This window comes from Lissotriton helveticus, chromosome 2_1 (genome assembly GCF_964261635.1).
Source record: "Lissotriton helveticus chromosome 2_1, aLisHel1.1, whole genome shotgun sequence".
NCBI lineage: Eukaryota > Metazoa > Chordata > Amphibia > Caudata > Salamandridae > Lissotriton > Lissotriton helveticus.
The window spans coordinates 73,701,849-73,773,937 of NC_136059.1; positions in this window are offsets into that span (position 1 = coordinate 73,701,849).

Genomic DNA, 72,089 nt, shown 5'->3' on the forward strand with positions numbered 1-72,089 from the left:
CCTGTTAATTAACTCTTCGCCACGGGCTCTGCCAAGCGCGAATATCATGAAGCGCGCCCTTAGGACCCGGGCACCCCGGGCCACGCCCCCGGTCACGTGATCTGGGGCGACCGGTCGCCCAATCGGCACTCGGTCGCCCAAGTACTTCCGGGTCAGGCACACGTATGTCCGGCTGGGGGGGGCAGGGGGCGGAGACCTTTGCCCTATTTAGGGTCAGGAACCCTGGCTTCTGTCTCTCTTTGCCCTCTGCCACCCCAGCTGACGACCTCGCCGGGCGACTCCTTTTTCCACCCCCTACCTTTTTACTTGTAATTTAAATTTAAATTGTCCCTTCGTCCCTTCGGCGCTCGCACCCCCCGTTGGATTGTCGAGGGAGTGCGAGGAGCGGCTTGGAGGCGGCGCTGGTGTTCCGGAGCCCGGCGGCGAGGCTCGGCGGCTGTGGAGAAAGTCGGCGGGAGATCGGCGCGCTGCGACGGAGAGACGCCCATTATTGCCAGGTAAGGGGCCGGGAGTTCTGGGGGGCCTGCTTGCAGCCGCTGATTGCGGGAGGGGGTTCGCGGGTTTTTTGGTGGGCTTACTTCCGGTGGTTGGTGGCTGCCGGTGGGGCTCCTGGGGTCCGGGTACCTTGTGGCAACGTGGGCGGCTCGGCTGGGGAGCGGGGGTTGGTATTTGCACGGGAGCTGGATCAGGTGCGCAGGGCAGCAGTGGGGGACTTAATTGGAGCGCCCACTTCAAGGAGTCAGTTTCCCGCGCAATTTGCGTTGTTTTGAAAGCGGCTGTGTGGGGAAATTAGTTATCTAAGGCATCTCGGAAGCACAGTTTCCCGCGCAATCCCGCATTGTGATAAGCAGAGAGCGATGCCTCCCAAGAAGGTCAGCCATAAACGAAAGGGGAAGGACCCCGAAATTGCACAACTATTGAAGCTAATGCTGGCGAAGCTAGGTGAGGATCAGGAGAGCGCAAGCGATAGCGATGTCTCCCAGGAGGAGCCTGAGCAGGAGGTCATTAGCGAGCGACCGCGTAGGGAGGGGGTGCCACCAAGGGCTGCTTTTCCCCCCTTAGTGAAGAAGCCCAGGGCTCAGCAGAAGCGTAAGGGGAGTGCATCACGTAAGAAGTCTCATGGCAGGGTAGCTGGGGGCGAGAGACCAGTCGGTCCCGCCCCTCTTCCGTTTGAGGAGATACCTGCTACTGCATTGGAAGATTTGATTCCTACCCCCCTCATACCAGTCTTACCAGGTGGGGACCTACCGCTAGGAGCGGGACCTACGGGGGGAACTCCAATACCTGCAGTAACGCCAGCTGACCCAGTGAGTTCAGCATTGGCAGAGATTAAGGACGCACTAAAAGCATTGGCCCCGGTGAATCCGCACCAGGCTGTGATGGGAGTACCACCCCCTCAGCCAGTGGTAGCGGCAGCAGGCGCGCAGGACCCGATGGCGGGGCTCTTAGCATCTGTAGCTAGTCTAGTGGGACAACTAGCACCCCCGGCGGCGGGGCAGACTCCCAGCACAGTGGCAGCAGCCCCGTGGGCACCAGGGCAGACAGTGGAACAGGGGGCGCTGTTAGAAATCCAGAGGCAATTGGCACTTGTAGTTGAGGCGCGGAGTGCGAAGCCCAGTGCGACTACAGGAGCGACACCAGCTATAGCGACAATGCCTATTGGAGGTAAGGCATGCGAGGTGGCGGCCAAGGCCGGGGAAGCAGGGTTAGTGGCGGGGGTGTGTCACGGGAATGTGTTATCTCAACCTGGAATGTTAGCCACGCATGTGTCCACGGAAATGAAAGAAAAAATCTGGAAAGGGGCGTATGTGGATATATTTGCGCTCATCAGACCTACTAGGAGGGACCTGGAGTTCAGGGAGAGGGAAGGAAAAGAGGGCTCCTCCAAAGACAGGAGGCCGAGGGTTGAGGAGTCTCTTACTAATTGGCTCTTTGGCTTTCATGTGTACACGACGGTCTTGTTGGAGAAAAGGCCGGAGTTGGCGATTCCATTGGTTTTCTACACAAATAAGATTGTGAAAGCGCATGCGACTCATGGGGGAACAGCATGGTTGGATTATGATAGGGAATTCCGGTGGGCTAAAGAGGAGAACCCTTGCTGCACCAGGAGCAGGGCCCAAGCAACAGGGGGCAAGATTTGGGGCTCGTCCCTTTTGTTTTTCAACACGAAGGGACAGACAGCCTAAGACCAGGCAGGGGAGACCGTCTGCTTTACAAGGTAGTAGCTCTCAAAAGTGAACCAGCTGCAGTGGCCCTGGGGCCCAGGAGTGTGAAGGGCCCTCTGCATCACAGCTATGAATGAAGGGGCATTTGTAAAGCGCTCTATGACTCCAAGCAGTTTCCTGGCACTATGCCCCTGCTGCCCACACATAGAAGGCCTAATCAGTTTAGACTTGGTTAAACACCATGTACTCAGTCTTTTCCTGAGGTGAGACATGTCTGTAATACTCCGAATCCCAGAGGGACGTTTGTTCCAAGGTGATGGACCTAAAAAAGAGAAGGATCTGCTGTCACTATGCACTTCTTACCTTACAAAAGGCCACGGGGACTGATGTTCCATGGTAGTTAGGGCTGTGGGCACCCTTGAATACATGCCAACATTTTGAAACAAGAAAGAAAGAGATTTTGAGAAACAATTGAGGGACTTGATTGTTTCCATTCACCTTCATTAAAGCAGGCTCAGGTGGTAGGCAGGTCAAATTATGGAAGATTCGGGAGTCTCCCACCTGAATCGGGTCTGTTGGCATACATGTCCCTCCTGCAAAGAGGGGGAGCAACATGTGGAAACTGATATTTCCGATAGGACCCAGGTATAATGAATGACCTGCCCTCTTTGGCTGAGTGAGAGAACCCCCTCTCTCCCCGTCATGGGCTGCTTGGCAGCTACGAACAGGCAAGGTAGGTACTGCCCTCTTTGGCTAATTGAGAGAACCCCCTCTCTCTTCCCCATGGGCTGCAGGGGGCCCCTGGCTTCCTTAGGGATCCCCCCTTCATTAACCTGTTTCCTGTGCATTAATTGGCTGATTTCACTGAAGGAGGGGTGCGGTGTCCCTTTGGGGGGCTGTGCGTCTCACTCGGCTCCCTGCCAGAGATGGGGAGAGATTGCCAGAGCTCTTAACCCTGGCAGGACTCCTGTTAATTAACTCTTCGCCACGGGCTCCGGGAGCCGCGATTGAATGAGTTAAGATGCAAAGGAGGGGAGGGGGGAAGCCAGGCACAGGGAGGCTTCAAAGGCGCCCGTGCTGTGAGAGACAGCCCCTGCTGCCGGCATCTTGACTTCCGGTTACCCCCTCGGTCTGCGGAGAGCCCGTGAAGACTTGTGAGCAGGCCTGTCCCTGCTGGCTGCGCCACCAAGGACCCTCCCTAAGCGGTGGCAAATGTCCTTCCATGCTTCTAGTGCCTTGATGCCCTTGGGCTAGCGCTTTAAAAGTTGCATATTCTTTCATTCATGCTCACGCAATGCAAATCCTGGCCCTTTTGAGCCATACTGGACACCCACTGTCCAGCTTGGCTTCTAGCTGTGTCTTCCCCATATTACAGGCCATGATGTTCGATTCTCATAAACAGGAAATCTTCCATCCAAAGAATACCAGGGCCTCTCAGAGGGTCTATTTCGCTGTTTAAAAAATAAAAGGTATAAGCAAAGTTTACGTACAGTGTGATACGTTGTGTAATAAAGTAATCAGAATACCTTGCTCACTATGTAAAGCGCTCTGATACCCTACCTTGGGTCTGGTTCGCGCTATAGAAAACTCTAAAAATAAATAAATAAATAAATACGGCCCAAATCTGACACACTCCCTAAATAGATCTGAACCCCTATCTCTATCCCACCCCCTGCCTCAGAACTAGTTCAAAAGCATGTGAACCTATGTGTCCCCCGTGCCATAATGGACCACCCGGTCCTGTTCTCATGACAAGGCAGACATCCCCAGACAACCTCCATGCCTAACAATGACCTTCAGGCGTCCCCTGAGGGGTGATCAGAAAGTACTATCAGGGGAGTCAATACCGGGTGCGTTCAGACACTCCAGTCTTTTGTTGGCACAGAGAGCCCCCCCTCCCGCCTTGGCCTCTAGACAACTGTCCTCAAGCCTCCCAGACCATCCATTTGAGGTTTCATGACCCCATGGATTAAGAGTCCTGCTTTTATAATAGGAGAACTGGGACTACCAATCCCAGAATGCAAAACCTGAACTGGCCAAGCTATTCATGCATGGACCTGGTAACCCGAGGCCTCTGTCTATGGGCTCATTCTGGCTCAATCACTACTTGTGTTCCCTTCTGGAGAATTTCGGACTAAGCATCCAGGGAAGAATTACACTCAGTGCTACCTACCAACAACTGCATAGCTGCCAAGATTCTGAGGTCTGTCTACAAGTGATTAGTTAGTTCAGTCCTGTTTTTTTCCTAGATTTCTGAGACTTGTAGTCTTGGTTATGTACTGGCATAAATAAAATGACAAATCCCAGCATCCTAAGAAAACAAGCATTTCAATGCAGCAGGTCTTGCATTGTCAGGTTAGAGCTATTGGCGTTGTAAATGACAATGTTTTTTTTATCTATGTGTTTTGGTCTGGAGTGTACCTAAAAAGGCGCTACGATGCAGTCAACAATGTCTGTGTTTTATCACTTTTTATAAACCATTAAACTAGTATGCACAGCACCTGCACTGTCGTACAGCACAGCCCAATTGACAATTGTGAGAAGCTGGCTTGGTATATGATGCACACTTATGCAAGTGTAGCACCCTGCACCAATCCAGACAACCCTTATGGTGATTTTAGTGGTCTTAGACAATCTTAGAAAGCTCTCTTAGTGGTAGCTGTGGAGAGCAGCCGTCAGGCTTAGTCCAGAAGGAGTGTTCAGCAGCTTGTTTTACCAGAACATAAACTAATAGGTATACATTAAATGAAAAAGGAACCACCAATGTACTTATAAAATTAGGTATTTATTATAAAACACTCACTAACACATACAGATATCTCCTATCTGAAGATATACGCAATGCACACAATACTTATCAATAGAAACCAGTCAGTAGCACAAAATTCACAGTGGTCACAGGGGGGAGACCAAACCTTATACTAAACTAGTGATATGCGAACCACGACTCGAGTCAAGACTGTACCCATATGATGTAAAAGTGCTGAGGACCCAAGGAACCACCCAAGGTGAGTTTCTAGGAACCCCACAGAGGTTGTGTGCAGTGTGAAAACACAACTGCGTTCTCAATACAAGTCAACGAGTAAGTTGCGGTTGCAATTTTAAAGAAGAAGGATCCTTCCCAGTGGACCTGAAGAAACCCAGAGGAAGGCAAAAGGTTGGAGATCCACCCTACCCGTGAATGCCCTGGAAACCAGGATACGCACGCCAGGGATGCTGGGTGCATAGGTGCAAAGTGGGTTGGAAACTCCCGCCGAACTCAGTGGGAGACTTCAGGAAGATGCTGCTGCTGGAGAAGTTGAAAGTGTCTGGTGGAACCCAAAGATGGATTCGAGATGTGAAGAACCTGCAAGCAGAGGGGACAGAGTCTATGCCACTCAGGAGTGACCAGGAGGCAGGGAAGACAAATGCCCACCGATGTTGGATGTTGCTGGTGAGATGACGGTGACCTTGGAGCTGCAGCTGTTAGGGCCAAGCGATGCTGTGGAAGACCAGAAGCAATTCATGAGCTATCTTACGTCAGATGTCGAGAGTTGAGGGTTGGGTTCCGTCGGGAGTACCAACAAGCCTTGGCAAATGCAAACAACGTGTAAAGCGAAGGTGCAGTGTCGGGACCAGCAAGGTCCAGGTGACTCACCACAAGCAGGGGAGTCAGGGCAGGCTTCCCGAGCAGTGAGAGGAGCCAATAGAAATCAAAGAAGACCCTCAAAGTGAGGTGATTCGATTTAGTAGATATTCCGGATTGGGTATAACTGGGCCAATTAGAAATCTTCCCGCACACGACCAGTACCATCAGATGGGAGTGTGAGTTCCACTGACATGGTGCTCGGACACGACAAGATACTTGGGGATACAATTTCACATAGAAGCTCCGCAGGTTGTCTTATTGAATTACGACCCTGCGCTACACACATTAGAGCAACAGCACATTGGATTAAACTCCCCCTCTTGCTTGCGGGGAGAGCAGCAATCATACAAATTGTTGTACTCCCCAAGTTCTTGTATTTGTTCCAGAACATTCCCATCCCATTACCCAACAGTTTTTTTTAACACTACATTCACACCTCATTAGGCTGGTGTGGGGTGGGAGAAGCCCCAGGGTTGGTTGAGACACTTTAACATTACCATATGAGAGGGGGGGCTGGGGGTTTCCAATTTTTAGATCTATTATCTAGTGGTGCAATGTTTTTTCGCACACTCCTGGTACCACCCAGATGCACATATCCCCTACACTAAACTTGAAGCTGATTTAATACACCCTGCTCCACTTAGAACGATTTTGCCGAAGGGATTCCCCAGAGACCAAGCGCCTTGAGACCCTCTGGGTGAGTAGTGCGCTATACAAATTATTGAACTTGAACTTGAACTTGAACTAGAGACCCAGTGACATTCAGACGGTATCCACCACGGGCTGGGCTTGGAAGAAATTGACCCGAGTAACTGGCGGTCACGCATTATATTCTTTAGCGTTACCATTATTTAACAATCCATTGCTACCCATCACCACAGAACGATCGGTACAACATACACTTGCTAAATACTCCTTAAACACTTGTGATGAGCTATTCCCAAATGGACATGTTTTTCACAGTTCTGAGGACATCAGATTACGGTAAGCTTCCTTTACGGACCATTTTATCTTTAACAGGCTGCGTAGTGCATTCCGTGTGTTGATTCCCGATTGAACCGGAGTCCTTTGTACCATTAACCCTGTTAATCAAACACACTGGGGAAGAACGTTTAATTTCAAAATTATATAAAACATGTATGGCGCCATTCCCCACTAGGGACTTCAAGGTCAGTGAGTGCTGGGAACGAGACCTGGGTCACCCAATTGAGGATTCTCACTTGTCATCTTGCTGCACACAGATCAAAGAGGTCTCCTTAAATAGTCGGCGCAAATTGATACATTTTAAATTCCTATGGCGAGCATATATATCCCCTGCTAAGCTTAATTCAATAAATCCCTCCAGATCACACTTGTGTCCTAGATGCAGCGTGCGCCATGCTGACTTTGTACATATGACTTGGACCTGCAAGAAAATATGGCGGTCCTGGGGTGCAATGTACGCAATCCTTTCAACTATGACACACCTTGACCTCCAACCTACACCGGAGGTGGCTCTACTAGGATATGTACATAATATTCCCAGACAGACACGCTAGTTCACCTCTATTGCGCTACTACTAGCTAAATGCTAAATAGCACTGCGCTGGAGCAATAAATATATTCCCACCACTAAAGCATGGTTAAATAGCCTGATTTTTTGTAACACTAATAGCGAGCTGTTTGCTTTAACCTTACCAGCGTCATTGAGGCCCATGAAAATTTGGGACCCTTTAAAACTTTATTTGATAGACTTGGACTCAGCCAAGTTTTCTCAATCACCCGCAGCGGTCACCCCATCTGGAATAGGCTGACCCCCTCCTCCTCACACCAAGAGATCTTGAATTATGCTAAGTATGATTCTCTATTATTTAAAGAAATTGGTCAGATATGGAGACAAATGGTTCAAATCTCAAAAAAGACAAGTATAATTCGCTGTCACGCATTGATGTTTTTATTGCCACTGTAATTGATATCCTTCAGTATACCACTGTTCTGTATAGACACATCGTAACATGCTATACATTGTTATGAATTGAAATGAAAATGATAAGTTAAAAAAAATATATAAGACCCTGAAGAGGACCCACAGGCCGGAGGCACAGGAGTCGCAAGAGGACCCACAGGCCGGAGGCACAGGAGTCGCAAGAGGACCCACAGGCCGGAGGCACAGGAGTCGCAAGAGGACCCACAGGCCGGAGGCACAGGAGTCGCAAGAGGACCTCGAGCAGCTCACCAAAGATGCAGGCCCACGTACAAGTTATGTGGTGAGGATGAAGATCTTCGTTACAGGAGATGCTCGAGGTGGGGGCTACTTGGAGCCCCAAGATCTTGATGGAAGGAAGCCAACATGCCTTTGCAACAGCAAGTAAAGGTGGTGCACAGGGGTTCGGTTCCTACAGCTCCGACGGGGGATACTGGCCTCAAACTTGGTGAGAGGACATGGCAGGCCTCGAGGGATGTGAAAACAATCACCTGTGTTGCTAAGCCTTTCAAATTCCGTGGGAGCTCGGGAACCACAGACCGGTCAGCTTAGTTGCAGTGCCTGCAGATGCAGGAAAAGGACTCCTTCACTTCATGGGAGGTTCTTTTAAGTGTCTTGGATGTCCACAGGCCTTTGGAGGGTCCTGTATGGAGCACTGGCACGTTGCAGCAGATGATCAGGGCGACGAGATCAGGAGAAGCAGGAGTCTTCCCAGTTACTACCTTGAGGCCCAGAGCGAAGTCCAGCAAAGTCCAGAGTGCCCAGACAGTCGAAGAAGAAGTGGTGTCTTGAAATGAATCTTCTTCCATGACGAATCTAGGGACCAACCCTCAGGTAAACCCTAAAATACCCTAAGGAAAGGGTTGGGACGATTCAGGGTTCCCTCCCAGGGGAGGGGTCGGACATACTCCCATGTTCTTTGTTCAGTTTCGGTCCAGAGCAGGAGCCAACGGCTCCCTGAGCTGGGTTGAACTGGACTATGCAAGGAGAGCACCAAATGTGCCCTTCAAGCAGACTGAGTGGTGCTGGCAAGCGCTCCCACCTGGCCGCAATACACTATACCCTGTGACAGGATACCTATTGTTCAGCCTCTCCCTGCTTGAGCGTGGCTCAGCAGCAGGAGGGCAGAATCGTGTCTCTGGTCGGCAGCAGCCATGTTGTACTGTCGGGTCTAGAAAAATGGTACCCGGAGCACTGAGGGCCTCCCGGAGGAGATTTACAGTGCATGGAATCATACCTCCCACCCTGTTTATGGTGTGGGAGGTATGATTCCAGCAGGTTTGATAACAAACATGATAGGGTTTGTTACAGCCAGTTTAGAGATGGTAATCGTGTAATGACGCGTGGTCACCCTATGCCTTGTAATGGCTGATGCACTCACAACCAGGGAGAATGGACTACGAAGGTTTTAGGGGGGTCCTGCTCTTGCATGGACACCCTCACACTTAGAACCAAGCACACTTCCTTCAGAATTGAAAGGCCTGCTTTAGGGGTGACATATAGGTTTTAAGTGCAGTGACCTTAGATATAGGGAAACCTATATCTTTCGTAAGTGGTGCTAGCACTAGCTTACACAGGCTGCAATGGCAGGCCTGTAGTTAAAGTTTAAGTGGTCCCTCCTGGGTGGCATAATACATGCTTCAGCCCATGGAGGATCCCTTTTGTACCTATGCCCTGGGTACCTTAGTACCATATAATAGGGACTGACAAGGGTGCACCAGTGTCCAGCCTGGGATGTACCTAAGTACTTACCATAACCAATTTAAGGGAGAAAGCACAGAGACTGGGGTCCTGATTAGCAGGATCCAGGTCAGACTAGTCCGAAACAACATAGCACTAGGAGAAAAGTGGGGGTAACCATAAAAGCAGATCCTACTTTCCTACAACAATCCAATAAATCTTACATAAGTGAGATCTATTGGCTTTGTCAGTGCTCATTGGGGACAGTTATCAAATAGTCATTTGTTGTTTTAAGATAGTGCAGATGGTCCCTTCATGAAAAGAGCCAATTATAAATAAATTGTATTCATATAAAGTATAAAAAAAGTGTGTATTTAGATAAAATAATAAAAACGGATCCACTTTTTATGTTAACAGCTCGAAGTAGACAAGTATGTGTACACAAAAAAGGGAATAAATTGGAAAATCATATATTTTTTAAATGTATTGAATTAATGTTACCATGGCACAAAAATCCAAGCCCCAACCCAATGGAATTTTTGTGTTGAAACGTCTACAATGAATGTTCGTGTGGCATAAGAAGCTGATGTCACAATTTGAACTATACTTTTTTCGTTTAGTGTGGTACAGAAACACGATCTATTGCCAACTGTAAACTTCTGAAACATTTTTGATGGTTCAAGGGGATGGCTAGAACGAAGGAAGCAGAAGAAACCGGAGAGAAGGCAGAACGCGTGGGGAAGCAAGTGGAAGGTAAGCAAGCATTGAGGGTAGAGATGGGCACAATAACGAGCCCTTGGGGAAAATAAATATATTTGTGACCAAAAAATATGCAGCCAACGAGGAGACACAGCGAGAGAGATAATCGAAAAATTGAGTACCTGAGGGTGAACAATAACATACAGCCTGATTCATCAAGGTACCGTTTTGCGAGTCTCTAATAGAGATTCATAAGGAATCGCTATTAGAGACTCGCAAAACGGTATTCATGTAGGAATTGCTAAATTAATAGCGATTCCTACACATTCCTTATTTGCGAGTAGCAAATTGCTACTCGCAAATAAGGAATAACTCCCCATTCATTCCTATGGGCCAAAAGGCCCATAGGAATGAATGGGGAGTATTCCTTATTTGCGAGTAGCAATTTGCTACTCGCAAATAAGATAGCGATTTAAAGGGTGCCAGGGGTGTCCAAAGGACACCCTGTAGCACCCCTTAAATGCAAATTGGAACAGGTGTTGCGCACACACATGTCCAAAGGACATGTGTGTGTGCAACATGCAACTTAGAAAAATGCTTTTAAAAGCATTTTTCTAAGTTTTTGCTATTTACCGAGAGGTCTGACCTCTCGGTAAATAGCGGCCCGAAATTGCGAATTTGCAATTTAAAATTGGTTGATGAATTGCATTTAAGGAATCTCTAATAGAGATTCCTTAAATGCAATTCTTCGCACAATAGCGAATTCTGTAATAGCGAATATTGCATTTGGGATGATGAATCCCAAATGCAATAATTGCGCTCGCAAAGGGACAGATTCTCAGAATCTGGCCCTTTGCGAGCCGATTTTCGTTTCATGAATCAGGCTGCTTGTGACGAAAGTGGGTACGACAGGGACGGAGTGGAATGGCGTATAAGGGCAAGTAGCAAAAAAGACATACAGCCTGATTCATCAAGGTACCGTTTTGCGAGTCTCTAATAGAGATTCATAAGGAATCGCTATTAGAGACTCGCAAAACGGTATTCATGTAGGAATTGCTAAATAAATAGCGATTCCTACACATTCCTTATTTGCGAGTAGCAAATTGCTACTCGCAAATAGGGAATAACTCCCCATTCATTCCTATGGGCCAAAAGGCCCATAGGAATGAATGGGGAGTATTCCTTATTTGCGAGTAGCAATTTGCTACTCGCAAATAAGATAGCGATTTAAAGGGTGCCAGGGGTGTCCAAAGGACACCCTGTAGCACCCCTTAAATGCAAATTGGAACAGGTGTTGCGCACACACATGTCCAAAGGACATGTGTGTGTGCAACATGCAACTTAGAAAAATGCTTTTAAAAGCATTTTTCTAAGTTTTTGCTATTTACCGAGAGGTCTGACCTCTCGGTAAATAGCGGCCCGAAATTGCGAATTAGCAATTTAAAATTGGTTGATGAATTGCATTTAAGGAATCTCTAATAGAGATTCCTTAAATGCAATTCTTCGCACAATAGCGAATTCTGTAATAGCGAATATTGCATTTGGGATGATGAATCCCAAATGCAATAATTGCGCTCGCAAAGGGCCAGATTCTCAGAATCTGGCCCTTTGCGAGCCGATTTTCGTTTCATGAATCAGGCTGATAGTCCTGGTGGAGTGACATCTGAAACATAAAGGTAGCGGTCAGTGAGGAGTGGGCTTGGGATAGACAAAGAATATGATCTGGAAAATGTAAACACAAAGTAAGTGAAGATTCTGCTAATGTATACATTTTTCTTCACCTTGGAAGAGAAACCCATTGCTATAATGTGATTTCTTTTTTAATTATGTGTACTTTTTCATCAAGGGACCGGAGTTTGTTAGAAAGTAAAATACAGGTTACAGTGCCGCATAACAAAACATGATAATTAAAGAAAACAAGCATGTATCGCAATGGCCAGCTGTAAAACGGCGAGGGAGAGTTTTTAAAAGAGAAAGCATGGCGTCCAGCACTTGTACCGTGCTGCCGATTAAAAGTCAAGGGTGGAGGTCCCTTAAAGATAAATATATATTACTTACATTTGTTGGTTGTTCTCACGCTTCCTGTTTTTAACTCATAGTTCCTCTTTTCCATTGTCTCTGTCTTTTGCAGCTTTGATTTTTTCTGTGATAACTTTACCAAGAATGAAGCACAGCAGTAAAGCCGGGAGTGGGTGTCTTTAAAAGAGAAAGCGCTGTGTTTATTATTGGTCACCACGCTTGAGTCTAAAAAATGGGGCAGCTTGGTAAGGAGGAGTGTTTGTAGTGGTTGCAAAGAAAACCGCGTGGTCGCCATGTTTTGTTGATGAAGTATGGCATGCTGCGCTCACCAGGGCATAGCACGTGCATGAGTGCCATGCCATGCAAAACTAAGGCGCGTGCAGCCTGATTCATCAATCTCCCGTTTTGCGAGCCCTCTAATAGCGATTCATAAGGAATCGCTATTAAGGACTTGCAAAACGGGATTCATGTAGGAATTGCATAAAGAAATGCGATTCCTACACATTCCTTATTTGCGATTAGCTAATTGCTAATCGCAAATAAGGAATAACTCCCCATTCATTCCTATGGGCCAAAAGGCCCATAGGAATGAATGGGGAGTATTCCTTATTTGCGATTAGCAATTAGCTAATCGCAAATAAGATAGCGATTTAAATGCAAATTGAAACAGGTGTTGCGAACACACATATCCAAAGGACATGTGTGTGTGCAACATGCAACGTAGAAAAATGCTTTTAAAAGCATTTTTCTAAGTTTTCGCTATTTACCACGAGGATTGACCTCGCGGTAAATAGCAGGCCGAAATTGCGAATTCGCAATTTTTAAATGGATGATGAATTGCATTTAAGGAATCTCAAATAGAGATTCCTTAAATGTAATTCCTCGCAAAATAACGAAATCGCTATTACCGATTTTTGCATTTGGGATGATGAATCCCAAATGCAAAAATAGCGCTCGCAAAGGGCCAGATTCTCAGAATCTGGCCCTTTGCAAGCCGATTTCGGCTTGATGAATCAGGCTGATTGTTCCTTAAAGTAAGTAATTTTAAAAGTGTTAGCATGTATCGAGCGCAGCGGGAGGCTGTGAAGCAGCATAGCGCTTGCAGGAGTGCTGCGCTGTGCAAAGCAAAAGAAAGGAGCGTTGTGGCTTATAGAGAAACCAACTACATTTTAAGAAGTCTTACCAAGAATAGATCGCAGCGGCCGGCCATGAAGCGGGGAGGGAGCATCTTTAAAAGAAAAAAAGCAGCATCTATGATCGGGCCAGTGCTGTCAAGAAAACAGGGTGGGTTGGTGAGAGCTTGTCGTGCCTTCAACAGCACATAGGAGAAAGCAATTTAAGAAAATAATGCTCACAAACTGTAAATAAAACATACTGAGTAACAAGACATGTAACAGGGCAGTCCTTATGGGAGGTTACAACAGAAGAAAAGAAGGTACTAAGGAGGGACTACCAAACAACTTAACCACTGAAAAGAAACCATTTCCAAAAGCCAGTCAAAGGAGCCAATAAAATACATGGGCGGAGCTTATAGCCCATATCCTTAACACAGTATGTCTCAAAGAGACAGCAGTAGTATTGCCTAGGCGGGAACTAAAAACGGGACTGCCCCAGCTAGTCATGCATGGACCTGAGAAACTTCACAGTCATGCCTCCTAAATTCTTAGGGGCAGATTTATGAAGGCCTTGCGCCGCCGGTGCGTCACTTTATTTGACGCAACGGCGGCGCAAATAATGCGCCCTATTTACAATGTGACGCATCTAGGAGATGCATCACGTTGTAAAGCCCTGCGCCATAAGGAGGCGTTCCTGCGCAGGGGGGGGGCGTTCCTGCGCAGGAACGCCTCCTAAAAGTGGCTGAGTGAAATCTATGAGATTTCACTCAGTGACTTTCAGGACAATGCTGCGTCAAAACCCTGCGCCTGCTTGAAGCAGGCGTAGGTCTTGACGCAGCATTGTGGAGATGGGGCACCCCCGAGCCTTGCTGGAGCTGCATCGCACTTGCGACGCAGCTCCAGCAATGCGCCACCTTTACGGCACAGATGCGTCACGCATCTGTGCCGTTTTTGCCCCATGGTGCGCCGCATTGTAAATGCGGCGCACCATGGGTGGCGTAGCAGCGGCGCAGGATGACTGGCGCATCCCTGGGGATGCGCCAGTCATCATAAATCTGCCCCTAAGCCTCCTAAGTATTGTGTGTGGCAAGTAAGCTCTTTGTGCCACTGAACGCTTTCCTTCTTCTATCTGCACCAAGCACTCCCGCTTCTTGTTCAAAAGTGAATTGACAATCTTTAAAAAGAAAATGTAATTTCTCTTCTCTGGTTAAATGAGCTCCCCCCTTCCCCCACTCTATGAAATTCTATGTCTTCCATATTCTGAACTACTCAGTTGTCCCTCCTTTAACCTTTTATTGATAGATACCATCTTCTTGGTGCTCTGCAGGTCTCTCTCTCTCTTTTCACTGCAGTAGACCAAATTCTCTACCCTACTACACACCAACCTCCATGTCTCCTCTACAGGTACATACTTCTGTAAAATGTACCTTGCTAAATTCCTGTATTATATAAATACAAATATTTGTATATGTTCTATAATTACTGTATCCCTGGAAACTGTATAAAGTACTGAGTGCTGTTATATTTTTACTCTTATATAATCTTCAGTGTAACTCTTGTTTTCTCTTTGTAAATCTCTCTGTTGTCAATTTAGGCCTTGAATTTGTTATATAAGATCCAACTCCACAGCTGAATAAAAATAAATAGATCTATCAAAAATAAAAGCTTTCCAAATAATCCCTTGCTGTTATGTAGCTCTTGTGATATTTCCTAGCGTTGGAAATAACAAATATTACTATTACACAATTTAATGGCATTGACTTTATCAACCTCAAAAAGGGCCTGAACTCGTGGCTCACAGGTTGTTGTATTTCACATGCAAGTGCTCAACTCACTGAGCGATCCTGCCAGAAAACGACACCACTGTAGATTCACAGGGGGGTCAGTGTCTATGAGCACAATCCGATCACAATTGAGCTCTGCTCGACATGGACACGATGGGATATATCTGTTTACCACAGTGCAACGCGTGGTTATGAAGAGGGGTGGTGGCTGGGTGTGTGAAACCTCATAAGTGCAAGGGAGCTGAGACTGACTGGCAGTCTCAGCAGAGACAGCGAGAGACAGAGTGACCAAAGGGTCTGAGCTGCTTTTAATCCATGTGCAGAGGTAGTGGACATGGTAGGAAGTGAAAAAAGGAAAGTGCTCTTCTCAGGTGGGCTACAATACATTTAACGAGACAGTAACAACACTACCCAGCAAGGATGCTATACTTTTATTGAGACAGTAACAACACTACCCAGCAAGGCTCATATACCTTTAATGAGACAGTCACAACACTACCCAGCAAGGCTGCTATACTTTAAATGCGACAGTCACAACACTACCTACAAAGGTTGTGTTAGAAACGGGACCCCCGGCCGGCCAAGGCTCACGCCAAAGTCAGTCAGGGATCACCATTTCTAAGTCAGGGCAAGGGAGTCACACACCAAGATAACCCCCGCTCACCCTCTAGGTAACGTGGCACGAGCAGCAAGGCTCGAGGAGGGCATTCCAGTATTCTACGAGCCCCGAGAGGCTCAGGGGCATCCCTGTTCTTCGAGCCCAGAGAGGCTCTTGCCCACCCACAGTCGTTTTAAGAGCCCAGAGAGGCTCTGAGAGTGCCATTCGTTTTGTGAGCCCAGAGAGGCTCCAGCCTGCCTTTTGCCTTTCGAGCCCAGAGAGGCTCGAGTGCCCATTCTTGCGAAGAGCCTGAGAGAGGCTCAGGGCACCAGTTCTTGTCCAGGAGCCCAGAGAGGCTCCGCAGTGCCCTAACTTTCCCTGCCCCAGTTGCCCAGCACTTTGTGGGCAGCTGCCACGTTTAGGCCCTGACATTGAGACTCAGGGCATTTCAGCCCCTTTCGAGGCCAGTTGGCCTGAGGGACATTCCTAGTCTTGTGCTACATGCACCCTGCGCAATTTATGATTTACTGCTTATGTGATTCTGCGCAAATGTTCTACCTGCACCTCTGAATGTGTTTTAATGTTTCATGTGCAATTATTTTATGTTTTATCCCCTTTGCTAAAAGTGACCTGCTTAGAGGATTGTTGATGTCCCATTACCTTTGCTAAAAGTGACCTGCTTAGGTATTTTATGTTTTATCCCCTTTGCTAAAAGTGACCTGCTTAGAGGATTGTTGATGTCCCATTACCTTTGCTAAAAGTGACCTGCTTAGGTATTTAAAGTTTTATCCCCTTTGCTAAAAGTGACCTGCTTAGAGGATTGTTGATGTCCCATTACCTTCGCTAAATGTGACCTGCTTAGGTATTTGTTTAGGTTTCCTTCCCTTTGCTAAAAGTGACCTGCTTAGGTGATGGTTTTCCTCCTTTAGGTCCTGATATTAAGGTCCTAGTTCCCTGCGTGATTTCCCTACAGTGTTTAGGTTTGCGTAGGAGGTATTTACTCTTTACCAGTGATTACTGGTTGTGTGCTGCATTTACTATTTTAGTGCTACAGTCATTATATGTTTATGTGCTAAGTGTTATACCTACAAGTATTATTTCTAAAAAGTGCATACCCCTGACAGTGGTCCATGCGGCCCTGTCCTGTACATAATCCCTTGTAAATCTTGCCCGTGCCTGTTGGCACATTGTAAAGTGTGTGTCTTATCTAATGTGTTTTTACTATAATACAAAGGCTATTTTTATATAACCTTGTGTGGAGTTTCCTTTGTGGTGGGCCTTGGGTGTTGTTGCTGGGGTGCGCGCGCAAACGCTTTACACATCGCCTCTGAGATTAGCCTTGCTGCTCGCGCCACGTTACCTAGAGGGTGAGCGGGGGTTATCTTGGTGTGTGACTCCCTTGCCCTGACTTAGAAATGGTGATCCCTGACTGACTTTGGCGTGAGCCTTGGCCGGCCGGGGGTCCCGTTTCTAACATTGGTGGCAAGCGGTGCGGATTGGACTTGCGTTTGCGCTGTACCACAGTGGCGACAGGCCACACTACAAAGCTCTGCATTTTTAGATAACAACATTTTGGGGATTATTGTTTTTTAGGGAAGTTCAGTATTGCTTCTCCTGAAAGGTGTCATTTTGTATTTGTGTCCAGTACCTTGTTCCCCGCCCTGCTCCCAGATTGGTACCTGTGTCGCTTATGGTCAGGTTGAGAAATCAGGGTTGTAGAAACTGCCTTGCCAAGGGGGGTGTGTGTGAATGAGGGTGTGTTACACTGGATAGTGGAGTGCAAGTTCTCTGAGATAGGAATCTTGCTGAATTTTGTTAATTGTATACTCCTGTTTAGCTCAGACCCCCAGGTTCCCTGTGTCAAACTTTTCTTGAGAACGTCCGCCAAAATGGAGCCTACTTTTGATTTCTGTGATCTGTTTAGATACAGTATGTTGGAGTTGGTCAGATTCTGTGAAAAGAGAGACATAGGGGTGGATGAGTCAGATACTCAGTCCGAACTGAGGAGCAGCCTGATCCTATGGCAAAAGGGTCAGTGGGATCTTGAGCACAGTGAGAGAGATAGGGCCCGGGCCGCACGCCATGAGGGTGGTGAGTCTGGGGAGAGCCCTGAAGAATGTGAGTTGTATGATGATGACAGTGGATGGATATCAGCAGATAGTGAGGACCCCATAGATAGGGAGTCCCTTGCTGGGTCCAGTGTCAGTACCAGCGCCCCATCCCTTTCCCTGTCCCCAGAGAATTGGTTAGATAGGAAGGAAGAGAGGGAGCATCAGCTTGCGATGGAACAGCTCATGTTAGAGCATGCCCAGGCTATGGCGCAGCTGGGTGTCAAGAAACAACAACTAGAGGTCGAGAGAGCCCTAGCGTGGGAGAGGATAGAGGTGGAGAGAAGGGCCATCATCCGTGAGAGCGCAGCCCTAGAAGATAGACTCTCCCCTGCCCACAGTTGTAATTGTCTGGATTCCCCAGGGATTGTGGAGTCCAGTGGTGGCAGCTATTTAAGTGTTAGTGTAGACAGTCCCACTCCCAGTTCCCCGAGTGTGGTACCTGTTCCCCTAGAAGAGGAGTATAGGTTGCAGTTCAGGGACAGTAGGAAACTGTCTCACCAGTCTTGGGAGGAGTTTACAGAGGACTGTCAGTGTGCACTGATTGAGTGGATAGAGGTTCCCACGGGACCTGAGTTTCACAAACTGTTTTGTCTTATTCTCAAGGAAAAGGTGCTCAGTCATTGTCGGCCGGAGTTGCGGCAACACCTGTTGAGGTTGACCTTTGATCCTTGGGAGCTTGCAAAGGAAGCAGATCGCTGGGACAGTGCAAGAGGTTCTTTAGAGTCACTAGTGAGTGATTCCAACAATAGTGGGTCAGGTGTCCTCCAGCCCAGCGTGGTGGAGGAGGGTGAGAGTAGCCCAGCTAGGTCCCAGGTTAGTGAGGAGGGTGTAGGGGCTGACTGCTGTCTCAGTGGAGCAGGAGTGAGTGTGTGACCGCGAGTCCCCAGACGCCCGAAGCCCTGTCACAGAGCCTGGATGGTTTCTTTAGGGAACACCAGGATGGGAATCTAAGCTTGCCTGTTAGTTCACTTGAGGGAGATCTCCTAGTGTGTAGAGGACCTGGAGCATCTGTAAGCGGAGCTTCTATGGTTCTAGAGTCTGGCAGTACCGCTTCGGTAGGGAGGGTACAGGAGTCCAGCGAAAGGAGTGATTGGGGGATAGTATGTGAGTCCCCAGAAGTCCTGGAGTGCCAGGCATTGGTTCCACCAAAGGTTTTATACCAGAGGTTGGAAGGCCAGGTTCAGGATCCGCCTGACCTGAAGGGTGGGACTACTGTAATCAGTCTCCTGACCAGTTCTTTCACCAGAGGTACCGCTCCGGTTGGGAGGGAGCAGGACTCTGCAAGGGGGTGCAGAGGGTGGGAGAGCCCACCTCTGAACCCGGTACCACCTGAGGGGTTAAACCCTACGTGGGGAGAAGAGTGTTTAGAGGGTACCCCCCGCAGGAGGAGGAGGAACCCGAGAAGAAGAGGTAGGGGGAGGAGAGCCTTCCCTGAGACTCCTGGTCCACCTAAGGTTGTAGACCCTAGGCTGGAGAACCAGTGGCAGTCTAGCCCTGTCTTGCAGACAGGAAGGGTGGAGAATGGCTATTATGTGCCAGGGGTTACTACCCCCCACTTTGTGAGTAGGCAGGATCCAGTGGCACCTGGGTGGCCTAGGGCCTAGTCCTGGCCGAGGGCAGCTGGAGAGTACCAGTGGGGTAGCCCAGTTAGTCCCTACAGTAGTTTTAGAAGGAACCCTAGGGGTTCACCGTGGCGTAAAACAGGAGGGTGTCCCTGCAGTTGCGGGCCCGCGTCCGTGTTTTATCGCCCCAAGCAGGGAAGTCCATCACGGTGGTGATTGGTCTGCCCTGTGTTTTGGCTGGAAGGGGGTTGTGTTGGACTTGGCCCTTAGGGCAGGTTCACCCCTAAACTTTTTGCTTTTATTTGTGACCCAGTGTTAGTGATTTTTGGGTCTTGCCGCACTTTTTCCCTGTGTCCCAGAGTAAAGTGCGTGCGTGTAGTATGGCTGGCCTGTCCTCCCATAGGAATGCATGGGGAATGTGTGTGTCCCTAGTAGTTCCTGATGCGTGGGGAGTGCAGGCTCGAGTTTGGTATGTGTGAACTCGTGAGAATGAATGCTGCGCAATGGTATGTGCGGCTTGTATGTGTCTAGAGGGGAAGTACTACTTCTGGACATTGATGTGTGTGTGCAGTGAGGGTGCTGGAGCGTGATTGGCTGGAGCTGGCTGGCATGCCAGGCTCCAGGAAGTCTGGATGGGTCTGCCCGGTGGTGAGTGTGGGATCAGCATGAGTGATGTGTGGGAGGAGTGCACCTGGGTCCTGGATGGGCTGGGTCTTTCCCCACACAATGCTGGCTCTGCCCCCCTGTGGTTTGTCTAACGACCCAAGCCTCCCCAGTGAATGAAAGGGGTGGTTGGGCCATCAAGGGTACTCCCAAGCCAGCTGCAACTGGTTTCCCCCCACCCTGCACCTCCAAACAAAGGATTTCTCTGTATAAAAATGGGGCTGTGTCCCCACAGAAGTTGTTCTGCTTTGGATCCTGCCAGAGGGGGCTGTTGCTGCTGCTGGGGCCAGGAGGACCGCCACTTGGAGTGTCTCCCTGCCTGGAGACCCAGTGTGCTGGCTCTGGCCCAGCCTTGCCCCCCTGCCTGCCTCCAGCCCTTGCTGGAGCCTTGTCCTGTCCCCCAGTGCTGGGGAGCACTGAGGATTCCTTGCCTGCAGTTCTGAGAGCGCTGCTCTCTGCCCTTCAGCGCTGGGGAGCGCTGAAATCTTCTGCCTAGGGCTTGAGAGCGCTTTATTTTGCCTCTAGCGCTGTGAGCGCTTTATTTCGTCCTGTGGCGCTTGGGAGCGCCCTTTCCTTCGTGTTAGTGCTGCTAGCGCTTGGAGAGCCCAGCCGGTGCCCACCCGGCATCAGCCCGAAATTGCGGTGCATAGCGAGTGCCTACCTCGCTTTATATTTGATTGAGAGGCCGGTGCCCACCCGGCATTGCCCCGTTTTGGAGATATTAATTTATCACGAGGGAGCCCACTCCTGGGATAATGGGACCCCGCCTGCCTATCTAAAGCGAGCCGCCGCACTGCCCGCGGCGACCCGGAAGTGGTGAGGCGGCCAGCCAATCGCTGCGCGGCCCGAGGGAGGGTGACCTGGAAGTCCCGCCCCCGCAGCCGAGCAGCAAGAAGGGAAGCAGCCGGCCGTGTCCCCGAGGCTCCCCGAGTGGAGAGAGGAGCCCCGGGAGAAGGAGCAGAGCCTGCCGCGTCTTGCCTGGAGCTCCCGAGTGGAGAGGAGCCCCGCCCGCGGCCCAGCTGATCAGCCGAGACAGCCGGTGAGTGCGGGGGCGGGTTCTTTGTTATTCTTCGAGCGGCCCCGTTGGGAGAGGGCCGCTCCAACGTGCACCGCATTCCTTCGTGAAGCAGCCGAGTGAGGCTCTTCTGGGCATTCTGCTGTTGCCCCTGCTCTGAGTCCCCCATGAGGGACTCCATCCAAGACCCCACCAGAGTGGAGGAGCCCCGAGGCTCCTGGGGGCCATTCGTCCTTTGAGCCCAGAGAGGCTCGAGGCATTCACTGTTCTTTGAGCCCCGAGTGGCTCTCCAGTTGTTCTGGGGTCCCCCGAGAGGGCCCCCCCCCCTGCCCACATCCGTGACGAGCCCAGAGAGGCTCGAGGTCAGTCCTTTGGCGTGAGCCTGCGAGGCTCGAGGAGGGCATTCCAGTATTCTACGAGCCCCGAGAGGCTCAGGGGCATCCCTGTTCTTCGAACCCAGAGAGTCTCTGGCCCCCCCACAGTCGTTTTAAGAGCCCAGAGAGGCTCTGAGAGTGCCATTTGTTTTGTGAGCCCAGAGAGGCTCCAGCCTGCCTTTTGCCTTTCGAGCCCAGAGAGGCTCGAGTGCCCATTCTTGCGAAGAGCCTGAGAGAGGCTCAGGGCACCAGTTCTTGTCCAGGAGCCCAGAGAGGCTCCGCAGTGCCCTAACTTTCCCTGCCCCAGTTGCCCAGCACTTTGTGGGCAGCTGCCACGTTTAGGCCCTGACATTGAGACTCAGGGCATTTCAGCCCCTTTCGAGGCCAGTTGGCCTGAGGGACATTCCTAGTCTTGTGCTACATGCACCCTGCGCAATTTATGATTTACTGCTTATGTGATTCTGCGCAAATGTTCTACCTGCACCTCTGAATGTGTTTTAATGTTTCATGTGCAATTATTTTATGTTTTATCCCCTTTGCTAAAAGTGACCTGCTTAGAGGATTGTTGATGTCCCATTACCTTTGCTAAAAGTGACCTGCTTAGGTATTTTATGTTTTATCCCCTTTGCTAAAAGTGACCTGCTTAGAGGATTGTTGATGTCCCATTACCTTTGCTAAAAGTGACCTGCTTAGGTATTTAAAGTTTTATCCCCTTTGCTAAAAGTGACCTGCTTAGAGGATTGTTGATGTCCCATTACCTTCGCTAAATGTGACCTGCTTAGGTATTTGTTTAGGTTTCCTTCCCTTTGCTAAAAGTGACCTGCTTAGGTGATGGTTTTCCTCCTTTAGGTCCTGATATTAAGGTCCTAGTTCCCTGCGTGATTTTCCTACAGTGTTTAGGTTTGCGTAGGAGGTATTTACTCTTTACCAGTGATTACTGGTTGTGTGCTGCATTTACTATTTTAGTGCTACAGTCATTATATGTTTATGTGCTAAGTGTTATACCTACAAGTATTATTTCTAAAAAGTGCATACCCCTGACAGTGGTCCATGCGGCCCTGTCCTGTACATAATCCCTTGTAAATCTTGCCCGTGCCTGTTGGCACATTGTAAAGTGTGTGTCTTATCTAATGTGTTTTTACTATAATACAAAGGCTATTTTTATATAACCTTGTGTGGAGTTTCCTTTGTGGTGGGCCTTGGGTGTTGTTGCTGGGGTGCGCGCGCAAACGCTTTACACATCGCCTCTGAGATTAGCCTTGCTGCTCGCGCCACGTTACCTAGAGGGTGAGCGGGGGTTATCTTGGTGTGTGACTCCCTTGCCCTGACTTAGAAATGGTGATCCCTGACTGACTTTGGCGTGGGTCCCGTTTCTAACAGGTTGCTATACTTTTAATGAGAGTGTAACAACACTACCCAGCAAGGCTGCTATACCTTTAATGAGACAGTCACAACACTACCCAGCAAGGCTGCTATACCTTTAATGAGACAGTCACAACACTACCCAGCAAGGCTGCTATACTTTAACCCTTACCGCGCTACTGCGTTTTCCCGCTGTGCGCTGGAATTTAAAAAATGGCCTGTTTATGACAAAGCCAGCTCGTCATCCGCGTAGCGCAGGTAACGCCCATGACGAGCTGGCTTTGTTATTAGCGCTGAAGGGGTTAAATGCGACAGTCACAACACTACCTACAAAGGTTGCTATACTTTTAATGAGAGTGTAACAACACTACCCAGCAAGGCTGCTATACCTTTAATGAGACAGTAACAAAAGTGCCCAACAAGGCTGCTATACCTTTAATGAGACAGTAACAAGACTGCCCAGCAAAGCTACTTTACATTTAATGAGAGAGTAGCAACACTACGCAGCAAGCCTACTGTACTTCAAATCAGACAGTGATAACACTACCTACAAAGGTTGCTATACTTTTAATGAGACAGTAACAACACTGCCCAGCAAGGCTGCTAAACCTTTTATGAGACAGTAACAACACTACCCAGCAAGGCTGCTATACTTTAAATGAGACAGTGACAACACTACCTACAAAGGTTGCTATACTTTTATTGAGACCAAAACAACACTACCCAGCAAGGCTGCTTTACTTTAAATGAGACAGTTTAAATATGGGAACCCCTACTGGACTGTTCCCATGAGGCACAGGGTCAAGGCTGATTTGCATATGGCCATGTCTGACCTGGGGTGGTGTGGAGTGCAAAAAAACGATGGATTTAGGCCCAGATCTCTGTACTGGGGTGAATGTATGACATTGTTCTGCATTCTGTCCATCAACTGTTGTTTTGCATTTGTCACCCCGAGTGGGTTGGGTATGCTCAGACGTGAGTCCCATGCTCTCCACACCACTGGAGTCAAGCTATCCTGGCTGAAGACGGCTGATAGCCAGAAACCGGTCCTAGGATGCTTGATTCCGGTCCAGGAAAGACATGGCTTGGTAGTTCGGGCTGGACTGTTCCCCTGAGGCACAGGGTCAAGGCTGATTTGCATATGGCCATGTCTGATCTGGGGTGGTGTGGAGTGCAAAAAAATGATGGATTTAGGCCCAGATCTCTGTACTGGGGTGAATGTATGACATTGTTCTGCATTCTGTCCATCAACTGTTGTTTTGCATTTGTCACCCCGAGTGGGATGGGTATGCTCAGACTTGAGTCCCATGCTCTCCACACCACTGGAGTCAAGCTATCCTGGCTGAAGACGGCTGATAGCCAGAAACCGGTCCAGGAAAGACATGGCTTGGCAGTTCGGGCTGGACTGTTCCCATGAGGCACAGGGTCAAGGCTGATTTGCATATGGCCATGTCTGACCTGGGGTGGTGTGGAGTACAAAAAAATGATGGATTTAGGCCCAGATCTCTGTACTGGGGTGAATGTATGACATTGTTCTGCATTCTGTCCATCAACTGTTGTTTTGCATTTGTCACCCCGAGTGGGTTGGGTATGCTCAAACGTGAGTCCCATGCTCTCCACACCACTGGAGTCAAGCTATCCTGGCTGATGACGGTTGATAGCCAGAAACCGGTCCTAGGATGCTTGATTCCGGTCCAGGAAAGACATGGCTTGGCAGTTCGGGCTGGACTGTTCCCATGAGGCACAGGGTCAAGGCTGATTTGCATATGGCCATGTCTGACCTGGGGTGGTCTGGAGTGCAAAAAAACGATGGATTTAGGCCCAGATCTCTGTACTGGGGTGAATGTATGACATTATTCTGCATTCTGTCCATCAACTGTTGTTTTGCAGTGGACACTTAGGGGCACATTTACAAAGAAATGATGCAGCGCCATGCTGGGTCATTTGAAAAATCCAGGGATGCGTCGTGTTCTCAAGAATATGGTGAACCTCTGTGTTTTTGCTTACGCAGGTGCTAAAAAAGCTGCCTAGCGCCAACGCAGACACCCTTGTGCCATGGTGCAAGAGTACCTCTGTTGCAGGGATAATTGTTTATGTGCAGGAAGGGACATGCACATAAACAATAATTAAAGGCGATTTGTTCCTTCTATTTTTATTGTTCTGAGTTGACTTGACCCGAAGGTATCAGAGCACTTTACATAGCACCAGTTGCATTACATGAGGATACGTTTATTTTTTGTTAGGCATGGGGAGATTAAGTGATTTACCCAGAATCAGAGGATGTTCAGCGTCATTGCCGAGACTCAAACCCAGCTCCCCAGATTCGAGGACGACCGCCCTAGCCGTTAGGCCAACTCCTCTCCCCTCTATGTGTGCTGCAAAATGCAGCACACATAGGAAGAGCAAAAAACGAGGAGAAATAAAAGTATTTCCCCTCGTTGTGCCTCTCTAACGCATGCTTTTCAATGGCATTAGTTTATGGCACTGCCTCAGATTTACAGATCCTTGTAAATATGGGGCAACATAATCAATTAAAGGGTGTTGCTCTGGAACGCCCACAGCAACACTCATTGCACGCCCCTTTGATGCATAGAACTGCGTGAGAGGGTACCATATTTACAATGTAAACGTAGCTTAGCGCCGCATTGTCAATATGGAGCAGGGCATTGCGCCACCAGAGCGTCAAAAAATGTGACACTCTGGAGGCACAATGCCCTTGTACATATGTGCCTTAGTACACATTGGAATAGGTGAGACCTCAGAGTTTTACTGACAGATGTACTGTTTGTGTAACATGCATGACACATGCATGTTCTATATGCATGCAAGCTGGATGAGATGGTGAAACTGATTGGGAAACGTTTGACGATCACATGTATCACACACTAGCTGGAGGCAGAGTTTAAGGTCTTATGACACAGATAATGGGGTTAAAGGTCAGGCATATGGTCTGGTTATTTAAATCTGTCCTGCTTGTTTTCCTTGTAAGCTAGGAGTAGTGTTTCTAGCTCCACAAGGAGCTGTGAAAGTCTACACTTCATGTGACCTGAAGTCGGCACTTAGAAGAATGTGTACCAGCTGTGGCTTAAGGTGATGCCCGCTTGTATTTTAGATTCTTCAACTATGTGCACGATATTCACATCAGCCAATCAGGCCGATAGAAGGTTGGCGTGGGCAGAATTTAAAAGAATGTAAACTAGGGGGCATATTTACAATGCCCCTGCGACCCTTTTAGGCTTCTGGAGGTTCACTTTTGTGACACTCCGGAGGCGCAGTTTGCTGGCCCATATGTACAAGGCCACGCAAAGCCATGGCCTTGAAAATATGGAGTGTAGTCACGATCCAGCGTGAACAATCGCGTGAACAAATGCAGGACGGCGTCAATATTGCCTTTTCGGCGATATTGACGCCGTCCTGCGATTGTTCAGCCCGGATCGTAGCCTTGGGTTAGTTCCCTCTTCTTACTTCAGAAGCATTACCTGGAGTTTCTAGGATAATTATTGGTTCTGTGGTTTTTAATATCAGACTTGCTGCACACCTTTAAGGATCCCTACCTGGATGCCTCTTATTGAGAAGGCGTGTTTATCATAACTTGACACAGAACACTATTGGATTTCTTTATATGGAGCTTGGACCCAGACTACAATACAACTGATTAATTGGATTTAGATATATTATATCTTTGCTGTTGGAAGGAACTTCTGTGGATTTACTTGTGAACCCCGGGAACGTGACTACACTTAGAAGTTCATTCCAATTTTTAAGATATTATCATTGTCCATTCGGTTCCTTCTCGGTGTACATGATACAGCCGTACTTACAGCACATGAGAACTTATTTGTTCTCTCCTTCAAGAGGGGTATTACCCTGAGAAGCCCTGATGAAGTTCTCTCTGAGAACGAAACACATTGGCTGAATTTCTTTTTTCTGTGAACCATTTATGAAATGTGATCAATAAAGAACTTTTTTGAATAACTTCAGAGCAAATTTCTGGAAATTTCTTGCATTCCTGAACACACCATCCAAGTATTGCATTAGGTGACGCCTTCACTTTGCCTCCTTAGCCAATAACACTTTGCACACTTACATTTTGAAGTTTATACTGAATCGCAAAACTACAACTACATATCCCAGAATGCAAAGTTTTGTTGGTCAACAAGTCAGTAGGGAGTGAAGGCCTCATACATGACATGGGCAGTGGCTTAGCAAGGTCAGGTGGTACCCGGTGTGGGGAATTTCTTGTCATCCCCCCCTTCAAACTGCAGCGACAGACCAGCGAAAAGAAACAGCCCCTCCCCTTCCTTATCCATACGCTCTCCACCATTTTGTCACCCCCTTCGGTGATGACACTCGGGGCGGCCCGCACCCACTGCACCCCCTGCACCCCCCTTCCTAAGCCGCTGGACAAGGGTCCATTTGACAGCTGTGTGTAACCTGCTAATATTTCAAGTCTAAGTAGGAATAATTCAGACTGTCATTCTTACAGAGAAACATTAAAACCTTTTATTTTAGTTCCAAAGACCAAAGCAATTTGTGGCGCGTGCTGTTCCCACACAAACAGCCAGTGTTAATTGCCCTATTATAATTCTGGATGTGTTTTTCTTTGGTGCACGGATTATTGGTTTCGGAAGAGCTGCTGCTTGTTTTTGAAGGGTGTCCTGTGGCCTTTGACCGCCCTTGAAACCCGAGTGCACGTGACCTTGGCGCCCCCGCTGCAGGCTGGGATGTGATCACGGTGTGCCCCGGAAGGGCTCGTGGCGGGGCGGTGCTGGGCCTGCCCTTGTCATGGGAGGCCAGGCGAACATGGTGGCACTTAGGCAGCTCTCAGACCAGCTTTGTTCCCCCCTCGGGTGACTGACGTGGAGCAGTCTCGCGCCCCTTCTTTTGATGAAATTGAAATGTCAAATCATCTCTGACATTGGGAAACTACCGGGGAATTTTCCAAAACCTGACTCCGGCACTTCAGATCCACAATCCCGCCAGATGTTTGCGGCTTAACCTCCCCATAATGAAGACAACAGCAGCATCAGACTGGTGGTCGATCCTTGACAGCTGCCTGGAGGGCAGGCCCGACCCCATCGAGCTGGGAGACTCCCTTGACCAGAAACAGAATCGAGTTCAAAACACCTCACATTTTTTTCATACACTTTTTAGATTAGTTGCACTTTGGAAAACAGCGGTGTTATGCCCACAGCCGTGCAAAAAAGGCCAGACTGCACCGACTATAACTTATTTACCATGCAATATTAGAAATAAGGCTCCCTGTTTTCCGTTTTTATGGAATTTTACAGATAAATCCAGACAGAAAACAATGTTTTTTCTGACTGCATTTATTTTTAAAAATGGATAAATACAGACAATTGTGCTTCTTTTAAGTGACTCTCCGTGCTGTCTTTCGTGAATTATAGGCCAGCAGCTGAGCAGATGGACAGCAAGGGAAATTAAAAAACAGGATGATTTCTTTAAATAAAAGCATATGTCGACATACTTTTATAACATAATGCTAGTATTTACCAGTGGATATATTGTTATGTAGTATCTGGCCGCCTAACCCCATCGGAGCGGCGTGAATCTCGCAACTGCGTGGGAGGGGGGTAGGGGTGAGCGCGGCGCTGCTCGTGATGGAACCACGCCATCATGAGTCACGGGTGGCGGTTCCGTCACGGCCCTGCCCGCTCATTAATTCGCTTGCAGAGGCGGGGAATTAATGCTGCGTGGGCAGAGCGGCAGCCGCATGACGGAACCACGCTGTCATGAGTACACGCTGCCCATGGCTCATGATGGCGTGGTTCTGTCATACGCACGCAAGGGGTTAAATAGCTAAAACTCGACAGACATCAAAGTATGAGTGCGCGTCCATCAGCTAAATAGATATGGAAATGTAGTTTTACAACATCATTTATACGGAAAACACAAACTAAGTATGGATAAATAGAGATAAAATGGCTTAAAAATAAATATGGATAAATACAGACGGAAATGGCCAAAAAATAAATACCATAAAACCGGTAGCCCTAATTATAAACAAGTTACCTTGGTAAAGATTTTTCTGGTGGATACTCCTATCTAACCGTAGATTCCTCACCTTTAGTATAATCAGGCTGGATCCAAAAAAGTTGAAGCAGTCTTCCTGTGTGCCAGTAGGCAGAGTATTGCGGCTCTCTGCTCCGGAAGTGACGAGCGCAGCCGTTTATATGCACTAACCATGTGCGCGGATGTCACTTGCTTTCTTAGTCTGTCTGTGCCCTCAGGTGCAGAGCCTATTGGCACATTGGCATAACCAGTGTGCAGATGTCTAAATTGGGACCTTTTTAGAGGCCTGAAGGACAGAGTGGGCAAAATACCTCTCTTGACGGAGCTAACTGTCGAGGCAGTAGTGCTTCGGAAACCTATGAACCAACATCCAGATAGCCGCTTGACAAATGTCCAAGACATGCATGGTAATGCAATGGTACCAGCCTTAGCTCTGGTGGAATGAGCTTGTAGGCCCTCCGAGGGCTCCTTCTTCACCACTGTGCTGTCGATCTTTTTGTAGAGAACAATCCAGTGGCAGATGGTTCGTTTCTGCACTGCTGTGCCCTTCTTTTCCTGGAGAACTCTAAAAAGAGGTGATCATTCACCCGGTGCGTGTCATCTGGCAGGCTTCACCAGCAGGATGCAAGAAGCCAACAATCTGAGGAGCCTCAGAGTCATCCGAACTTGGATCCAAGACAGCGTTTGAAACATTGGGATCATATAGCAAATGTTTTAGATGCTCCACTCTGGGGCAAAAGCACAAAACTGTACCATATCCAGAATGGCTTAGATGAACAGAGGAATATGGAAAGGCGTCTGGTGTGACTTCGATATGTTGACAGTGAACCAGAGCGATGTTCAACAGACAGCAAGTCCTCAAGGTAGGGGAAGACTGATTCCCTTGGCCTCCAAAGGTGTGCTGTGACCACCACCATCACTCTCGTGAACATTCAATAGGTACAGGTGAGCCCAAAAGGGAGCACCGCAAACTGAAAATGCTCCTGACCCTCTGTGAACTGCAGGTACTGCCTGTGGGCCTGAAGGACGAGGGTATGGAAATATGTGTCTTGCAGACCCAATACCAACCTCCAGTCTCCGGTTTCTAGGGCAGACAGGACCAGGGCTAGAATTTTGAATTTGCCCTTCTACAGGAAGACATTGAGAGGGTGAAGATCGAAAATAGGACAAAAGCCTCAATCCCTCTTTGGCATCAGGAAGTAGTAGGAGTAGCATCAAGCTCCTACTTCCTAGACTGAAACCCTCTCCATGTCCCCTTTGGCCAAAAGGGCCTGCACTTTCTGCTGCAAGATACAGGTGGTCCTCGTCAACTGTCCTGAAGGTGGTGGAAAATGAGACGGATTAAGGAGAAATAGAAGGGCGTAGCCCTGGTGTACAATTTGGAGGACCCACCTGTCTGAAGTGATGGCCTGGAGGAAATAGTGGATCCTGTCTCTGACAAGGTGGCTGTGTGCCGGCAAGGATAAGCTAAAGCAGTTTTGTGGCTGCTGGTGCTCCTGGTTGTCCCTGCTATCCTGGGTGTTGTCTATGAGAACCGCAGCCTTGGCCATGAATGTGCTGAAAGACCTGCTGGGATTGTGGGGGAGAGGCGGGGGGAGGTCTGCCATTGGCTAAACTGAAAAATCTGACCATATCTACAGAGAGGGAGAAATTGTTGATGGAATTGTCTGGTACGGACAGAAAGACCAAAACAAAATATTGCTCCTTAAGCCGGTCCAATAAATCAATCAATCATACCACTTGTATAGCGCGCTACTCACCCGGAAGGGTCTCAAGGCGCTTGGGGGAAGGGTCCGCTACTGCTCGAACAGCCAGGTCTTGAGTTGTCTCCTGAAGGCGAGATGGTCCTGGGTCAGCCGAAGGTTAATGGGGAGGGAGTTCCATGTCTTGGCCGCCAGGTAGGAGAAGGATCTGCCTCGGGCGGTGGCTCTTCGGATGCGTGGTACGGCGGCGAGGGCGAGGTTAGTAGACCATAGCTGGCGGGTGGGCGTGTAGAAGGTCAGGCGGTCGTTGAGGTACTCGGGGCCCAGGTCGTGGAGAGATTTGTGTGCGTGGGTGAGGAGCCGGAACGTGATCCTCTTGTTGACGGGGAGCCAGTGCAGGTCTCTCAGGTGGCCGGAGATGTGGCTGCGTCGGGGGATGTCCAGGATGAGTCGGGCGGAGGCGTTCTGGCTGCATTGGAGTTTTTTCTGTAGCTTGGCTGTGGTTCCGGCGTAGAGGGTGTTTCCGTAGTCCAGTCGGCTGGTGACGAGTGCCTGGGTGACCGTCTTCCTGGTTTCGGTCGGGATCCATCGGAAGATCTTGTGAAGCATGCGTAGGGTGTGAGAGCATGATGAGGAGACGGCGTTGACTTGTCTGGTCATCGAGAGTGAGGAGTCCAGGATGAAGCCCAGGTTGCGTGCGTGGTCTGTTGGCTTGGGAGTGCTGCCCAGGGCAGGGGGCCACCAGGAGTCGTCCCAGGCGGAGGGCGATGGTCCCAGGATGAGGACTTCCGTCTTGTCTGAGTTCAGTTTCAGGCGGCTGTTCTTCATCCACTTGGCGACGTCTTTCATCCCTTCGTGTAGGCAGGTTCTGGCGGTGTCGGGGTCTCTGGTGAGGGAGAGGATCAGCTGGGTGTCGTCGGCGTAGGAGATGATGTTGAGGTTGTGTTGGCGTGCGATGGCTGCAAGAGGTGTCATGTAGACGTTGAAGAGGGTGGGGCTGAGTGATGATCCTTGCGGTACGCCGCAGATGACTTCGGTGGCCTCGGATCGAAACGGGGGGAGGTGGACTCTCTGTGTTCTTCCGGCGAGGAACGAGATGATCCACTCCAGTGCCTTCTCTTGGATGCCGATGTTGCTGAGGCGTTGAACTAGGGTGCGGTGGCAGACAGTGTCGAACGCTGCAGAGAGGTCCAGGAGGATGAGTGCCGCTGTTTCCCCGTTGTCGAGCAGGGCTCGGATGTCGTCGGTGGCTGCGATGAGGGCGGTCTCAGTGCTGTGGTTGGCTCTGAAACCGGACTGCGAGGAGTCGAGGGATCCGTTCGTCTCGAGGAAGGCGGCAAGCTGTCTGTTGACGATCTTCTCGATGACTTTAGCAGGAAAAGGGAGGAGCGAGATGGGGCGGAAGTTTTTGAGGTCGGTGGGGTCCGCTGTTGGTTTCTTCAGTAGGGCACTGAGCTCGGCAAGCTTCCAGCTCTCCGGGAAGGTGGCGGTGTTGAAGGAGGTGTTGATGATGTTCCGGAGTTGGGGTGCGATGGTAGTCCGCCTTGTTGAAGACGTGGTGGGGGCAGGGTTCGGTTGGAGATCCGGAGTGGATGGTGTTCATCGTGGGGGCTGTGTCTTCGGTGGTCACCGTGGTCCAGGTGCGGAGGGTGGTGGTGGGGGGCGTTGGTTCGAAGGTTGGGTGCGTGGATGGTGCGCCGAAGCTGTTGTGGATGTCGGCGATCTTGCGGTGGAAGAACGAGGCGAGGGAGTCGCAGAGATCTTGTGACGGAGTGATTTCGTTGTTGCCGGTGCTGGGGTTGGAGAACTCCTTGACGATGCTGAAGAGTTCCTTGCTCTCCACACCACTGGAGTCAAGCTATCCAGGCTGATGAAGGCTGATAGCCAGAAACCGGTCCTTGGATGCTTGATTCCGGTCTGGGAAAGACATGGCTTGGTAGTTCGGACTGGACTGTTCCCATGAGGCACAGGGTCAGAGCTGATTTGCATATAGCCAGTGTCTAACCCAGGGTGGTGTGGAGTGCAAAAAAACGATGGATTTAGGCCCAGATCCTTGTACTGGGGTGAATGTATGACATTGTTCTACATTCTGTCCATCAACTGTGTTTTTTGCAATTTTCACCCGAGTGGGCTGGGTATGCTCAGACGTGAGTCCCAGGCTCTCCACACCACTGGAGTCAAGCTATCCAGGCTGATGAAGGCTGATAGCCAGAAACCGGTCCTTGGATGCTTGATTCCGGTCTGGGAAAGACATGGCTTGGTAGTTCGGACTGGACTGTTCCCATGAGGCACAGGGTCAGAGCTGATTTGCATATAGCCAGTGTCTAACCCAGGGTGGTGTGGAGTGCAAAAAAACGATGGATTTAGGCCCAGATCCTTGTACTGGGGTGAATGTATGACATTGTTCTACATTCTGTCCATCAACTGTGTTTTTTGCAATTTTCACCCGAGTGGGCTGGGTATGCTCAGACGTGAGTCCCAGGCTCTCCACACCACTGGAGTCAAGCTATCCAGGCTGATGAAGGCTGATAGCCAGAAACCGGTCCTTGGATGCTTGATTCCGGTCTGGGAAAGACATGGCTTGGTAGTTCGGACTGGACTGTTCCCATGAGGCACAGGGTCAGAGCTGATTTGCATATAGCCAGTGTCTAACCCAGGGTGGTGTGGAGTGCAAAAAAACGATGGATTTAGGCCCAGATCCTTGTACTGGGGTGAATGTATGACATTGTTCTACATTCTGTCCATCAACTGTGTTTTTTGCAATTTTCACCCGAGTGGGCTGGGTATGCTCAGACGTGAGTCCCAGGCTCTCCACACCACTGGAGTCAAGCTATCCAGGCTGATGAAGGCTGATAGCCAGAAACCGGTCCTTGGATGCTTGATTCCGGTCTGGGAAAGACATGGCTTGGTAGTTCGGACTGGACTGTTCCCATGAGGCACAGGGTCAGAGCTGATTTGCATATAGCCAGTGTCTAACCCAGGGTGGTGTGGAGTGCAAAAAAACGATGGATTTAGGCCCAGATCCTTGTACTGGGGTGAATGTATGACATTGTTCTACATTCTGTCCATCAACTGTGTTTTTTGCAATTTTCACCCGAGTGGGCTGGGTATGCTCAGACGTGAGTCCCAGGCTCTCCACACCACTGGAGTCAAGCTATCCAGGCTGATGAAGGCTGATAGCCAGAAACCGGTCCTTGGATGCTTGATTCCGGTCTGGGAAAGACATGGCTTGGTAGTTCGGACTGGACTGTTCCCATGAGGCACAGGGTCAGAGCTGATTTGCATATAGCCAGTGTCTAACCCAGGGTGGTGTGGAGTGCAAAAAAACGATGGATTTAGGCCCAGATCCTTGTACTGGGGTGAATGTATGACATTGTTCTACATTCTGTCCATCAACTGTGTTTTTTGCGAAGAGTTCCTTGCTGTCGTGGGCGTTGTTGTCCAGTCGTTCCTTCAGTGATTTCTTCTTGGTGGTGCGGATAAGCTGGAGGTGCTTGCGGTTGGCACGGTTGAGGGCGGTCACGTTGTCAGTGGTCTGGTCGAGGAGCCAGGCTTTCTCGAGGGTGCGGCAGGTCTTCTTGGAGTCCTTGAGTTCGTCGGTGAACTAGGATGCCTTCTTGCTTCTGGGTCTGCTGGGAGGGTTCTTTAGTGGTGCGAGGTCGTCAGCGCAGGTGGTCAGCCACTGCGTGAAGTTGCGGGCTGCTTCGTTGGGGTCCGTTGTGCTGATGGGTGGGTTCTGGCTGAGGGAGGTGGTGAGCTGGTCGGCGGTGATCGTGCTCCAGCTTCTGTGGGGAACCTGTTGCGGGTGGTGGTGGGTCGTGGTTCTTTTGAAGCTGAAGTGGACGCAGCTGTGGTCGGTCCAGTGGAGTCCAGTGGAGTGGCTGGCGGTGATGTGCTTGCTGGATGAGAAGACGGGATCAAGCGTGTGGCCGGCGTAGTGGGTGGGGGTGTTGACCAGTTGCTTGAGTCCGAGGTTGGCGAGGTTGTCCAGCAGGGCGGCGGTGTTGCGGTCCTTGTTGTTCTCCAGGTGGAAGTTGAGGTCCCCTAGGAGGATGTAGTCGGCGGAGGGGAGGGCGTGCGGGCTGATGAAGTCCGTGATGTCTTCGCTGAATTGTGTGCGTGGTCCCGGGGGTCTGTAGACGAGGGTGCCTCTGAGGGTCGTCTTTGGGTCGGTGTGAATCTGGAAGTGGAGGTGCTCGGCGGCGGCGAAGGTGTCGTTGGAGTCGGTCGTGATGCGGATGGTGTTCCTGTGGACGATGGCGATGCCTCCTCCGGTCTGGTTGACGCGGTCCCTCCTGATGATCTTGTACCCGTCCGGGATGGCGATGGCGATGGCGGTGGCAGAGGAGACGTTCATCCAGGTTTCCGTGAGGAAGGCGACGTCTGGTGATGTTGCGTCGAGGAGGTTCCAGAGTTCCACGGCGTGTCTGTGGACGGAGCGGGTGTTGAGCAGGATGCACTTGAGGTGGTTGCTGCTGGTGCCTGGCTTGGCGGGTACGGTGCCGGGTCGGAGGCAGGTGAACTTGCAGGCCTTGCAGGTGAAGGGTCCGTGGATGCGTCTCGGGGCGGCCCGGCAGCAGGCGGGGTTCCGGCCGGCGTTGAGTGCGTTGAGGGCAGCGTCGTCGTAGGACTGTCGGGTCGTCTTGCATCGGCGCGGACCAGGGGTCCTGGCGCTGGGCGCGGTCCAGGCGCGGACGGGCACAGACGGGCTTGCCTTTGGCGCGCCTTTGGCGCACAATCGGCGCGCCCGCTGCGCGTCAACGCTGCGCGTCGACGCTGCGCGTGCGTGTGGGCGGCATAAGAGAGGAGCCGGGAGGGAGGAGCAGCTGGGTGGCGGGAGCGGGGCGGCGAATGGGTAGGAGGGGGGCGGGGCCGCAGGGAGTCAGCGGCGGGAAAAAGGAGGTCCGAGGGCGGCATAGCGGCGGCTGGGTCGTCCGGGGAGCGAGTCACAAAAACAGAGGCACAAGGAAGGTAAAAAAACGAAGGGCAAGAGCCCAGGTTAGGCAGGCAGCAAAACGAGGCAGTAGCAGTCGTGTGTAGGGGCGACCTCGCCTGGTCGCCCCCAGGGCACAATCCGCTTATTCGCCAAAGAGGTGAGCGCTGTCAAAGGGCATGTCCATGAGGGATGCTTGGACATCCCTGGATACGCTCATGGACCTCATCCAGGCATTTGGAGAAATCTCAGGACCATGGGCATTTTGGAGTTTTTCATACCAGTGTTCTGCATCATGTTGTGGGATATAATCACCCCCTTCATCATAATTGCGATTCTCAGAGTCAGTTCCAAAAAGATATGTAAAGTTTGGGCCCTGTAGTGTGGTAAGTGCGAAGTGTCTGAACTGGAGGGATTGCCTGTCGAAGCTAGGCACGGCCTTGGTTGAGGTTGTGGTGGATTGTGCACAGAGTCGGGTTAGCACAAGGGGCTGCAAATCCTTCTGCAGTGTCGGCATGAGAGTCAATGCAAAAGGAACTGGCACAGGGGGTGGCGGTGGAATTGAAGTCAGCACCAGAGCTCGTGCTGACTCTGGTACAGATTCAAGGGGTACAGAGGACGCCGAGGTTGGAACCCCAGGTGGAAGTCCAAGGGCACACCAGAGAGAACCAATAAAGTGCCAACAATGTGTAGTATGGCCTCTCTGAAGGCCTCTACTTGTTGTGACGTCACCAACGGGCTCAGGAACTCTGGGTGCACCGGGACTAAAATCAGAATCTGCTCCAATGGTGACCAGGAGTGAGACCAAGAGGCACATAGAAGCCCTCTCTGGAGTCTGAGAATGGCCAGGAAGGGGTCTGTTTTCACTTTGACTTCTTATGCTTTTTCTTGGACTACCAGAAGACTTCGACCGTAACGATGGTCTGCCAAGTTTGGGTGCAAAACTTGGCCTCATGGACCTTGTTTTGCGCTGGGAAATCACTTGAAAGTATAGCGCTGCTTTGCATTACTTAGCGACAAAGGGGCGTTCCATGGGTGGTGCATGGCCGTTACCAGGCAACCACCCAAGGTTTTTGACGGAAAACCCTATTTATTTAAAAGAGTAAACAGGGTTTTGCTGCAAAAAACTGCACCCATTTCAAATTAGCGCTATGAAGGAGAAATGCTTTAGTTTCTCCTTCCTTTTCCGACTTGTACATGTGTGCACTGTACAGCACACATACAAAGTTGGAAAAGATTTAAAGTTAGTATAAGTATAGTATTTTGTATCGGAAGGGTATTCTTACAGTACAATGCCTATGCTAGACTCATGCAGACACCCTGGCACTAGGGTGCAAAGGTCCGAGTGTGGCACACAGCAGCACATTTCAGCACCGGCGCTTGGTAGAGGGGAGGAGAGTGCCATATTTCTGTAAATATGGCGCTCTCCTGCTCTGTCCGTCTCACGCAGCGCAGCATTTGCGGCTGTTACACTGCGCTGCATGATAATTGAGTAAATCTGGGCCCTAGTGTTCTGCAGTGTCCAACTGGTCCCGTTCCACTTACAGACACGAGTAGTGTGTGGGCTGAAACAGCAGGAGAAGCCCACCTCATCTGTGGCTATGACAAAAATGCACTCTTGTGCGCACTGCTGCATGCAGTCTGGCTACAAACATCACTTGTGAATTGTGGGAAGCAGTGCTTAGCTGCCGTGAATCTGGTCGACCGTCACAAGCGCACTTACTGTCACAACGGATGTATGACGTTACAACGCATGCTTTTACCACGCATGCTCTTACAACGCAGTTTTTACAATGCAAACCTTTACAACGCATAGCGCTTTGGGGTGCTGGATGGTGAATAGTTTAATTTACTATTCCAACTCCAGTCCCCATGGACACTAGGGAAGCTGTTGGATAGTAAATTAAATCTATTCCCTATCCTAGAGCGCCCCCCAGCGCAATGCGTTGTAATGGTTTTCGTTGTAAAACCTGTGTTGTAAAAGCACTGCGTTGTAAAAGTTTCGTTGTAAAGGATGTTTCCCGTCACAACATGTAGGTGATGTTCCCTGGTCTGCGCCAAAACAGCTTTGAGAAGAAAGGAGGTATGTCCTTGCCCAGGGTGCTATAGTAGACCCATGCCAGCATACTCCAGCCCCTCAGTGCCCTGTACTTTTGGTCTCTAATGTTCTTGAGGTACCATAGTTTTCCATGCCACTTGGAGATGCCAACCAAGTGGGTCCATTCTGGGACTGTAGGTTTAAACTTGTTAGAGAGTTTGGATTTATGTATATACTGTCGCGGGCAAACCCTATAAAAACATAGACAGCAGGAAGGAAGGTGAGTGGAAATGTGTTTATTTTGTTTTGAGTGTTGGTAGGTAACAAACACAAACAGAGATCAGAATCTCTGTTTGGAAGAGGTGTGGCGCAGCGGCCAGGGTGCCTGACTCCGGACCAAAGGGTTCATGGTTCGATCCCCGGCACTGGTGGCAGGTCAGCCCAGCACCATGTGACTCTGGGCAATAGCTTGCTAAAACTTCCCGACGGCCCCCAGCGCCGGGACATCTCTCTGGAGGTGGCTGTGCACTTTACAAATACTGGTATTTCGTTTTTATTTCAAGGAGGTAATTGACAACAGCTATTGCACTTACCTCTCTTTCTTATGGGGCTGTGGATAGTTATCCTTCCCCCAGCCAACCTCCCTCCCTAGCAGTGAATCTTCCTCACTACTTTTGTTTATTTTATATATTTCTAGGTGTCGACAATACATGGGTACATTTTTAGGGCAGGCTTCTGGGATAGTTAAGTTCTTCTATGCCCTCGTACTGTTGCTTCACCCTTTGGGAAACCAAACCAACCCCCACCCCACCCCCGACCTCCTAAGAAAATGCTGACTGGATATCTGAAATGCAGAAAAAGACATTTGACTTTTCATTTTATTTTTCCCATTTGGTTTGGTTTATATTTACGTCATCTTTGTTGTAGTGAGGTTCTACCTCTGTTCAGCCCTCAGGTAACCAGGTGAATTCAAGACTCCGGGGCTGATTTACCAGCCCCTTGCACCACTTTTACATCACTTTTCCCATGTTAAAAGTGACGCAAAAGAAGGAGAGGGGAGAGGGACATGGGGAGGGGTTTGTTTATCTTTTGTTGTTGTTCATGCCTGCATCGCACATTATGTGATATACCGGGTTGCAACCCGAGGATGGTAGTGCACACTGGCTCAGTTGTTCTTTTGGTGGATAAAATCATTAAAAGACATCTAAACCAAAAAAAGTGATGCAAAAGTGGCGCAAGGGGCGTGTAAATCTGCCCCTCCGTTTTTAGAAAGGGGAGAGGACATTATCCATCAGTTGTCAGGGCCTCTTTCTCTTAGGTGTAAGTAAGGCAGGTTGTGCTAAATGTATATTTGTAAGTTCCTGGGATTAATGCCCCAATATCCAGATGCGTCGTAATTTTTTTTTCCGTTCTGTATTTATATGTATCTGTCTTTGTTTAGGCTACAAATAAATACAGAAAGAAAAGAAAAAGGATGACTGCAATCGAACCGCAGCCATTTTCACCTTTTTAGCCTATCAATTGGACAACTATTGGACATTTATATTTTCTAAAGACTTCTTGCCTTGAAAAAGCCCTAAGCGAGCCAGACAAAGGGGCGAAACACATTCCGGCTGTTCTTATACGGAACACATTTTTCTTTACTAGGCATCTGGATATTGGGGCATTAATCCCTGGAACTTACATGTATACATCTGGCACAACATGTCTTACAATTATCTCTAAAAACTGGTGGATTTGAGTGTAACCACCTGACAGGTTGCTTGCCCTACCAAGATGTGGGTCCTGTCTGTTTGTGCGTGAACCCCAGCAGCTCACCCATCACATAACGCAACCTCCTTTCCTTAGGGACTGTCTGTAACTCCAGTTTCAACTGCAGCTAACTCCCTGCTTGACTACTGGCTTAGGTGCCCAACTCTCCTGTCTGTGGGTAGTTTTTACCCACCCCCTTGGAGGATAAAAAAAAGAAGACTTCGTCCATCTTTATTGACAAATGGATCTACACACCGGGCCCTGTTTTCATTGGAAAGGCTTACTTGCAATATTCAGGAATCCGTAGGCAGCCGCCTCCTATGTCCTTGATCCCATGGGACGAAGATCTGTCTAGCCTGGCAATCCCCATGTTAGCACCTCGAGGCCTGCAGCTTGATGTACTAGGCGCTATTTCACCATGACAGGCTGACCTGGAAAGGCTGTTGGAAACCGACAATGAAATACCTACGGCGGGGTCGAGGCTGGCTCTGCCGTCATTCACAGGATTACAATTACGCTCTCTAAGCCTGTAGGAAGGGGAGCTGGATCCGGCTGCGGGTTTCATTCTAACTGCTGTCATCATAATACGCCAGTCGGAGGGAAACCCTGGATGTTGGGAAGAAAGCCTTCGACAGACTGTCAGATGACTTTCCCCCGACATCCAAATCGGGCCCCATGTGATTTGCCCAGAATCACAGGATGCTAAGCTAACGCCGGGACTCCAATATAGTTCCTAAGTTCCAGAGTTGGCAGCTCGGAGGTGTGTGTGTGTGTGGGGGGGGGGCAATGGAGGCTGAAGTGAAGTTGGCCGCATATCACCTGACACCGAACCCCCCACTCTGACACTTACGTGCCTGTCCATCTGCTAAAGCCTGACTACCCACCTTCCCAATCCTACCCTGGTGATATATTAGTGTTTGTGTGCCACCATTTTGGATTATTCTCTTTACGTGCAAACTGTACTTGCTCATTCCCCCTCCCGTAGGAATAGGAGTAATTCCTCGTGTCAGCATATATGCATTTCTTGGTTTACTGTAACTGAAACTCCTGCTAGCGAAACTCCTTATCAGGCCGTTCTCATGCGCTGGGGATGTAGCGGCCTGGCTCTGTGTCCTTGGGAGATGATAACAAGTGTTGCTATTGCAGGTGCAGATGCCTCTTGTATGAGGCCATTGTCCACACCTCTGGTGGACCAGTACTTTTCCATTATGGGCGTGTTTTACTCTGCTTTCTCGTAATATAATGTATCACCATGATGATGTGAGTTAGTCCTTCTCGGCGCACTCTTAGGGGTGAGGTCGATATAGGGCCCTCTCATATGGGAGTTTGTGGCCTAATAAACTTGTTTTGTTTATTCTTCTCCACTGTCCGGCTGACTTATTTTGGGTAACTATAGGTGAGTGAGGTAAGTCACTCAGGTGGATTTGAGCCACGCTTATCAGATGGCGCCCGAACAGGGACTCCGCGATTAGGATCTTTCTCACCCGTAAGTGGGTAGCAGAAGGCCAGAGACCCCCTGGTCGGCACGGTGGGTCCCGGTACCCACTTTGATGCCGAGCTTGGTTCTCGCAGCGCTGCCCCACCCTGCTGATTGGAGGAGGTCTCAGTCCGTGATCCTACGCCGGAGTCCGGAAGGCGGAACCTTGGAGCTGACCGTGTTGGTCCAGCCAGCCGGAAGTGGAGAACGGTAGAGGTCGGGACCGCGCACGGAAGGTAAGTGGTCCGACTGGTGATTGAGGGGCCGGAGTGCTCCGTGAGACCGGTGTGTCTCTGGTGATTGGAGGAGCCGGTGTGCTTCTGGGGCTAGTGTGCTCCGGGAAACTCAGGGCGTGGATAACGCTCTGACAGACTTGATGGAGATTGGGGAACGAGGGTTTGTGAAAAATCCGACTGGATAGTACTGCGGGTTGGTGAGTGGCTTGCTGCGCGAGGATTTTGGGCTCGCCCGAACACCTAATGTGGTGATTTACGGGAGAGTGCCGGGTCCCGCGTGGTGTGGCACCTGCCGATTTGTAGTGCTGCCCGGGAAACGGATTGGTTTCCCAGTCTCAGAACAGCGAGTGTAGGCTGTTCAGTCTGCGGTAGTGTCCAGGTTTCCCAGGACTTGGTCAACGGGCCTTGTCCCATTTGGTAACACGTGTTTTAAGTACGGATTATGTTTGATTAATATATGCATATGATATTGTGAATTTTTCCTGTGTTATTGTGTGTTGTAGGATTACAAAATGCCGTGCTTTAGTAAATTGCGGTGTTTCGGGTGTTGTGATGAGGTTTCAGATGTGAGATTGGCTAAGAGCCAACCTGCCCCTCAGGAAGGTTCTCCAAATTTCGACATGTACGTCAAACACGGCTTGCCTCCTATTTTGTTTTCCTCTTTATGGCATAAGTATACAATGGATAATGTGGATTTGCAGTGGCCCCTATTGGGTTCTTTCGATGCAGAAAAATTAGACTATTTACAAGACAAGTTATTTGCTAGGCGCAGCCGCCAGAGTATGTTTGATTCTTTGCGAATGTGGCAGAAGGAGGTACGGGAACGGCAGATAAGGGAAGAGAAGGTTGCTCAGAAAAGATCGGCTCAGACTATGGCGCAAAAGGCGAGAGAACACACTAAGAAAGAGAATGAACTGCGGATTGAGCGCGCAGATAGGCGTTTTCGGTTGTTGGAAAATAAGTGCTATGTGGTAAAGGAAGAGGACGTAGACGAGATGGAAGATATTTTGAGCGCTCGACCTCCTCCCCCATATGCACCACAGTCACTGTACCCCGTGCTCGGGGATTCCGCCCCACAGGCGGTGGTTTCAGTTCCCCAAGTCGGTACCCCTCCCTTGTCCGGTACACCTGCTTCCTCTGCAGGGGGACTTACTTCCCCTTCTACCACGGCACCCTTGCTCCCTTTCTCGGCGGCGAGCCATGCGTCTGCTGCGCTATCCCCGGTGCTCTCTGCTGGCCCTGCTATCCCCACTGTTTCTGCCAGCGCCACCCCTCAGAGCGCGTTGCGAACACCTGCTAGAGGAGCGGAGGGAGGTCTACTCCATCAGGTACGAAAGTTACTCACACGCGCTACTGTACCCCTAGACGAGAAAACAATGGTAGCTAATCAAGCTTGTCAATGGGCCAGGAATAACATTTATTCATTAGAAGATATTTGGTCTACTATGAAGGATTATGAGCCTTTAATGCAGCAGCACGCTTTGTGGCACATGTCAACGACCCTGATAACGTTATGGGAGCAGGGGTATGGCGGTGAGGCACCGGCGATTCTTCGCGATATTAAGGCTCATGCTTACAGGGCTAATACTGGTGCGGGGGAAGTGCTCCGTAGTCTGAGGTATTTGTTGGAATACAGGAATGAGCTAACGGTAACAGGTGAGACTCACTTCCCGGGGATACATCCAATGCGTGAGGTACACCCTATATTTCACCCTGAGGTATCTGAAATAATAGACCCGACCACCTTGGCAGTAACCAGACCACGTGTAGATGCTCATTTCCAAGAACAATGGGTGTATACGCCCTGGAAAAGGAGCGAGGTATTAGCTCTGAAGGCGCAGTTACCCGACTCTAGAAAAAACCCAACGGCTTATTACAAGGAATTAACAGAGGCAGCATCCTCAACAGTAATGACGTTAGCAGATATTGAATTGTTTTTCGGATTATTGGTCCCCGTGGATGTGTGGAGACAGGTGAAGGGTTCGGAACATAGAGAGGAGTTAGGCGGGACTTGGGCAGAATTTACAGATTGGGATAAGGAACGTAAGCCAGGCGAAAAACCGAAACCTGAGATACTAGCATTACCCGGGCGCATAATTAAATATATGCATTCACTCATTCCTCCTAAAAAGGTAGATTGGGATAAGTTAACAGCTTGCAAACAGAAAAAGGATGAGGCAGTTTCAGATTTCTTTACTCGCTTTGAGGACACGTTTATGGATTTTAGCGGGCAGGATATCTCTCAAGATGGCGGGTTGCGTCTCTTTGTCAATAGATTTGTTACGAATCTACTGCCAGAAATATCAGCCCGACTGCAAGCGTCTGAAAGTACATGGACAACATCTACCCCCTCAGGCATCTTAAGCATGGCCCAGTATTATGAGCATAGAGAGAATGAGAATAAAGACAGGCAGGAAAAGAAGGCGAAAGATTTGAAAACGAAGGTTTTGTTGCAGCAAGTAGCGAAGGGCAGAGGACGGGGAGCCCCGCCCGCGTCAGGTGGTCGAGGAAGTAGTTTCGGGAGGGGAGAGAGAAGAGAGCGTTTGGGACCCAACCAGTGCGCTAACTGCAAACAGGAAGGGCACTGGTGGAAGGATTGTCCACTACTGCGGTCCCAGGCTGGACCTGGTAGGGGACGAGGTCGGGGAGAAGCGCCTAGAGACAATAGGCAGTCTGAGGAGGGTAGGAGACCTGGAGGAAATTATTTTGACGGAGGAAGGGATAGGCAGCATGTTGAAGGAAGGGATAGACAGTTTTACAACGATGCGTACGCCGAGGATGATTTCACAGGATTTTCCTATAACTAGGACAGCGTAGGGCAGAGTGAGGGACCTGTTTCTGTGGATGTTGATCAACGTGGGCCTTATGTAACGGCAGACTTGTCGGGATCTCATCAGAAATTTTTATTGGATACAGGCGCTACGAAAAGTTCTGTAGCACGTTCTCAGGTTCCAGGGGCAGCTCTGTCTGGCAAGACTAATGTTTCAGTGGGGTTTTCTGGTACCCCGGTGATTAGCCCCATCTCTAAGCCATTGACACTTACGATTGGCCCCTTTACTGTTGACTCCCCTTTTCTTTTGACTTCGAATTGTGGTGAGAATTTGCTGGGTTTGGATCTGTTAAAAAGATTGCATGCTACAATTTACTGCTCTCCGGATGGTGTGTACCTTACAATGGGTCCTTCGGTCGCGCATGCGCAGCAATGTTTTTCAAAGGATGAACCCCTCCCAGTTGAATTCAGGGATGTCCCTCCGAGCTTGTGGGCCTGTAGCGATACTGATGTGGGTAAGATGGACATTGCACCGGTGTCCATAAATGTTAAGGTGGGAGCAAAGCTGCCTCGCATACCTCAATATAAGATTTCTAGAGATGGAGAGAGGGCTCTGTTGCAGATTATACAGGATTTGATCGGATCAGGGGTGGTTGAGGAGACAGACTCTAACATTTGTAATAGCCCGATACTCCCGATACTGAAAAGGTCCTCAGGTGCCGAGGGTGAGAATACACCTGATGTCTATCGTTTTGTGATTGATTTACGCCATGTTAATAAAGTGGTTGAGCCTCAGTACCCAGTGGTTTCTGACATTACTACCATTTTGACTATGATACCTCCGTCAGCAAAATATTTTTCAGTATTGGACCTTAAGAATGCGTTCTTCAGTATACCCGTACACCCAGATAGCAGGTACCTCTTCGGATTCTCATTGGCCGGACGCAGTTTTAGATTTACGAGAATTCCTCAAGGTTATACAGAAAGTCCCAGTATTTACAGTCAAGCATTAAAAGCACAGTTAGATGATTTGGAGCTCCCACAGGGCAATGTCTTGTTGCAATATGTGGACGATATTCTCATCGCCTCCGACAATGAGGAGGGATGCCGAGAGTCGACAGTTAAATTGTTATACCATTTGGCTCAGAAGGGACACAAGGTGTCTCTCCCTAAATTCCAATATTGTCGACAGGAGGTTACTTATCTCGGTCACCTCCTATCGAAGGACGGGAGAAGGCTGACACCAGAACGCATCAGGGCAATAACTAACATGGCAGTACCTAACACACAGCGAGAGGTGCGCGCATTCTTGGGAATAACATCGTACTGTCGTCAGTGGATACCTAATTATGCTTTACTAACGAAACCCCTGCTGTATCTGACCACGAAAGAAGTGTGTGAGCCCCTACCTTGGACACCTGCATGCCAGGAAGCGTTTGAGTTGTTGAAAACTGCTTTGTGTTCTGCACCCGTTTTGGGAACACCCAATTACCAGAAGCCTTTTGTACTCTATGTGCACGAGGCGGAAGGTTGCGCGTTGTCTGTCTTAACACAAGATTTTGGAGGGAAGCAGAGACCATGTGCTTACTTCTCTGCAATGCTCGACAATGTGGCAAGAGCGCTTCCGAGCTGTCTAAGGGCTACAGCGGCTGCTGCAGTCTCGATAAGACAGTCGGCAGGGCTCGTACTGGGTTCAGCTCTTACGGTAATGGTACCACATGCAGTGGACATTTTACTAAACAGAACACAGACGCAGCATTTAACTAGCGCTCGTCTGACAGGATATGAGATGACATTATTTGCCCCACATGTGACGATAAAAAGATGTGCTACCCTGAACCCAGCAACACTGTTGCCCCTCCCTTCGGATGAGGAAACTGGTGAAGTACATGACTGCCTGTTCCGAACGGAGGAGGAAACAAAAGGGAGAGTAGATTTGACGGACAAACCCCTAGATAACCCTGACGGAGAGTTGTATGTTGATGGGTCCTGTTTTAAATTAACGGACGGCACCACAACAGCAGCATATGCAGTGACAACATTACACACAGTGGTGGAGACTTCTAGAGTCCCGTATAACTCAGCTCAGGCCGCAGAGATAATAGCGTTGATGCGTGCATGTGAACTGAGTGAAGGATTGGATGTGAACATTTATACTGACAGCCAATACGCCTTTGGCGTGGCTCATAGTTATGGAAGACTGTGGGCAGAGAGGGGATTTTTAACATCACACGGACAGCGCATTCAACACGGCCCATTGATATTGCGCTTGCTGACGGCTCTAACGCTTCCCAGAAGGCTGGCAGTCATAAAGTGTAGCGCACACAAAGCAGTGGTTGATGATGTGGGACAAGGAAATGCGTTTGCAGATCAGACAGCCAAAGAAACTGCCAGGAACAGACTCCCGCGAATGTTTGTGGCTGGACCGGCTAGATCTGTACCAGACATTAATATGTTTTCAGATACTGTACAGAGTGTGCGAAACATACAGGAGAAAGTGACTGAGGAGGAGCTGAGGGAATGGAAGAATGGAAAGGGACAGCTGGACTCGGATGAGTGTTGGACGGATGTGACTGACAAAAGACGATGGTTGCTCCCAAATGCATATGTCCTTCCAGTGGTGACGATGGCCCACGGACCAGCTCACATAAGTGCTAAAGGAATATGTAAATTATTAGACCCCGTATGGAGTAATAAGAACATTTCCAGGGTGGCCACACGCATGGTACAACAGTGCATGATTTGTCTAAGACACAATCCTGGGAAGGGAACACCTGTCCCTGTGGGTAACTTTGCACCTCCAACATACCCCTTTGAAGTAATACAAATGGATTACATTGAAATGGAAAGAGTGAATAATCTTAAATATGTACTTGTGGTGGTGTGCGCATTCAGTAGATGGGTGGAAGCCTTTCCAACAAAAGACTGTACAGCCATGTCGACAGCTAAAATGTTGATCAAGGAATACTTCAGCAGGTTCGGATTACCTAGGGTGATCTGGAGTGATAACGGTACATCCTTCAATGCAGAACTGATGAAAAATATATGTAAGGGATTGCAAATCTCTCAAAAATTCAACGCAGCCTTACACCCACAGGCGGCGGGTTTAGTTGAAAGATTTAATGGTACATTGAAACTGAAAATGGCCAAGATACAGGAAAGTACTGGGTTGCGTTGGCCAGACGCTCTTCCCCTTGCTCTACTCTCCACACGAGTTACAGTAAATTCCAAGACAGGTGTTTCTCCCCATGAAGTTGTATTCGGCAGGCCAGCAAATGTGTGGGGAGTTCCTAGACCTAAATGTTTCTCAGAGATAGAATATCCTATGTTGACAGACTACTTGTATGCCTTGACTAAAGATCTTCATTCTGTTCACCAGCAGGTAGCAGACACACTGAAGCCGCTGCCTGAGGGGCCCGGTCACGGCATCAACCCAGGGGACTGGGTTGTCGTCAAGAAGTACCAGCGGAAGTCCTGTTTGGAGCCCAGGTGGTCTGAGCCGAGGTTGGTGCTGCTCACCACCCGCACCGCACTTCGAGTGGACGGACGTAAGGCGTGGACGCATGCCTCTCATGTGAAAAAGGTTCCACTGCCTTTACCCTATGATGCCTGGGTAAGAGGTGGCATTGCAGATCACGAAACAGAATCGTTGCCTAAGTATCTCCCTTTCTCTGATGCTGTGTTGATTGGGGAGGAGCACGACGACAAAGCACGGAAGCCAGCCCTGAGTACGAGTAGCAAGGCTTCCATCGGTCACGGTACTCCGGTGACCGAAGCCACCTCTTGTCCGATTGATCCACCAATTCTGTTTTCAGATCACGAAGTGCGAGGGAGCACTCGCTATAACTTGCGGCCCAGGAAAGAGAGGCAAACGAATTGAGCACTGGAAGAAGGGCTGAGATAGGGGCAGGAGTGGACTGAAGTCGATAGGTTAGTGTAGCAATAGGGATGGACTGCTGAAAGGAGCCCTGGTGCACTTCTGAAGACATTGTTGGATGGAACATTAGAGTCAAACGTGGGCCCAAGTTTAGTGCTCCTGAGTCACTACAGTTGTGTGGCTCCGTCGAGGGAATAGGGTTCGCGAAGCTGAAAGCCTGCCTATGAGGCTTTAACGGACATAGGGAGAACAGCCCATCGAAGGGTGAAGAACCCCTCTGGCCGGTTTTGGAGTGTCTGAACTTTTAGTAGTGTCCTTAGTTTTCGGAACTTTTAGGATATCCCTTGCCCCGTTCTTTAGCAGAAATGTACCCTTTTGGTCGTCCAATACCCGATGAGGAACAGCCTTTTGCTGCTCCCCGCAGGCCGGAACCAGATTCACCATGGCGTGCTCTATCACGAAAAAGTAAAATTGTGGTTATTGTGGTGCTCATTATTGTCTTCCTGATCATGCTTGGAATACTGTTTTTCCTAGACAAAGCTTACCCAGTCCACAAGATGGTTCCTACCCCTTCTCCCTTACCAGAGCATAATATGATTACTGTTGATTATGGTGAACAATGTATGAGAAAAGGTTACCGTGATAATGTCTTCATAAAAACGTTACATCATGCACACGCTGTATACAATGTGACAGATTGTTGGGTATGTGGGTTGCTTCCTTCTGCAGCGTATAAGAAGGACAGGTTACTGGCACTGCAACTGACCCCTGTGAATAGCTGCGTGGGCTGGTACACTTTAATTGGTAGGGTAAAGTTTTTTCAGCAGCCGGACTCTCTCACCCCACGACTCCCTGACAGTAGGTCTACACTGACGATGCGGGTTCGCCCTTTGCCTCCCTCATCCCTTGGACGGTTATTTACTGATGGACGTTTTGATCAAACATTCCTAGAGACTTGCTCGAACAAGTTGGACAAGTTTCTGGTACCTAATGACACTGATAAAGTACGAGAGAGTTTTCTACAGTTAAACTCCTCTCTAGCATACCGACACCCTCCCACTACGAACAGTAGTGGTCATTCTTTAGTGCCCCTAGCAGTAGTGGGACCCTCACCTTATTTCTGTATACAGGGTAGAGGTCCGATAAAGGTGGGTGATAGTGTTTGTAATGTGACCACCTCGATTAGGTTGACCCTTAGCCCTTCGCTTGTCACTCCCCCTAATGTCTACTTTGTGTGCGGTGATAACGGGTACCTGTGGTTGCCTGAGGGTTGGGGTGGGACATGCTACCTGGCGTATTTACTTCCTCCTGTTTATGTAGCACCTTCAGATTATCACAAGACACATAGGAGGTTTGACGCGGGGCAAGGACAGCGAAAAAGGAGGGATCTTCAAGTTGATGACGTCGATCAGACAGACACCGCTGGGCAGCAGTTTAACGACTTTTCTAAAGGTCTGTTGCCATTCTGGGGCCCTATTTTTAATAGTAGATCCATTAGACGCCTTTCACGGGTTATGGAAAAGGTAGTGAACACTGAAGCTGATATCGCAGCTAACATGTCACTAGAGATGCAGGCTATGAGATTATTTACGATTCAGAATAGAATGGTTCTTGACGTCATCCTGGCAGATAGGGGTGGAGCTTGCCGCGTCATCGGGACGTCTTGCTGCGTATATATTCCTGACTCCGCCCCGACTGTTAACTTGGCTGTGCAGAAACTTCATAGGTTGGCTGCCGAACTCCATCAAGATAATGGTACCTGGTCCTTACAGACATGGTTGTGGGGTCTTTTCTCTTCCTGGGGTTGGAAAATATTCATGGTCATTATAGGTGTTGTAGGTTTTCTACTGTCATGCTGCCTCTGCGTTTATTGCCTTCCTCCCTGTTGCTCCATGTGTGCCAGCAATTTGAAGAAGTCTACGAAACGATTGAAACAATACCCTGTCTCCGATGCTGTTGAGCTTACTGATGCGAATTGGCTAATACTGATTCATGATGATGTTATGGTTTAAGTTCCCCTGCCCATAGATTTTGCTGTAAAGGCCCTCCTTTTGGTTAATAAATGGAAACAAACGTGTTAGCCACAGTCCGCTAAAAGGAGGGTCTGATAGACGTCAATCCCAAGCCCCGCCCCCCTGCATACATTATGCTTATGAGTTAGCGGAATGTGTCTAACTAATTACTTACACTTACGCATTTACGTTCATGTTCTCATTATGCAGTTATTCACTTATGCGTGTGATATTGTTTGCAGTGTTCTTAGCTTAGCATGTGTGCCACCATTTTGGATTATTCTCTTTACGTGCAAACTGTACTTGCTCATTCCCCCTCCCGTAGGAATAGGAGTAATTCCTCGTGTCAGCATATATGCATTTCTTGGTTTACTGTAACTGAAACTCCTGCTAGCGAAACTCCTTATCAGGCCGTTCTCATGCGCTGGGGATGTAGCGGCCTGGCTCTGTGTCCTTGGGAGATGATAACAAGTGTTGCTATTGCAGGTGCAGATGCCTCTTGTATGAGGCCATTGTCCACACCTCTGGTGGACCAGTACTTTTCCATTATGGGCGTGTTTTACTCTGCTTTCTCGTAATATAATGTATCACCATGATGATGTGAGTTAGTCCTTCTCGGCGCACTCTTAGGGGTGAGGTCGATATAGGGCCCTCTCATATGGGAGTTTGTGGCCTAATAAACTTGTTTTGTTTATTCTTCTCCACTGTCCGGCTGACTTATTTTGGGTAACTATAGGTGAGTGAGGTAAGTCACTCAGGTGGATTTGAGCCACGCTTATCAACTGTTTGGGTTACTGAGGCAGTATAAGATTCCCCTGCTGTGGTGCTGGCGGTAGTAGTTACAGGTGGATCTCCTGACCTATATGAGGGACTTGTTGTTAATACACAAGTTGGGGATTAACAGAATAGTACGCGTTAACAGAAAAGCACATGCTTGCCTGAGGGTGCGGGGATCTGCTAGGAATATTTTGGAATATATGGTGCTAACTGATCTACTTATCTCTCAGTTGTTCTATGATTGTCTAATGCCCTGAAGAAGTCCTATTTCATAGGACGAAACACGTTGGCTGTTTTCTTGAAAATAAAAATAAAGAGAGAATTCAAGTCTACATTCTACACTTTATTGAGCTGTGATTACTACTATGGACATGTGTGTTGTGGAGTGGTGCAGCTCTGATTTTGTGTTGGTGTAAAATTCCCCTTTTGTTGGGGGGGGGGGGGCTCTAGGACAGGGTGCACATTTGGAAGTCTGCACACAATATATTTTCAGCATTTAGATTGCCTTGGTGATTTTTGTGATTGGTGCCACCAATTCTTGCGTTTGGTCCACTGTCCTTGTTTTTGTGTATCAGGTGTGGGGATCCTGTTGGGGTGTGGTACTGGCCATTGTTGCTGATAGGTCATCTTGGCGTTCATAATGGGCCTGGCAAACTGGCAAGGTATGTCCTAGACTTTAGAGGAGCCCACAGAGAACCGTCCACCATCCCTTAACCCCTAATTCAGGTCAATAGTACCACGACTCTGAGAGAAGTTGCGAGGCTCAAATGGAGAAGGAGGAACAAATGTTCCGGAAGATCAGGAATTATCCCAAACGTCTGCAAAGACTGTACAGCTAAGATACCAGGAGCTGCAGGAGCAAAATGTAAGTACCCTAATCTAAGTCAAAGGGAGAACCCCAGGGGTACCGCTATGGTAAACAAAATAAAGGGTTTGGAACAAGGACCAGGTGCAACACCTTGAGATGTTTCTTGGCACTGATTCTCTGTATTGATTGCTTAGCCAGGAACCACCCAGGTGACCTGGCCAGGTGTAATTCTGAAACCTAGCTCCCTGTCAGACAAGCTATGGCCACACCCACAAGCACCACCTCCTTGTGTTCTAAAGCCTCCATAGCCTATGATGGCACGTAAAGTGTAAATGTAGGGTAAGATTTCCTCCTTGAGTGCTGTGTGCTCCTAGATGTGACTCTGACCGGTGACCCATATACGTGACAACCCTGGACCAATTAGCATAAGTAGTCCAAGATGCTATGAAATGTAGTATTTACTAATATTTTTCACAATATTTCCTTGCTAGTTCCTGTCACCCACGTAATATTGTATTTAAATCGAATCCTGTTATTACCTACTTAACTGGTCGATTGTGCTTTAAAATTCTCACTCGATGGAAAACGTCAAATAAAACAATACTCACTGGGAAAACTCCAAATCACCCTGTAAATTTGTTTTGAACTTCTTACATTTTGCGCAATTTTGTCCAATGGTACTTACTGGTTCAATGTGCTTTCAAATGAACCCTTTGTTAGAATATCTCCTAACCAATTTTTCGGAAGAGCCTCAATACCTATAAATTGTCTTTAAATCCAGTTGTGTTAATTGTCCAATGTGGTTTACAAAAACCCCTTTGCATACATACGCCCCAATGCTTCTAGGCGGAACAGACTCTGGAAAGTTACTTTTAAAACGTTAAATCCTATCCGATTATGATCTGACCCAATATGCTTAAAATGCCACATTGGACAGCCATGCAGGCACCCTCCGTGTAAACTTGCAGGATACCCACAGCTTCCACCTACAGCCAAGCAGGTACCTCCCTGTAAACTTGCAGGATACTGGCTGCTTTTGCCTACAGCCATGCAGGCACCCTCCCTGTAAACTTGCAGGATACCGGTCAATTCTGCCTACAGCCATGCAGGCACCCTTCCCTGTAAACTTGCAGGATACTGGCAGCTTCTGCCTACAGCCATGCAGGCACCCTTCCCTGTAAACTTGCAGGATACTGGCCACTTTTGCCTACAACCATGCATGCACCCTTCCTGTAAACTTGCAGGATACCTACGGCTTCCACCTACAGCCATGCAGGCACCCTCCCTGTAAACTTGCAGGATACCGGCCGCTTTTCACTACAGCCATGCAGGCACCCTCCCTGTAAACTTGCAGGATACCGGCTGCTTTTCACTACAGCATGCAGGCACCCTCCCTGTAAAGTTGCAGGATACTGGTCGCTTTTGCCTACAGCCATGCAGGCACCCTCCCTGTAAACTTGCAGGATACCCACTGCTTCCACTTACAGCCATGCAGGCGCCCTCCCTGTAAACTTGAAGGATACCGGCCACTTTTGCCTACAGCCATGCAGGCACCCTTCCTGTAAACTTGCAGGATACCTACGGCTTCCACCTACAGCCATGCAGGCACCCTCCCTGTAAACTTGCAGGATACCGGCCGCTTTTCACTATAGCCATGCAGGCACCCTCCCTGTAAACTTGCAGGATACCGGCCGCTTTTCACTACAGCCATGCAGGCACCCTCCCTGTAAAGTTGCAGGATACTGGTCGCTTTTGCCTACAGCCATGCAGGCACCCTCCCTGTAAACTTGCAGGATACCCACTGCTTCCACTTACAGCCATGCAGGCGCCCTCCCTGTAAACTTGAAGGATACCGGCCACTTTTGCCTACAGCCATGCAGGTACTCCCTGTAAACTTGCAGGATACCAGCTGCTTCCACCTACAGCCATGCAGGCACCCTCCCTATAAACTTGCAGGATACCGGCCTCTTTTGCCTACAGCAATGCAGGCACCCTTCCCTGTAAACTTGCAGGATACCGGCCGCTTTTGCCTATAGCCATGCAGGCACTCTCCCTGTAAACTTGCAGGATACCCACTGCTTCCACTTACAGCCATGCAAGCGCCCTCCCTGTAAACTTGCAGGATACCGGCTGCTTCTGCCTACAGCCGTGCAGGCACCCTTCCCTGTAAACTTGCAGGATAGTGGCCGCTTTTGCCTACAGCCATGCAGGCACCCTCCCTGTAAACTTGCAGGATACCCACTGCTTCCACTTACAGCCATGCAGACGCCCTCCCTGTAAACTTGAAAGATACCAGCCGATTTTGCCTACAGCCATGCAGGTACTCCCTGTAAACTTGCAGGATGCCAGCTGCTTCCACGTACAGCCATGCAGGCACCCTCCCTGTAAACTTGAAGGATACTGGCCGCTTTTGCCTACAGCCATGCAGGCACCCTCCCTGTAAACTTGAAGGATACTGGCCGCTTTTGCCTACAGCCATGCAGGTACTCCCTGTAAACTTGCAGGAAACCAGCTGCTTCTGCCTACAGCCATGCAGGCACCCTTCCCTGTAAACTTGCAGGATACTGGCAGCTTCTGCCTACAGCCATGCAGGCACCCTTCCCTGTAAACTTGCAGGATACTGGCCACTTTTGCCTACAACCATGCATGCACCCTTCCTGTAAACTTGCAGGATACCTACGGCTTCCACCTACAGCCATGCAGGCACCCTCCCTGTAAACTTGCAGGATACCGGCCGCTTTTCACTACAGCCATGCAGGCACCCTCCCTGTAAACTTGCAGGATACCGGCTGCTTTTCACTACAGCCATGCAGGCACCCTCCCTGTAAAGTTGCAGGATACTGGTCGCTTTTGCCTACAGCCATGCAGGCACCCTCCCTGTAAACTTGCAGGATACCCACTGCTTCCACTTACAGCCATGCAGGCGCCCTCCCTGTAAACTTGAAGGATACCGGCCACTTTTGCCTACAGCCATGCAGGCACCCTTCCTGTAAACTTGCAGGATACCTACGGCTTCCACCTACAGCCATGCAGGCACCCTCCCTGTAAACTTGCAGGATACCGGCCGCTTTTCACTATAGCCATGCAGGCACCCTCCCTGTAAACTTGCAGGATACCGGCCGCTTTTCACTACAGCCATGCAGGCACCCTCCCTGTAAAGTTGCAGGATACTGGTCGCTTTTGCCTACAGCCATGCAGGCACCCTCCCTGTAAACTTGCAGGATACCCACTGCTTCCACTTACAGCCATGCAGGCGCCCTCCCTGTAAACTTGAAGGATACCGGCCACTTTTGCCTACAGCCATGCAGGTACTCCCTGTAAACTTGCAGGATACCAGCTGCTTCCACCTACAGCCATGCAGGCACCCTCCCTATAAACTTGCAGGATACCGGCCTCTTTTGCCTACAGCAATGCAGGCACCCTTCCCTGTAAACTTGCAGGATACCGGCCGCTTTTGCCTATAGCCATGCAGGCACTCTCCCTGTAAACTTGCAGGATACCCACTGCTTCCACTTACAGCCATGCAAGCGCCCTCCCTGTAAACTTGCAGGATACCGGCTGCTTCTGCCTACAGCCGTGCAGGCACCCTTCCCTGTAAACTTGCAGGATAGTGGTGCTTTTGCCTACAGCCATGCAGGCACCCTCCCTGTAAACTTGCAGGATACCCACTGCTTCCACTTACAGCCATGCAGACGCCCTCCCTGTAAACTTGAAAGATACCAGCCGATTTTGCCTACAGCCATGCAGGTACTCCCTGTAAACTTGCAGGATGCCAGCTGCTTCCACGTACAGCCATGCAGGCACCCTCCCTGTAAACTTGAAGGATACTGGCCGCTTTTGCCTACAGCCATGCAGGCACCCTCCCTGTAAACTTGAAGGATACTGGCCGCTTTTGCCTACAACCATGCAGGTACTCCCTGTAAACTTGCAGGAAACCAGCTGCTTCTGCCTACAGCCATGCAGGCCCCCTTCCCTGTAAACTTGCAGGATACTGGCCGCTTTTGCCTACAGCCATGCAGGCACCCTCCCTGTAAACTTGCAGGATACCTACGGCTTCCACCTACAGCCATGCAGGCATCCTCCCTCTAAACGTGCAGGATACCGGCCGATTTTCCCTACAGCCATGCAGGCACCCTCCCTGTCAACTTGCAGGATACTGGACGCTTTTGCCTAAAGCCATGCAGGCACCCTCCCTGTAAACTTGCAGGATGCTGGCTGCTTTTGCCTACAGCCATGCAGGCACCCTCCCTGTAAACTTACAGGATACCCACTGCTTCCACTTACAGCCATGCAGGCGCCCTCCCTGTAACCTTGCAGGATACCAGCTGCTTCTACCTACAGCCATGCAGGCATCCTCCCTGTAAACTTGCAGGATACCGGCCGATTTTCCCTACAGCCATGCAGGCACCCTTCCTGTAAACTTGCAGGATACCAGCCGCTTTTGCCCTAAGCCATGCAGGCACCCTCCCTGTAAACTTGCAGGATGCTGGCCGCTTTTGCCTACAGCCATGCAGGCACCCTACCTGTAAACTTGCAGGATACCCACTGCTTCCACCTACAGCCATGCAGACGCCCTCCCTGTAAACTTGAAGGATACCAGCCGCTTTTGCCTACAGCCATGCAGGTACTCCCTGTAAACTTGCAGGATACCAGCTGCTTCTGCCTGGGGTCATGCAGGCACCCTTCCCTGTAACTTTAAATGATACTGGTCATACACAACAGGAGTAATAAGTCCTTTACACAAAGGTACACAAACCGTCCTACGTCAGAAAGCGTATTTGGTCAGAAGTAGGGGGGGTTCTCTATCAAACTTCCTATAATGCTCAAGAAGGCTACGATCACAACTGGTGATTCACAGGATTTGCTGATTACGGTTTGTCATTCTAACAATAAGAACTTTCGCACCCTTTCAAGTCGCCAAAATCCCTATTTATTCACAAATGTACCTGTAAAATGTTTCTAAATTGAGTGGGAACTTTTTCAGTGGCAATTGGAGAAGAGTTGTTTTACTTATGTTTTACTTTAGTGTTACTTTAAAATACCTGTAGGAGTGCATCATAATCATGAGTAGTTCGCACTCACGTGTATTCCGTGTGGCTAATTTACGACTAAAATGGGTAAAGTACGAGATGCCAAGATAATTCTCAAATTAACCGAATTTACATGTGTGTTAGAAATGTAACTGATAACTTTGAACCATATATTTATGTGTGGAGGAGTGTGGCTCAATGGTTAGAGCGGCAGACCCTGATGCAGAGGTCTGGCCCGGGACCAGGGTTCAATTCCCGCCTTGGCGGGGTCTCAGGCTCAATTTCCTCGGACCTGATAATTCTCGCCTCGGTGCCTATTCTAATCACGGGCCCCACGCTGCAACTCTGGGCAATAGCTTGCTTAGCCTCCACACCGGCCCCAACAGCGCTAAGGATGCCTGGCTTCACCCTGGGGGTGCCCAGGAGTGGACACTTCACAGGGAAAGCCAGGAGGGGTTCCACAGCGGTATGAGTATCAGCGCCAGGAAGCCGCATAGGCGACACCGCAAGGTGACCGTCTGGTGACAGTGCGCTCTATAAGTACCATTACATTTATGGTTAAGTGTAGCGTGTCCTCTTAAACGTGCTTGTGAAATGAGCCAAACTTGTAATTGTAATAATAATTTAGCATAATTGGTTATTCAGGATGGTCAAAGTTTTGTTACAACATGAATTCTGGGAGACCGAGAAGATGTGTTTTAACCCGTGGGATTTTAATTTAGCCTCATGGTAGGCCTGAGTCATGATTTTATTTAGCTTCCCCGATTTGCATTTGACTTTGCTTTTTGCCTGTACTGTGAAATGCTGCATGGATTTGTGTTCCCACTGCAGGTGCACAAGACATGGTTAGTTGAGAGAAGGGTCCATTGTTCAGTAGATGGAAAGGCCTGGGAAGGAATGCGATAACGAAGGAGGGATTTAGGGGCATATTATCAAGGACCGGTGTTAAATATATCGCTGTTTTATCGGCAGGAAAATGCCGATAAAACGGCGATAATGGGCTTGATATTACCCCCTTGTGAATTCCCATAGATGCCCATGTTCTGGTGTTAACATGGGCTTCTATGGGAATTAACAAGGGCGTATTCTCAAGCCCATTATCGCCGTTTAAAACGGCTATAATTTTAACACCGGTCCTTGATAATATGCCCCTTATTCTTGTGGGAAACGGAGATGGGACCAAGGACGTACAGAACTTTTACTGTGTTAAGCAGGAGGTGGAGAAAGGAGTCGAAGAAGGATGCTGGCGTAATGGAAAGTTACCCAAAGTTTGTAGGAGGTCCTGTATTTGGTGGTTGCTTTTGTACTAATGAAGCCAGGGACAGCTGACGCTACTCTTGGAGTTATCTTAAGGTATAGACCTCTCTCGTGGCTTTAGGCCTCATGACCCTAGTTGGAGCCTTCTCTTAGGAGGGCTCTGACAGCTCAATACCTTTTATGCTTTTTCTTTTGAACCTTGCTTAGTCTGGACTTTCTCCTTTAAGTAGTGTAGGGATATTTAGGGTACTAAGGGGTACATGCATCTACGTAGGTTTTTGCGATTCCTTAATTTAGATTATTAAGGAATTGCAATTTAGGAATCGCAAAAGCCTATGCATGTAGAAATCGCTAATAAAATAGCGATTTCTAAACCTTCCTTAATTGTAACTCACAAATTGCGAGTCGCAATTAAGGAATGTCTTCTCATTCATTCCTATGGGCCTAGAGGCCCATAGGAATGAATGGGAATTGCATTCGCAAATAGCAAGTACCCAATAGGTACTCACAAATTGCAAATACAATTTAAAGGGTGCAAGGGTTCCAAAAGCATACCCTGTTGCACCCCTGATATATGCATATGAGTACATGTTGCACACACACATGCACCCCGAGGGCATGTGTGTGTGTAAAATAGAACTTTGAAAAATGCACTTTAGTGTATTTTTCTAAGTTTTTGTAAATTACTATCCAGTACAAATTGATGGTAATTTGCGACTCCTATTAGCGAAATCGCAATTTTTTTTACTTTAATGCATTGCATTTAAGGAATCTCAATTTGCGATTCCTTAAATGCAATCACAATTTAAGTAATCACAATTTAGAGATTACTAAAATTGCGATTTTTGCACTTGCGCTGATGCACCCCAAATGCAAAAATACCAGTTGCAAAGGGGGAGATTCGGAGAATCTGCCAGTTTGCGACCGCTTTTTCTTTAATGCATGTGGCCCGAAATGGGAATTTTCCTTTAAAGGAGCTCGATGCACCCTAACTTACATTTTTGTCTTCTAATAACCTATGTGGCAATAACTGAATTGGTCATTTTGTAGTATAGAGTGAATCGGTTCCATAGATTTTGCTTCATTCTATTTTATTTGTCTTTTTATAATATCATGCTAAGACTGATATACCTGAACCCTTTTCAAAATATACAAAACATTGATTACCCAAGCCTAGTTGTCGGCCTGAGTTTCTGATACATTTCTGGCTTGGGTTTAATGAGTTGTGATGTTCCTTACCTCTCATGCTGCCTACCAAGAACCATCGACTCAAAATTGAGGAGACAAATTTCCGCCCTAGCACAACTAACACTGACAAGGAAATATTACCAGTTTGTAGGTAAACTATATGCAAAGCTGTCAACGTAAACTCTGTGGGGCTGATTTACAAGCCCCTTGCGGTGGCGCTAAGCCAGCGCCATGCTGCAGGGTATTTACAACGTGACGCATCTGGGAGATGTTGTAAAGCTCTGCGCCACATGTAGGTGTTCCGGCGCAGGGGGGGACGTTCCAGCGCTGGAACGCCTCCTAAAAGTGTCTGAGTCACTTTTAAGGCCATGCTACATCAAAACCCTGCGCCTGCTTGAAGCAGGCGTAAGGATTGACGCAGCATTTTAAGGATAGGGCACCCCCGAACCTTGCTGGAGCTGCGTCGCTCTGCGACGAGACTCCAGCAATGCGCCGCCTTTACGGCAGCAGATGAGTCACGCATCTGTCCATTTTTGCCCCATGGTGCGCCGCTTTGTAAAGGCGGCGCATCCATGGTGGCGCAGCCATGACGCACAATAACTGGCGCATCCCTGCTGATATGCAGGGATGCGCCAGTTATTGTAAATCTGCCCCTGTGGACCGCTGGCAGGAACTACCCCAGACTTCGTTGTGTATTGAAAACCTTTCAAGCTCCTAGTTAAACCCTAACTGGCAAAATCTGCCCCTTATCAGGTACCAAGTCGTAAAATCAAAGTGGTCGGTGGAATGATTAGGCCTACCTCCACACCCTCCCTTTTACCCCCATGCGCCCCCCCACCTTCTTCTTGCCCTCGCTGAGTCCCTCGCGTATGCCCCCCCTTTAATTTAGTTGTGTAATGAAAAATACAGTTTCCTTTTTTGTTCGCCAAAATCCGTTCAATTTGTATAAATGTAAATAAAAACGCTGCTTCTGTTCTTGGGTACAGTAATAGTTAGACATGGTTTCAAACCTGGCATGGGCACAAGGAAATAAAAAGGTATTTGTGCCTCTGGCGTGTGATGTACCTGAGAGGACTGCGGTGTGTTAAGTTTACATGCAGTTGACTTAATATTTTGATGTGCTGTGTTTAATGATGTTATTATGTAGGAATTATGATTCATTCAGACACATTCTGCACTTCAGTAGCACTGAAAAGTGAATTATTGATGAAATGAATAAATAACTTGAAAATCAGCGTAATACAGGCCAGGACTGGACTTGTGCAAAGAATTCAGATGAGCGCTGGATGAATGCAAGCCGTGATTGAATTCATATGAATGTATGACGGTATTACGCATGCGTTTAGGACGCACGCATTCTGAACGCTGTCTTTTGAACGAACGCGTCTTTAGGACGCATTTGTTCAGTCTGCAAACCATTTTAATGACTTGCCTTTGGAGGGTGCTGGATGTTGAAATAGTTTAATTTACTATTCAAACTCCAGTCTGCACAACAGTAGGGAATTCCATCAATGCACCCCCTAAAAACAAGTCCTTAAAATGACCCGCGTGCTGAACGAATGCGGGCTAATGCCGCATTCGTTCTTTTGCAGGCGCTGTGTTGGCACAGTGTGATTCCGGCTTCGTCCGAAAGGACGTTTCCCAATTCATATATGTATTACAGACCAAGAGTAGATGGATGCAGGTCAGGATGTGACTAATACATATCAGTGTCAGGTGTCTCCACAGACCAGGTCCTAAACATGTGTCCCTCTCCACACAGCCCTACACTCCTACAAAATACCTCGCTATTCAGTGTCAGGTGTCTCCACACACAAGGCCCTAAACACCTGTCCCTCTCCACTCAGCCCTACACTCTTACAAGATGCCTCGCTCTTCATTCTCTGGTGTCTCCACAGACCAGGTGATAGACACCCGTCCATCTCTGCTCATCCCCAACACTCCTACAAGATGCCTCCACTCTTCAGTGTCAGGTGTCTCCACAGACCAGGTCCTAAACACCTGTCTGTGTCCACTCAGCCCTACACTCCTACAAGACGCCTCCGCTCTTCAGTGTCAGGTGTCTCCACAGACCAGGTCCTAAACACCTGCCAGTGTCCACTCAGCCCTACACTCCTACAAGACGCCTCCGCTCTTCAGTGTCAGGTGTCTCCACAGACCAGGTCCTAAACACCTGTCCTTCTCCACTCAGCCTTTCACCCCTACAACATGCCTCTGCTCTTCAGTCTCTGGCATCTCCACAGACCAGGCCCTAAACACCTGTCCATCCCCTACATTCCTCCAAGATGCCTCGCTCTTCAGAGTCAGGTGTCTCCACAGACCAGGTCCTAAACACCTGTCTGCGTCCACTCAACCCTAAACTCCTACAAGACATCTCTAATCTTCAGTGTCCGGTGTCTCCACACACCAGGTGATAGACACCTGTCCATCTTCACTCAGCCCTTCACCCCTAGAAGACGCCTCCACTTTCCTGTGACAGGTTTCTCCACAGACCAGGCCCTAAACATCTGTATCGTCTCCACCCATCCCTACACTCCTACAAGACGCCCCCTCTCTTCAGTCTCAGTTGTCTCCACAGACCAGGTCCTGAGCACCTGCTCATCTCCACTCAGCCCTACACTCCTACAAGACGCCTCCATTCTTCAGTCTCAGGTGTCTTCACAGACCAGGTGATAGACACCTGTCCATCTCTGCTCATCCCTACACACCTACAAGACGCTCACGCTCTTCACTCAGGTGTCTCCACAGACCAGGTCCTAAACACCTGTCCGTCCCCAACACTACTACAAGATGCCTCCACTATTCAGTCTCAGGTGTCTCCACAGACCAGGTCCTAAACACCTGTCAGTGTCCACTCAGCCCTACATTCCTAAAAGATGATGCGCTATTCAGTCTCAGTGGTCTCCACAGACTAGGTCCTAAACACCCGTCTGTGTCCACTCAACCCTAAACTCCTATAAGATGCCTCACTCTTCAGTGTCATTGGTCTCCACAGACCAGGTCCTAAACACCCGTCTGTGTCCACTCAACCCTAAACTCCTATAAGATGCCTCACTCTTCAGTGTCATTGGTCTCCACAGACCAGGTCCTAAACACCCGTCTGTGTCCACTCAACCCTAAACTCCTATAAGATGCCTCACTCTTCAGTGTCATTGGTCTCCACAGACCAGGTCCTAAACACCCGTCTGTGTCCACTCAACCCTAAACTCCTATAAGATGCCTCACTCTTCAGTGTCATTGGTCTCCACAGACCAGGTCCTAAACACCCGTCTGTGTCCACTCAACCCTAAACTCCTATAAGATGCCTCACTCTTCAGTGTCAGGTGTCTCCACAGACCAGGTCCTAAACACCTGTCAGTGTCCACTCAGCCCTACACTCCTACAAGACGCCTCCGCTCTTCAGTGCCAGGTGTCTCCACAGACCAGGTCCTAAACACCTGTCCTTCTCCACTCAGCCTTTCACCCCTACAACATGCCTCTGCTCTTCAGTCTCTGGCATCTCCACAGACCAGGTCGTAAAGCACCTGTTCATCCCCTATACTCCTCCAAGATGCCTCGCTCTTCAGTGACAGGTGTCTCCACAGACCAGGTCCTAAACGCTTGTGTGCGTCCACTCAACCCTAAACTCCTACAAGACGCCTCCACTCTTCCGTGTCAGGTGTCTCCACAGACCAGGCCCTAAACATCTGTATCATCTCCACCCATCCCTACACTCCTAAAAGACGCCCCCTCTCTTCAGTCTCCGGTGTCTCCACAGACCAGGTCCTGAGCACCTGCTCATCTCCACTCAGCCCTACACTCCTACAAGACGCCTCCGTTCTTCAGTCTCAGATGTCTTCACAGACCAGGTGATAGACACCTGTCCATCTCTGCTCATCCCTACACACCTACAAGACGCTCACGCTCTTCACTCAGGTGTCTCCACAGACCAGGTCCTAAACACCTGTCCATCCCCAACACTGCTACAAGACACCTTCACTCTTCAGTCTCAGGTGTCTCCACAGACCAGGTCCTAAACACCTGTCAGTGTCCACTCAGCCCTACACTCCTACAAGATGCCTCCACGCTTCAGTGTCAGGTGTCTCCACAGACCAGGTCCTAAACACCTGTCAGTGTCCACTCAGCCCTACACTCCTACAAGACGCCTCTACTCTTCAGTGTCAGGTGTCTCCACAGACCAGGTCCTAAACACCTGTCAGTGTCCACTCAGCCCTACACTCCTACAAGACGCCTCCACTCTTCAGTGTCAGGTGTCTCCACAGACCAGGTCCTAAACACCTGTCAGTGTCCACTCAGCCCTACACTCCTACAAGACGCCTCCACTCTTCAGTCTCAGGTGTCTCCACTGACCAGGTCCTAAACACCGGTCCCTCCCCTACACTCCTACAAGACGCCTCCACTCTTCAGTCTCAGGTGTCTCCACTGACCAGGCCCTAAACACCTGTCCATCCCCAACACTGCTACAAGACGCCTCCATTCTTCAGTCTCAGGTGTCTTCACAGACCAGGTGATAGACACCTGTCCATCTCTGCTCATCCCTACACACCTACAAGACGCTCACGCTCTTCACTCAGGTGTCTCCACAGACCAGGTCCTAAACACCTGTCCGTCCCCAACACTACTACAAGATGCCTCCACTATTCAGTCTCAGGTGTCTCCACAGACCAGGTCCTAAACACCTGTCAGTGTCCACTCAGCCCTACATTCCTAAAAGATGATGCACTATTCAGTCTCAGTGGTCTCCACAGACCAGGTCCTAAACACCCGTCTGTGTCCACTCAACCCTAAACTCCTATAAGATGCCTCACTCTTCAGTGTCATTGGTCTCCACAGACCAGGTCCTAAACACCCGTCTGTGTCCACTCAACCCTAAACTCCTATAAGATGCCTCACTCTTCAGTGTCATTGGTCTCCACAGACCAGGTCCTAAACACCCGTCTGTGTCCACTCAACCCTAAACTCCTATAAGATGCCTCACTCTTCAGTGTCAGTGGTCTCCACAGACCAGGTCCTAAACACCCGTCTGTGTCCACTCAACCCTAAACTCCTATAAGATGCCTCACTCTTCAGTGTCAGTGGTCTCCACAGACCAGGTCCTAAACACCCGTCTGTGTCCACTCAACCCTAAACTCCTATAAGATGCCTCACTCTTCAGTGTCATTGGTCTCCACAGACCAGGTCCTAAACACCCGTCTGTGTCCACTCAACCCTAAACTCCTATAAGATGCCTCACTCTTCAGTGTCAGTGGTCTCCACAGACCAGGTCCTAAACACCCGTCTGTTTCCACTCAACCCTAAACTCCTATAAGATGCCTCACTCTTCAGTGTCATTGGTCTCCACAGACCAGGTCCTAAACACCCGTCTGTGTCCACTCAACCCTAAACTCCTATAAGATGCCTCACTCTTCAGTGTCAGTGGTCTCCACAGACCAGGTCCTAAACACCCGTCTGTGTCCACTCAACCCTAAACTCCTATAAGATGCCTCACTCTTCAATGTCATTGGTCTCCACAGACCAGGTCCTAAACACCCGTCTGTGTCCACTCAACCCTAAACTCCTATAAGATGCCTCACTCTTCAGTGTCAGTGGTCTCCACAGACCAGGTCCTAAACACCCGTCTGTTTCCACTCAGCCCTACACTCCTACAAGACGCCTCACTCTTCAGTGTCAGTGGTCTCCACAGACCAGGTCCTAAACACCCGTCTGTGTCCACTCAACCCTAAACTCCTATAAGATGCCTCACTCTTCAGTGTCAGTGGTCTCCACAGACCAGGTCCTAAACACCCGTCTGTGTCCACTCAACCCTAAACTCCTATAAGATGCCTCACTCTTCAATGTCATTGGTCTCCACAGACCAGGTCCTAAACACCCGTCTGTGTCCACTCAACCCTAAACTCCTATAAGATGCCTCACTCTTCAGTGTCAGTGGTCTCCACAGACCAGGTCCTAAACACCCGTCTGTGTCCACTCAACCCTAAACTCCTATAAGATGCCTCACTCTTCAGTGTCAGTGGTCTCCACAGACCAGGTCCTAAACACCCGTCTGTGTCCACTCAACCCTAAACTCCTATAAGATGCCTCACTCTTCAGTGTCATTGGTCTCCACAGACCAGGTCCTAAACACCCGTCTGTGTCCACTCAACCCTAAACTCCTATAAGATGCCTCACTCTTCAGTGTCATTGGTCTCCACAGACCAGGTCCTAAACACCCGTCTGTGTCCACTCAACCCTAAACTCCTATAAGATGCCTCACTCTTCAGTGTCAGTGGTCTCCACAGACCAGGTCCTAAACACCCGTCTGTGTCCACTCAACCCTAAACTCCTATAAGATGCCTCACTCTTCAGTGTCAGTGGTCTCCACAGACCAGGTCCTAAACACCCGTCTGTGTCCACTCAACCCTAAACTCCTATAAGATGCCTCACTCTTCAGTGTCATTGGTCTCCACAGACCAGGTCCTAAACACCCGTCTGTGTCCACTCAACCCTAAACTCCTATAAGATGCCTCACTCTTCAGTGTCATTGGTCTCCACAGACCAGGTCCTAAACACCCGTCTGTGTCCACTCAACCCTAAACTCCTATAAGATGCCTCACTCTTCAGTGTCATTGGTCTCCACAGACCAGGTCCTAAACACCCGTCTGTGTCCACTCAACCCTAAACTCCTATAAGATGCCTCACTCTTCAGTGTCAGGTGTCTCCACAGACCAGGTCCTAAACACCCGTCTGTGTCCACTCAACCCTAAACTCCTATAAGATGCCTCACTCTTCAGTGTCAGTGGTCTCCACAGACCAGGTCCTAAACACCCGTCTGTGTCCACTCAACCCTAAACTCCTATAAGATGCCTCACTCTTCAGTGTCATTGGTCTCCACAGACCAGGTCCTAAACACCCGTCTGTGTCCACTCAACCCTAAACTCCTATAAGATGCCTCACTCTTCAGTGTCATTGGTCTCCACAGACCAGGTCCTAAACACCCGTCTGTGTCCACTCAACCCTAAACTCCTATAAGATGCCTCACTCTTCAGTGTCAGTGGTCTCCACAGACCAGGTCCTAAACACCCGTCTGTGTCCACTCAACCCTAAACTCCTATAAGATGCCTCACTCTTCAGTGTCAGTGGTCTCCACAGACCAGGTCCTAAACACCCGTCTGTGTCCACTCAACCCTAAACTCCTATAAGATGCCTCACTCTTCAATGTCATTGGTCTCCACAGACCAGGTCCTAAACACCCGTCTGTGTCCACTCAACCCTAAACTCCTATAAGATGCCTCACTCTTCAGTGTCAGTGGTCTCCACAGACCAGGCCCTAAACACCCGTCTGTGTCCACTCAGCCCTACACTCCTACAAGACGCCTCACTCTTCAGTGTCAGTGGTCTCCACAGACCAGGTCCTAAACACCCGTCTGTGTCCACTCAACCCTAAACTCCTATAAGATGCCTCACTCTTCAGTGTCAGTGGTCTCCACAGACCAGGTCCTAAACACCCGTCTGTGTCCACTCAACCCTAAACTCCTATAAGATGCCTCACTCTTCAATGTCAGTGGTCTCCACAGACCAGGTCCTAAACACCCGTCTGTGTCCACTCAACCCTAAACTCCTATAAGATGCCTCACTCTTCAGTGTCATTGGTCTCCACAGACCAGGTCCTAAACACCCGTCTGTGTCCACTCAACCCTAAACTCCTATAAGATGCCTCACTCTTCAGTGTCAGGTGTCTCCACAGACCAGGTCCTAAACACCCGTCTGTGTCCACTCAACCCTAAACTCCTATAAGATGCCTCACTCTTCAGTGTCATTGGTCTCCACAGACCAGGTCCTAAACATCCGTCTGTGTCCACTCAACCCTAAACTCCTATAAGATGCCTCACTCTTCAGTGTCATTGGTCTCCACAGACCAGGTCCTAAACACCCGTCTGTGTCCACTCAACCCTAAACTCCTATAAGATGCCTCACTCTTCAGTGTCATTGGTCTCCACAGACCAGGTCCTAAACACCCGTCTGTGTCCACTCAACCCTAAACTCCTATAAGATGCCTCACTCTTCAGTGTCAGTGGTCTCCACAGACCAGGTCCTAAACACCCGTCTGTGTCCACTCAACCCTAAACTCCTATAAGATGCCTCACTCTTCAATGTCATTGGTCTCCACAGACCAGGTCCTAAACACCCGTCTGTGTCCACTCAACCCTAAACTCCTATAAGATGCCTCACTCTTCAGTGTCAGTGGTCTCCACAGACCAGGTCCTAAACACCCGTCTGTGTCCACTCAACCCTAAACTCCTATAAGATGCCTCACTCTTCAGTGTCAGTGGTCTCCACAGACCAGGTCCTAAACACCCGTCTGTGTCCACTCAACCCTAAACTCCTATAAGATGCCTCACTCTTCAATGTCATTGGTCTCCACAGACCAGGTCCTAAACACCCGTCTGTGTCCACTCAACCCTAAACTCCTATAAGATGCCTCACTCTTCAGTGTCAGTGGTCTCCACAGACCAGGTCCTAAACACCCGTCTGTGTCCACTCAGCCCTACACTCCTACAAGACGCCTCACTCTTCAGTGTCAGTGGTCTCCACAGACCAGGTCCTAAACACCCGTCTGTGTCCACTCAACCCTAAACTCCTATAAGATGCCTCACTCTTCAGTGTCAGTGGTCTCCACAGACCAGGTCCTAAACACCCGTCTGTGTCCACTCAACCCTAAACTCCTATAAGATGCCTCACTCTTCAATGTCAGTGGTCTCCACAGACCAGGTCCTAAACACCCGTCTGTGTCCACTCAACCCTAAACTCCTATAAGATGCCTCACTCTTCAGTGTCATTGGTCTCCACAGACCAGGTCCTAAACACCCGTCTGTGTCCACTCAACCCTAAACTCCTATAAGATGCCTCACTCTTCAGTGTCAGGTGTCTCCACAGACCAGGTCCTAAACACCCGTCTGTGTCCACTCAACCCTAAACTCCTATAAGATGCCTCACTCTTCAGTGTCATTGGTCTCCACAGACCAGGTCCTAAACATCCGTCTGTGTCCACTCAACCCTAAACTCCTATAAGATGCCTCACTCTTCAGTGTCATTGGTCTCCACAGACCAGGTCCTAAACACCCGTCTGTGTCCACTCAACCCTAAACTCCTATAAGATGCCTCACTCTTCAGTGTCATTGGTCTCCACAGACCAGGTCCTAAACACCCGTCTGTGTCCACTCAACCCTAAACTCCTATAAGATGCCTCACTCTTCAGTGTCAGTGGTCTCCACAGACCAGGTCCTAAACACCCGTCTGTGTCCACTCAACCCTAAACTCCTATAAGATGCCTCACTCTTCAATGTCATTGGTCTCCACAGACCAGGTCCTAAACACCCGTCTGTGTCCACTCAACCCTAAACTCCTATAAGATGCCTCACTCTTCAGTGTCAGTGGTCTCCACAGACCAGGTCCTAAACACCCGTCTGTGTCCACTCAACCCTAAACTCCTATAAGATGCCTCACTCTTCAGTGTCAGTGGTCTCCACAGACCAGGTCCTAAACACCCGTCTGTGTCCACTCAACCCTAAACTCCTATAAGATGCCTCATTCTTCAGTGTCATTGGTCTCCACAGACCAGGTCCTAAACACCCGTCTGTGTCCACTCAACCCTAAACTCCTATAAGATGCCTCACTCTTCAGTGTCAGTGGTCTCCACAGACCAGGTCCTAAACACCCGTCTGTGTCCACTCAACCCTAAACTCCTATAAGATGCCTCACTCTTCAGTGTCAGTGGTCTCCACAGACCAGGTCCTAAACACCCGTCTATGTCCACTCAGCACTACACCCCTACAAGACGCCTCCACTCTTCAGTCTCAGGTGTCTCCACAGACCAGGCCCTAAACATCTGTCCATCTTCCCTCAGCCATACACCCTACAAGACACTTACGCTCTTCACTCAGGTGTCTCCACAGACCAGGTAGTAAAAACACCTGTCCATCTCCAACACTCCTCCATCTTGCCTCGCTCTTCAGTCTCAGGTGTCTCTACAGACCAGGTGCTAAACACCTTCTCATCTCCACTCAGCCCTACACTCCTAGGAGATGCCTCCGCTCTCCTGTGTCAGGTGTCTCCACAGACCAGGTCCTAAACACCTGTCTGTGTCCATTCAGCCCTACACTCCCTCAAGATGCCTCCACTCTTCAGTCTCAGGTGTCTCCACAGACCAGGTCCAAACATCTGTCACTGTCCACTCAGCCCTACACCCCTAGAAGACGCCTCCACTCTGTAGTGACGGAGCCACCGGCCCGTTGTTGTTAGTCCAGGCGCCCGGAGGGCGGTCACGCCCGAAGGTATCAATAAAAGGGCGCATGACCGCTGGGGGTCTTGGCTCGTGACATATCACTGGTGCGCATGTGTCCCCTTATTTACTGCCCCCTGCGGCCTACCTGCGTCATACCCTCCCCTACCCGCCCCCCCCCCCCTACCGATCACCCCACACTCTTCAGCCTCAGGACTGTTAGCGGTTCAACCTCTTTCCCTTCTCGGTGCGGTGGCGAGGCCTTTTATTCTCTTGACCATAAATGCCAGAATTAGACGCTTCCCTCTTTGAGACTAGAAGGGAACTCTGTGCATTTTTAAAAAAAAAGTCCATTTACTGTTTGATTCTGCTCCATCGTCCTCTAGTCTCCTCTGGGTATAGCTCCTGGACACCCTTGTGGGGGTAAGAGTGCGCTACATAAAAACCATTAGCATAGCATGGTGGAGGTCAGAGTATGCCGCAGGCAAGAATCTGAGTAAACCAGTGCAGAAGGTGGAAATGCGGGGCCGGCCTGGAGCGCATGCGCACTGTCACTGCTCTGATACACAGTAGCTCAAAATAAATGCTTTATTCATTCATATGTTCATTGTTGCAGGAGACGGGGTCCTGCACCTTAGCTCTGTAAATCCGGGAGTCTTCTGTGGACCCCTTGTGCGTCGCTGCGCCGCTTTAAGAGGGCTTTAAGAGCGCTGCAAGTTGCTGTCGGTAGCGTCAAGGCGCTTGCACGACAATGAATGAACAGTCCCAGTTATGGACACGCTGTGCATCCTCTCCAGTGCTGCACGCACACGTGATCACTTCTCTGAGCTTTGTCTCGATCGGGCCAAACAAAGGCGGACACAGACAACAAATCCGGGGTCGGGTCTGACGCGCCTTTGATCTTGTCCCGATGAGTGACGTGAATGTATAGCGAGCCCTTGGCGCAGATGGGAGGCCCTCGGGGTCAGGGGTCGGGGCCATGGACGTGCGAGGACGCGCTGCGAGGCCTGCGGGTGAGCAGCAGGCAGGCAGCCCCATCTCAGGGTGAGTGCGTGTGCGCAAAGCACTGCGCGGCGCAGGGGGCCTGCGCTGGAAGGATGTCCGTCCTTTGCTCTAAGTCCTCCGGACGGAAGGACGGGCGAGGAGCGCCTCTAACCCAGCAGAGCACCTCTTGGCGCTGCGCCTCTTTACAGCCCCTAGATTCACTCGGTTCAAAGGGGCGGGGACTGGGTACCTGCGGCACTTCTCTGATTGGAAACGCTGAGACCCGGCACTTCTCAGCGGAGGCTGTTATTGGGGAGTGCCGGCACTTTATATTTACATGCAAGCACCGGATCGCGTGGTATTGAATTAATCACTGTGGGGCAGACTTACAAGCCCCTTGCGACACTTTTACGCCGCCGTTGCGTCACTTTTGTGACGCAGCGGCGGCGCAAACAATGCGCCACTATACAACATACTTACAGCGTGACTCATCTAGTGAGATGTGTCATTTTGTAATGCCCTGCGTGACATTATACCTGCGTCAGGTATAATGTATGCAGGGTGGGCGTTCCGACGCAAGGAAGCCTCGTAAAAGTGACACCGTGAGATCTACAAGATTTCACAGAGTCACTTTTACGTCCCCGCTGCGTCAAATCCTTATACCTGCTTGAAGCAGGCGTAAGGAGTGATGCAGCATATTAGGTATGGGGCACCCTTGAGCATTGCTGGAGTTGTGTCGCGCTTGCTACACGACTCCAGCACTGCGTCACCCTTACGCCGACAGATGCTTCACGCATCTGTCTATCCTTGCGCCACGGTGCGCCGCATCCATGGTGGCGCAAGGGTTTTTTTGGGTCACGCAAAATAACTGGCTCATCCCTGCTAATATGGGATGCGCCAGTTATTGTAAATCTGCCCCTTTATCTCTCTGTGCCCCGCTTCTTATGCGGGCAAAACTGAGAGCGCCTACAGGCTGGCTATGTACCAGTATGAATTGATGAATGAGTATTGAACACAGGTCCGGTGGATGGTTTTTCGAATCCCTAGACAAAATGGCATTTTCCCATTTAGGCGCTCCATATCCCATAGCAACAACACATTCTTCGTGGCCACTTGTTGCAATATGGCACTCTTGTGTGGTGGTCAGCGGCCTACAATGGCTTTAAAGTACCACTGGACTTGAACTGGACACCAGAGTACTGCGTGCCTCGAAGAGAAGGCGCCTAACGGATCCGGGGACCCGGTGATGGGCCAGTCAAGCAGTTACATCTTTATTTCAGTGAAAGTTGGGATTGAGAAATAGCTCAACTAATGTATAGCTCATTCACGAGTCTGCTATCTAGGCGCTATAAAAGGACGTCAACTGGCACTGTTAAGTCACAATCCTCCCAAATACAAGTAGAGCACGTGGGTAGTAATCTACCCGGGCTAGCACGGATGTCTACAAAAGGCACAGTCCCTGCGTTCCTGCTGTTCCCGTCCCTAGCATAGATTTGGTCCTGGTTGAACTCCGATAGCTGTACCCGAAGGTGGTATATTACAGTGCTTTAAATGGGCCGGTACTGTCCGGTAAGGAGTACCGGCACTTTTTTATTTTGATAGGGGGAGTACCGGCACTTCTCAAGAGAATGCAATACCTTTAATTGGAGAGTACTGGCACTTTTCTGAAACAAGAAGGTACTCTGCTGCAGAGTACCTGCACTTCCATTTTTCCATTTAAAGCACTGATGAACTCTCTGCCGTTGCATCCCTACACGCACGCCTTCATGCCTTCCGAGTGCCAGGTGACACCACTTTGTGGTCACAGCAGGGACAACGATGTGCTACACTAATGCACTATATGATGCTGTAATGTCGTGTGGCACTAGACCCCCATGCATATAGAGTACCTACACAGACTTTGTACTTAGGTGGTAGAACTGGCCCAGGGCACATGCGCCCGGCTCCTTTTATTTGCAGGGTCACATGTCCTGTGACGCCTGTGCTGGATGGGTGTGGGGTGGGGTGTAAGCCACCCCTCGGGGAGCGGCTGGTGACAAAACAACTACCAGGGCCGGACTGGCCATTGGGGGCACCGGGCAATCACCTGTTGCACCGTAAGGGTGGGGGCCGATTTTGGGCCCCTGGGGGCAGTTTTTGTTACACGGCCGTTTTTGCAGCATAGCTGCAAAGTCGATCCTGTAAAAAATCGGCCGAAAACCGGCCCCGGCAAAGAGCT